We start from the raw sequence: 72,089 nt of genomic DNA, 5'->3' as shown, positions 1-72,089 counted from the left end.
AGTCAATAATACAGTAGAAAAAAAAGAAAACAAAAAGTCTATATACAGTGAGTGCAAATTAGGTAAAATAAGGGAATTAAGGCAATAAATAGGCCATGGTGGCAAAGTAATTACAATATGGCAATTAAACACTGGAATGATAGATGTGCAAAAGATGGATGTGCAAGTAGAGATACTGGGGTGCAAAAGGAGCAGAAAAAATAAATAAATACAGTATGGGGATGAGGTAGACAGATGGGCTGTATACAGATGGGCTATGAACAGGTGCAGTGATCTGTGAGCTGCTCTGACAGCTGGTGCTTAAAGCTAGTGAGGGAGATGGGAATCTCCAGCTTCAGAGATTTTTGCAGTTCGTTCCAGTCATTGGGAGCAGAGAACTGGAAGGAAAGGCGACCAAAGGATGAATTGGCTTTGTGGGTGACCAGTGAGATATACCTGCTGGAGCGCGTGCTACGAGTGGGTGCTGTTATGGTGACCAGCGAGCTGAGATAAGGCGGGGCTTTACCTAGCAGAGACTTGTAGATAACCTGTAGCCAGTGGCTTTGGCGACGAGTATGAAGCGAGGGCCAGCCAACGAGAGCGTATAGGTCGCAATGGTGGGTAGTGTATGGGGCTTTGGTGACAAAACGGATGGCACTGTGATAGACTGCATCCAGTTTGTTGAGTAGAGTGTTGGAGGCTATTTTATAGATGACATCGCCGAAGTCGAGGATCGGTAGGAGGGTCAGTTTTACGAGGGTATGATTGGCAGCATGAGTGAAGGATGCTTTGTTGCGAAATAGGAAGCCGATTCTAGATTTAATTTTGGATTGGAGATGCTTAATATGAGTCTGGAAGGAGAGTTTACAGTCTAGCCAGACACCCAGGTATTTGTAGTTATCCACGTATTCTAAGTCAGAGCCGTCCAGAGTAGTGATGCTGGATGGGCGGGCAGGTGCGGGCAATGATCGGTTGAATAGCATGCATTAGTTTTATTTGCGTTTAAGAGCAGTTGGAGGCCACGGAAGGAGAGTTGTATGGCATTGAATCTCGTCTGGAGGTTAGTGTCCAAAGAAGGGCCAGAAGTATACAGAATGGTGTCGTCTGCGTAGAGGTGGATCAGAAAATCACCAGCAGCAAGAGCGACATCATTGATGTATACAGAGAAGAGAGTCAGCCCAAGAATTGAACCCTGTGGCACCCCCATAGAGACTGCCAGAGGTCCGGACAACAGGCCCTCCGATTTGACACACTGAACTCTATCAGAGAAGTAGTTGGTGAACCAGGCGAGGCAATCATTTGAGAAACCAAGGCTGTTGAGTCTGCCAATAAGAATGTGGTGATTGACAGAGTCGAAAGCCTTGGCCAGGTCGATGAATACAGCTGCACAGTAATGTCTCTTATCGATGGCGGTTATGATATTGTTAAGGACCTTGAGCGTGGCTGAGGTGCACCCATGACCGGCTCTGAAACCAGATTGCATAGCGGAGAAGGTACGATGTGATTCAAACTAGTTGGTAATCTGTTTGTTAACTTGGCTTTCGAAGACCTTAGAGATGCAGGGTAGGATAGATATAAGTCTGTAGCAGTTTGGGTCTAGAGTGTCTCCCCCTTTGAAGAGGGGGATGACCGCGGCAGCTTTCCAATCTTTGGGAATCTCAGACGATACGAAAGAGAGGTTGAACAGGCTAGTAATAGGGGTTGGAACAATTTCGGCAGATCATTTTAGAAAGAGAGGGTCCAGATTGTCTAGCCCGGCTGATTTGTAGGGGTCCAGATTTTGCAGCTCTTTCAGAACATCAGCTATCTGGATATGGGTGAAGGAGAAATGGTGGGGGCTTGGGCGGGTTGCTGTGGAGGGTGCCGGGCAGTTGACCGGGTAGGAGTAGCCAGGTGGAAGCATGGCTAGCCGTAGAGAAATGCTTATTGAAATTCTCAATTATAGTGGATTTATCGGTTGTAACAGTGTTTCCTAGCCTCAGAGCAGTGGGTAGCTGAGAGGAGGTGCTCTTATTCTCCATGGACTTTACAGTGTCCCAGAACTTTTTTGAGTTTGTACTGCAGGATGCAAATTTCTGTTTAAAAAAGCTAGCCTTAGCTTTCCTAACTGCCTGTGTATATTGGTTCCTAACTTCCCTGAAAAGTTGCATATCACGGGGGCTATTCGATGCTAACGCCACAGGATGTTTTTGTGCTGGTCAAGGGCAGACAGGTCTGGACTGAACCAAGGGCTATATCTGTTCCTGGTTCTACGTTTTTTGAATGGGGCATGCTTATTTAAGATGGTGAGGAAGACACTGTTAAAGAACAACCAGGCATCCTCTACTGTCGGGATGAGGTCGATGTCATTCCAGGATACCCCGGCCAGGTTGATTAGAAAGGCCTGCTCACAGAAGTGTTTTAGGGAGCGTTTGACTGTGATGAGGGGTGGTCGTTTGATCGCAGACCCATTATGGATGCAGGCAATGAGGCAGTGATCGCTGAGATCTTGGTTGAAAACAGTGGAGGTGTATTTGGAGGGTGAGTTAGTTAGGATGATATCTATAAGGGTGCCCGTGTTTACGGATCTGGGGTTATATCTGGTAGGTTCATTAATAAGTTGTGTGAGGTTGAGGGCATCAAGCTTAGATTGTAGGATGGCCAGCGTGGTAAGCATGTCCCAGTTTAGGTCACCTAGCAGCACGAGCTCAGAAGATAGATAGGGGGCAATCAAATCACATATGGTGTTGAGGGCACAGCTGGGGGCAGAGGGTGGTCTATAGCAAGCGGCAACGGTGAGAGACTTGTTTCTGGAAAGGTTAATATTTAGAGGTAGGAGCTCGAATTGTTTGGGTACACACCTGAATAGTAAGACAGAACTCTGCAGGTTATCTTTGCAGTAGATTGCAACACCGCCCCCTTTGGCAGTTCTATCTTGTCGGAAAATGTTATAGTTAGGGATGGAAATTTCAAGGTTTTTGGTGGTCTTCCTAAGCCAGGATTCAGACACAGCTAGGACATCCGGATTGGTGGAGTGTGCTAGGGCAGTGAATAAAACAAACTTAGGGAGGAGGCTTCTAATGTTAACATGCATGAAACCAAGGCTTTTATGGTTGCAGAAGTCAACAAATGAGAGAGCCTGGGGGATGGGAGTGGAGCTAGACACTGCAGGGCTTGGATTAACCTCTACATCACCAGAGGAACAGAGGAGGAGTAGGATAAGGGTACGGCTAAAGGCTAACAGAACTGGACGTCTAGCACGTTCAGAACAGAGAGTAAAAGGAGCAGATTTCTGGGCACGGTAGAATATATTCAAGGCATAATGTACAGACAAAGGTATAGTAGGATGTGAATACAGTGGGGGTAAACCTGTGCATATAGTGATAATGAAAGAGATGATGTCCTGTATAACATGGAGAATTTCAGACCAAAAAGACCAGATTCAAAATGGAGTCTTTAGTATCAATCTCAATCCCTTTAAACTGCTTTTCCTCCTGTCTGGTCCTGAGTCACAAAAGTAGACACAACAGTAGTAGGCTTGATTACCAACAATGACGAGACAGCCTACAGGGAGGAGGTGAGGGCTCTGGGAGTGTGGTGCCAGGAAAATAACCTCTCCCTCAACATCAACAAAACAAAGGAGATGATCGTGGACTTCAGGAAACAGCAGAGGGAGCACCCCCCTAACCACACCGACGGGACCGCAGTGGAGAAGGTGGAAAGCTTCAAGTTCCTCGGCGTATACATCACTGACAAACTGAAATGGTCCACCCACACAGACAGTGTGGTGAAGGGGCAACAGCGCCTCCTCAACCTCAGGAGGCTGAAGAAATTTGTCTTGGCACCTAAAACCCTCACAAACCTTTACAGATGCACAATTGAGAGCATCCTGTCGGGCTGTATCACCGCCTGGTACGGCAACTGCACCGCCTGCAACTGCAGGGCTCTCCAGAGGGTGGTGCGATCTGCCCAACGCATCACCGGGGGCAAACTATCTGCCCTCCAGGTCACCTACAGCACCCGATGTCACAGGAAGGTAAAAAAAATCATCAAGGACAACAACCACCCGAGCTACTGCCTGTTCAACCTGCTATCATCCAGAAGGCAAGGTCAGTACAGATGCATCAAAGCTGAGAGACTTAAAAACAGACTGTAAAATAGCCATCACTAGCACATTAGTGGCTGCTGCCTATATACATAGACTTGAAATCACTGGCCACTTTAATAAATGGAACACTAGTCTCTTTAATAATGTTTACATATCTTGCATTACTCATCTCATATGTATATACTGTATTCTATACTATTCTACTGTATCTTAGTCTATGCCGCTCTGACATTGCTTGTCCATATATGAATATATTTTAAATGACATTCCTTTACTTAGATTTCTATGTATTGGGTATATGTTGTGAAATTGTTAGATATTACTTGTTAGATATTTACTGCACTGTCGGAGCTAGAAATACAAGCATTTTGCTACACCTGCAATAAAATATGCTAAACATGTGCATGTGACCAATAACATTTGATATGATTTGAGTTCTTTCTGTTCCGCTTTAATCTGTGTGGCCTCTGGGTCGTCCTGCCCCAGCCTGGGACTCTGCTCCCAGTGCTGCTGCTCAGGGGGGACCACTTCAGATACAGAGAGAGTGAGCAGCTGGAGGTCTGGAGGGAAGGAGAAAGAATGAAACAGAAAACTCAATGACACATATGTAACAAGGTAGGAACCAACGTTTTGGTCAGTGTTTCATGTGGGACCCTAATTAGTGATGAAGATGGGAAACGTATCGAATCACACCATAGCAGAGAGGAAGAGGTGGGCGCCATATATCTAATAATCTGAGGCTGGTGTTAGATTCGGTTGAGTACTGTGATCTATTGGATAACTTCCCTGTTATCTTAGTTTTGGATTTTCAGAAGCATTTGATACCGTAAGTCCAAATTTGATCTTTGATTGTCTTAAGCATTTGAAGTTTGGTTATTTTTTTGTTGATGCTTTTAGAACCCTGTATAATGTTGGCAATAGCTGTATCAAACTCTGTCATGGAACATCCAAAGGAATATGACAAGGTTTTCCAATCTCACCTTTTTTATTTGTGCTAGTATCTCAAACCTTATGCTCATTAGTTCATCAAAGTCAACTTGAAGGCATTACATTCCAGGCCAGTGAGATCAAGATATCTTAACTGGTGGATGACACCTCACTTTGTTTTAAAAATGTGTCACAAACCAGATTAGCATTGGATGTTATGAAGCCGTTCTCAAAAATGTCAGGTTTGGTATTAAACCTTTCCAAATGTGAGATGTAACATATCTGAAAAATATACTGTAACCTAACTCAGTGTAAAGATCACCAAACATCTTAATTAAGGCTGTGAATTATTTTGATTTGAATCCTTTAACTGAATCTATCAAAAATAAATTATCCTCATGGTTAGGGAGGGATTTAAGTCTTCAAGGGAGGGTACTTTTATCAAAAACTGAGGGGCTATCTTGTGCATCCTATCTTTTTTCATCTACTGACATTCCCAAATCCACTTGCTGTACCTTAGATAGGCTATTGTACAACTTCATATGGAAAAAAAACACATAAGATAAAAATAGATGTTACCACCAACAGGGTTTGTGATGGTGGTCTAAATGTCTTAGACTTCACTCTCTTTAATCAGATATTAAAAGTCAACTGGGTTAAAACATACTTTAAGAAATCCTCATATTTCTGGAATATTACACCTAATTTTGTTTTTCAGAAGCTCAGAGGAATTTTTTACTACAACATCCCTATATTGTGGGTAAAATTCCTATGAAATTGGCGGCTTTTCACAAGCAAGCTTTAACGTGCTGGGCTTTGATGTATAAACACAACTTTTCACCTCAAATGTTTTATATGGAATAATGGGTCGATATTACATAGAAACAAGACGTTATTTACCGGAATTGGTTCTCTAAAAACATTGTCCTTGCAGCCAATTAGTTAGTATTAGTGGGAATCTATTTTCGCGGAGAGAATTTATGTAAATATACAACTTTGAGGTTTCAAGCAAGGACTATGACACTGTTATATTCCTTATATTCCTTGCTATACCTAGTGGGATAAAATCTTTACTTCAGAATAAGGCTTATTTTGGAACATCTCATATTGTAAGCAATATCCAGGTGAATGGCATAGGTTTACTAGATAAGAAATTCAACAATCGTTTATTAAGGGATATTTTCTACAGGAATTCTATTCCTTCTGCTATATTTTGTTGGGCTTCCTCGATTGATGTAGACTGGCGCCGTGCTTGGCTCACCACACAAATGTATGGTGACCAATAAAGTAAAGGAGATCTCCTTTAAGATTATCCATAGATTCTAACTGTGTAATAGCTTGATTTATAAATATATACCTGATGTTACCAGTGAATTCAGTTTTTGTGAACTAGAAACGGAATCTATTGAACGCTTGTTTTGTAATTGTTGACATAGTTAGGTGTTCTGGACTGTTGTGAAACTATATCTTGGCAACAAAATGCATACAGCCATTGAACTATCAAATGTTGACATTATTTTACTACACTGATTCCACAATTGAACGTCAGTATGTCATAAATCTTTATTTTATTCGGAAAATGTTTCATACACAAATCTACATTTAAGAAGAATTAAAAAAAATCTGATTTGGAAAACTATTTAGAATCATTAAAATGTATGCAAAACTAAATATTTAAAAGATGTATTTGCTACATGTCTGTATTTGATTTGATATTATGTGGATTTGTATTTTTTTTCTTTTCCTTATTTCTTTGTGTAATCCCTCAGGCTGTTCTGTTTTTTGTGTTTTGCATGTTACTGTTCAATAATTTTTTTTATATAATAATAATTAACACTAAAAACTAAATTAGAAATATATACAATTATAAAGAAAAAAACAAATAAAAAGAAAGGAAGAAAGAAGTGCAAGGGTTTACTCATCTCAAAATCTGACAACGAATTTAAGAATTTTTTATGGAGGTCAATTAGTGTTGAAATTGTGCAAACAAAAAATGTAATTGCTAATTTGCTACGTGAGGGCAGTGGCGACCTGTCATTTTGTGTCCCAACTGCGTGAGGGTTATTTGATTAAGGTTTCCTTCGTTTCTTTTTCGATTTGTGATTGTTGCTGATCTCATAGTACTTTGTTTTATATTCCACTTTGTCGTTGTCTATAGTTTCACTCAATGCTAGGGGGTTAAGAAATAATGTAAAGCATTATTTTTATTTTCCAAACAGCTTAAAACAGATTTATGTTTTTTTGTCTCATTCAGTTGCTACCGACGTCAACTTCTGGAGATCTCAGTGGGGTAATGATGTAAGGCTCTCTCATGGTTCTAAACGCTCTGCTGGAGTTATCACTCTAAAGAATCATTTCAATGGAAGTATTTTGCACTCCGACTGTGATCCTTTTGGTCACTTTCTTTGTCTTGTTATCAACTGTAACATCATCATCATTATTATTACCAATATTTATGGTTACAATTCCAAACTTGAATATGATCACTTACTTGAATCTTTAGAAAAGCGTATTCTCCATTGGCTAACCAAGTTCCCGAATGCTTTACTAGGTGGGGATTTTAATATATTTCCCCTGAATAATTTAATTGATAGATGGCCTCCGGGACAGTCCACTTCTATGAATACAAGTTTGATGCAGTTATGGAAAGGTTTGATATTCTAGATATCTGGAGAGTAAAGTTTCCTAATGACAAGTCTTTCACATGGAGTAATGAGACATGCTCCAGACAATCACGCATAGCTTTTTGGCTGGTGTCTAAATGTTTTGATTAACAGGATATTTCTGTTAACATCCTTGCCACTCCCCTTACTGATCATAGAGCTATTTATATTGACATTAAACTTTTTATCTCTGATAATGGCATTGGCAGAGCATCCTACTGGAAGCTTAATAGCTCTATATTAAAACATGAGTTGGTCAAGATGGAGATAAACAATTTAATTACACACTTTTGGAACAAAGCTATAAGTGACAATTCATGCAGTAATAACTGGGAGCTTTTTAAATATGAGGTTGGAAAATATTTAACAAAATATGGGACTTTTCTTGCCAAGACAAAGAGAGCTGAAAAAGAAAGTGTAATTACAAAGATCACCTCTCTTGTTCAAAAGCCTGTTGAAAGTATCTCAGAGGAGGACAAGTCTGTTCTGTTTGAGCTACAAAACAAGTTGGATGATATGTATAAACTGAAAGCAGAGGGAGCCTTTGTCAGATCTAGGAAGAAGTGGCTAGAGGAGGGTGAACAAAATTCATCTTATTTTTTCAGGTTAGAAAAATACCACTCTAAAAATAATACAATTCTACAATTAACTATTAATGGTCTCATCACAGATGATCCCAAATTAATCTCTAACTTTAGTTGTAACTTCTACAGGAATGTATATAGTTCTAAGTATTGTGAGGTTTCCTCAACTCTTTTTTTGACTCTCTGGGGGATGAGAAATCAATTGGGGAGGCTGCGAGGGAACAGTGTGAGGACCCTATTATAGTTGAAGAGATCATTTATTCTATTGAACACCTTCAAAATAATAAGTCTCCTGGGACTGATGGTATATCTGCTGAATTTTACAAAACTTTTTCTCAACAGTTGGCCCCATTTCTGTTGGTCTTTTCTGAAAGCATTACAAATAATGCTCTCCCTCCCAGTTTGACTCAAGGTCTGATTACATTAATCCCTATGCCCAAGATAGACTTGCTTATACTTGATAATTGGCATCCAATCTGTCTGCTCAATAATGACTACAAAATATTAGCCTCTATATTTGCAAAAAGAATGAAGGCAGTGTTGGACTCAATTATAGAAGAGGCCCAATCTAGCTTCATGAGGAATAGACATATATCTAATAATATGCGACTGGTGTTAGACCTTATTGACTGTTCTGATTTAATCTTCGAAGATAGTTTTATTGTCTTCTTAGACTTCTATAAAGCCTTCGATACAGTGGAACATAAGTTTCTATTTCTCTCCCTTGAGAAATTTGGTTTTGGGGAATTATTTTGTAGTACTATTAAAACTCTTTATATGAATGGGAACAGTTCAATTACATTAAATCATGGCACTTCTCCTAGATTTGATTTGAAAAGAGGAATTAGGCAAGGTTGCCCAATTTCACCTTACCTCTTCCTGCTTGCAACCCAACTTCTTACAAGTGCTGTTAAATCCAGCAATATAAAAGGGATCTCTATTGCTGACAGAGATATTATCGTAAGTCAACTTGCAGATTACACAACCCTCTTTTTGAAAGATGCTGACCAGATTCCTAGAGCAGTCGATGTGATAAATATATTTTCCAAAGCATCTGGTCTTTGCCTAAACCTTAATAAGTGTGAATTGTTTGCTGTTAAAGACTGTGTGATAGCCTCTATATGCAATATTCCAGTCAAGGAAAAAGTAACATACCTTGGGATTACCATATCTCAGGATCAACAGGAAAGATGCTCATTAAATGTTATACCTATTATTGAAAAAACCAAAAAGAAGTTGAACCATTGGTTGCAGAGGGATGTATCCTTGAAAGGTCGAGTAATGCTTTCTAAAGCTGAAGGTATCTCCAGACTTACTTATGCAGCCCAGTCCCTGGGCTGCATAAGTAGGTAAAGCAGTTAACCAGGTGCTTTTCAACTTCATCTGGAAGAATCGTCCACATTATATTAGGAAATCTGTCGTTATGAACTCATATGAATATGGTGGTCTCAATTCTTTTGATTTTCCTACTTTGAATAATACTTTTAAGATAAATTGGGCTAAACATTTTTTAAAGAATCCAAATTCAATTTGGAATTTCATCCCTCATTATATCTTCTCCCGTTTTGGTGGCCTCAATTTTATGTTACTTTGTAACTGTAACATTGATAAGACTCCTGCAAAATGATCTGCTTTTCATAGACAAGTATTCATAGCATGGTCGTTTAATATATAAACATAATTTTTCCCCGCATAGGTATTTAATTTGGAACAATAAGGACATTTTGTATAGAAACAAGTCTTTCTTTTTTAAGAACTGGTTCAATAATCATATCATGCTGGTGAGTCAACTTTTTAATGCAGAAGGATTGTTACTCAATTATGAGGAATTTTTTATCTCATTACAATATCCCTGTAACACCTAGAGAGTTCGCCATAGTCTTTGATGCTATTCCATCTGGAACTCTCATGTTATTTAGAGGTGTAGCCAGACCTCACCTTCTTGACCTGCCCTCGCTTAATCCAGGTGACTCTCCAATAGGGAAAATATGTTTCTCCCTGCTCCCTCAGAACAACAGATCTATACATGCTTTATTTCAAAGGGATATTGTATCCATTCCTTATGTCACAAGTTACTGGAATAGATTGGTCACTAATATCTGTTATTACCACACAAATACTTGCTTGTTAACAAGGTCAAGGTCTCTTTCAGAATGATCCATAAGTATTACCCTGCGAATCATTACCTGAAGAAACTCAAAAAATACATTAACATTGATTGTACTTTTTGTGTTGAGCATCCAGAAACAGTTTTGCATTTATATTGGCATTGTCTACATGTAAAACAATTATGGAAAGATATTCAGTTTTATAATTGTTAATATTCTTGATGACTTCTGTTTGTTATGGGAGAATGTGCTGCTCGGGTTTCTTTAACCATAATAAAGATAAAGAAAAACAATTTTACCTCATAAATCTACTTGTGCTAATAGCAAAGTTTCATCTACATAAATGTAAATTCCCAAATAAAAAAACACTCTTCCGTGTTTTCTATAAGGAATTCGAGCAGTACATTAAGACCATTTTACATTGTTCTAATAAGAAAGCTGTTAAAACAATCAATATGTGCGCTTCTTTTAAGGTCTTTGTATAATCTGTAATTTGACATGTACATATATTGTTGGAGCGGTCACTCAACTATATTGTCAATATAATAGATCATCTTTGCCGATAGGCCTTCTCCGGTGAGAGCTTGGTACTGGAAGTTCCTCTGTGCGTGTGTGAGATACTGTTTGAGAAGAAATGTTTAGGGTGTGGTCCATTGTTTATGAAAAGGTATATGTGTTGAGTTTGGCCAGCAGTGAGTTTATTGATGTTTGACAATATTTAATGTGTACAGCATGTAAATATGTTTTCAGTTGGTTTCATTAGAGAGGCTTTGCTGGCTTCGAGGTCCAAGGGATTTATTGGAAGAGCCCTTCCTTACAGTGATTGTCTTTTGAAAAGGTATTTGTATTCGGGCAATACCATGGTAATGGAATTACACAGAGACTCTTTTTAAAGTGAGATTATTTTCATGTTAAAATGTGTCAAACAAAAACCATTGATTTAAAAATATATATATTTTTACAACCCGTACAACTCTCTGGGGACAACAACAATGGAAATAGTCTGGGTAGCCATTTGATTAGATGTTCAGGAGTCTTATGGCTTAGGGGTAGAAGCTGTTAAGAAGCCTTTTGGACCTAGACTTGGCGCTCTGGTATTGCTTGCCGTGCGGTAGCAAAGAGAACAGTCTATGACTAGGGTGGCTGGAGGAAAGAGAAATCAGAGGAAAGAGAAATGTGCAGGTAAAGACACTTCACGAGAAACATGTGTTATCAACATTTATTCTGTTAAACAAAAGGCAGATAAAATGTACAATCTCTGGAAAAAAAACCCACATTTCTCAAGCTTCATTCATATGAATGGGTCTACATGAGCATATTACAACACATTTTCTTAATTGTCAAAACATGGAAAATATTTTCCCCTCAAAGAGTGGATATAGGCATCAAACATCGTGATTACAAAAATGGTAAGACTCCTTCAGCTCCTGAGACTAACAAAAATCAACTGTTATTGTGAAAACTACTTTAACAACATCAAACGAGATATAAAGTAGCAGATTTCAACATTTAACAACACATTTAACTCTAAAAACATGTTTTATGTACAGATGGAGGACATAGGTTCAAATGTCTGTTGTGTCATCCTATAAGTAATGAGCAGGAAATGCTGTTGCTCAACAAATCCACTAGCTGCTCTGTTAGAGATGGAGAGTTCTTATGTTCAAGCAGTAATACAGTCATATCTTATTCACCCAAGAGTAGTGTTCTGAGGGGCATCTCCTCTCACACATGGAAGTTAGAATGTGACTCTCAGTCTTCTGTCTCCAGACCTTTCCCAAACAGCACATTATCAAGTTGTTTTCTCCCTTGTCATGATTGTTTATGTAACTTTGTAGGAGTTCTATCATTTTGAGAACTCCTGCAATCACTGCACCTATACAGTGATGCATTGGTGTGTCTTTGATTGTTATTGAATGTACCTGATTGGGAAATGCATTTTCTACTATGAGGACATTAGTATGGTCTCTCCCCTGTGAGTCCTCATGTGCACTTTCAGATTGGTGCCAGTACTGAATCTGATTCTCCTTTCTCTCCTGTGTGAATCTTTATGTGCACTGACAGATTACTGGCAACGCTGAATCCTTTCCCACAATCAGGACAGAGATATGGTTTCTCCCCAGTATGGGTCCTCATGTGTCTTTTCAAATCTCCAGTCTGCATGAAGCATGTACCACAAACAGGGCAGGAAAAAGGTTTCTCCCCTGTGTGGCTCCTCATGTGTACTGTCAGCTTACTGTTCTTGCTGAACCATTTACCACAAACATGACAACACAACCTAGCTGCAATGTGAGTTTGGAGGTGCTCTTTCATACCTTCTGTGGACTCCATATGCTTTCCACACACTCCACAAAGTGTTTCTTTATCCTTTGTATGAGTTTGAACATGTTTAATCAATGAGCCCATGTAATGAAAATACTTACCGCACACCTTACAACAAGGAGTAGCATGACCTTGACTGGATGATTTCAGGAGGGACAACTGTGTAGATTTCTTACCCTTAGTATTGATACGGGACCTTTGTCCTTTTACCATCTCTATTCTCTTTGATTTGACTGGCTTAAAACCTGATGGAGGCCTTTTATTCTCCATACCACTTTGAACTGCAGAACAGACTGGATTTACTGCAGAGAAAGGTTGAGAGACACTGGTTGGTTCTGATTCCCTATAGTCCTCTCCATCAGGTTCTGTTTTGATCTGTTCGGTTGTAGTACTGGGTAGAGTGTCTCTCTCTTTGACTCCTTCCTTTTGGGCTTGATAGATATTTGAGAGCCGAGTTGGGTACTCCACACAGTCACTTTTCACACAGGCAGGAGTGAATATGTAATCTTTAGTAACAGTCTCAATCCGTTGAATCTGCTCTTCCTCCTGACTGGTCCGGAGTTCGTCCTCTTCATCTTTAAATTGTATGGTTTCTGGGTCCTCCTGCCCCAGACTGGGGCTCCACTCCTGCTCATAGTGCTGCTGCTCCGGGGGGACCTCCACTTCAGAGACAGAGAGTGTGAGCTGCTGGAAGTCTGGAAGAAGGATAAGACAGAAAATTCAATGACATGTATGTAACAAGGTAGGAACCAAAGTATTGATCAGTGTTTCATGTGGGACCCTAATTAGTGATCAACTTGGGAAACATATAAAAGCACCCCATAGTCCTCCTCAGGTGAGCGCTTGGTACTGGAAGTTCCTGTATGTGTGTATTTTGAATAATGTAGTAGTAGTCATTGAAGTCTTGTGTCCCCCCCCCCCCCCCCCGTCTGCCGAAGTTGGGACTTGGGAGAGCGTTCAGAATCATTCCGGTCTTACCAGAGTAATTGTACATTTTCATTGAAAATCACTACAATAAAATGTGTTGTAGCGGTCACCCTGGCTTGATATTGGCTACACTATCTAGCTATTTCCCTCTCCTTACTGCAGGACAGCAGCCGGCAAGCGGAAGCGAAGGACACACTGTGTTGCCAGGTTGCAGCGCAAACTCTCCCCACTTGAGTGTTAGACTGTATCACGGTGACATCCAAAAGGTAAGCAATATTACTAATGATTTCTCGTGTAGGCAGCTATCCTACTCAAAATATTAAATCAGTGGGATGGAACAAATTGGCTACGTTAGCTAGCGATATGCGATACAGCTGCCTGGTGAAGCAACTGCTGCCCAGTGGGAACCAACAGTGGCAAGCAACTCGATACAACACCGTTGCACTGGTCATTCACACCGGCTTGTCGTTACGTTAGCTAATTGTCATGTCACGATGACATCGAGATGGTGACATCCAGATGGTGACCAATACTACAAGTTATTTCTCCCTCACCCATTGAAATTTACATCACTTTCTTTTACAAGTTTTAACTAGCGCCATACTGCTGTTGTTGCCAGCTAGCATAAACTAGCTGAATAAGTGCATCGACAAAGTCGTCCCCGGAGTGACCATACATAAATATCCCAACCAGAAGCCATGGACTACAGGCAACATCCGCATTGAGCTAAAGGCTAGAGGTGCCGTTTTCAAGGAGCGGGACACTAATCCGCACACTTATAAGAAATCCTGCTACGACCTGAGATGAACCATCAAACAGTCAAAACGTGAACACAGGACTAAGATTGAATCATACTACGCCGGCTCTGACACTCGTCGGATGTGGCAGGGCTTGCAAACTATCACGGATTACAAAGGGAAACCCAGCAGCGAGCTGCCCAGTGACACGAGCCTACCAGACGAGCTAAATTCCTTCTATGCTTGCTTCGAGGGAAGCAACACTGAACCATTCATGAGAGCACCAGCTGTTACGGACGACTGTGTGATCATGCTCTTCAAAGCAGATGTTAGTAAGACCTTTACACAGGTCAACATTCACAAGGCCGCAGAGCCAGCCGGATTACCAGGACGCATACTCAGAGCATACACTGACCAGTTGGCAGGCGTCTTCACTGACATTTGACCTCTCCCTGACCCAGTCTGTAATACCTACATATTTCAAGCAGACCACCATAGTCCCTGTGCCCAAGAGTGCCAAGCAAACCTGTCTAAATGACTATCGCCCCATAGCACTCACATCTGTAGCCATGAAAAGCTTTGAAAGGCTGGTCATGGCTCACATCAACACCATCAGACACCCTAGACCCCCTCCAACTCATGTACCTCCCCAACAGATCCACAGATGACGCAATCTCTATTGCACTCCACACTGCTGGACAAGAGGAACACCTAAGTGAGAAGGCTGTTAATTTAATTCTGAGCTAAAGTCAAAACCATAGTGCCCTCCAAGCTGATGACCCTGGGTCTGAACACCTCCCTCTGCAACTGGAACCTGGACTTCCTGATGGGCCGCCCTCAGGTGGTGAGGGTAGGCAACAACACATCCGCCATGGTGAACCTTAACACGGGGGCCCCTCAGGGGTGCGTGCTTAATCCCCTCCTGTATTCCCTGTTCACCCACGACTGAGTGGCTGCGCACGACTCCAACACCATCATTAAGTTTGCTGACGACACGACAGCGATTGGCCTTATCACGGACGATGATACTGTCTATACGGAGGTGGTCAATAACGCCAGAAAAAAGCTTCAAGTTCCTTGGTGTCCACATCACTAATGAATTATCATGGTCCACACACACCAACACAGTAGTGAAGAAGGCACGACAATGCCTCCTCCCCCTCAGGAGGCTGAAAAGATTTGCCATAGGCCCTCAGATCCTCAATGTTCTACAGCTGTACCATTGAGTGCTCTTGACTGTCTGCATCACTGCTTGGTATGGCAACCGCTTGGCATCTGAGTGCAAGGCGCTACAAAGGGAGGTACATATGGCCCAATACATCACTAGGGCCGAGCTCGCTGCCATCCAGTACATCTATACCAGGCGGTGTCAGAGGAAGGCCCTAAAAATTGTCAAAGACTCCAGTCACCCTAGTCATAGACTGTTCTCTCTGCTACCGCATGGAAAACAGTTTGATGCACCAAGTCTAGAACCAACAGGACCCTGAACAGCTTATACCCCCAAGACATAAGACTGCTAAATAGTTAACCAATAGCTATCCAGACTATCTTCATTGACCCTTTTTGCATTAACTCTTTTGACTCATCACATTCACTGCTGCTACAGTCTATTTATCCTGTTGCCTAGTCACTTGCTCCCTACATGTCACTTGCGTAACAGTTTCTCTGGACCCCCGTAATGCTAATGAGTAAATGTTTATTAGTAGGCCTATTTGGTCGTCATTTTCTCATGTTAAGCCTAACATTTCATGAAGCTATTCACTGACATTTCATGAAGCATTGCTGACATTTTTAGACTGCTGGCTGGTGGCAATTATGCAATTACTTGTTCAGTAATTATAAGTAGGAAATTCAAACATTGTAAAATAAATGTCCAATGCAACATCATACTAATCAGCTGCCAATTGATGGTTTTTATTTATTTTATATATACACTGAACAAAAATATAAAACGCAACATGTAAAGTGTTGGTTTCATGAGATGAAATAAAAGATCCCAGAAATTGTTCATAACCACAAAAAAACATGTCAAATTTTATGAACAAATTTCTATACATCCCTGTTAGTGAGCATTTTTCCTTCGCCAAAATAATCCATCCACCTGACAGGTGTGGCATATCAAGAAGCTGATTAAACAGCATGATCATTACACAGGTGCACCTTGTGCTGGGGACAATAAAAGGCCACTCTAAAATGTGCAGTTGTCACACAACGCCACAGATGTCTCAAGTGTTGAGGGAGCGTGCAATTGGCATGCTGACTGCAGGAATGTCCACCAGAGCTGTAGCCAGAGAATTTAATGTTAATTTCTCTACCATAAGCCGCCTCCGTCATTTTAGAGTATTTGGCAGTATGTCCAACTGGCCTCAACTGTAGACCAGATGTGACCATGCCAGCCCAGGACCTCCACATTCGGCTTCTTCACTTGCGCCACCCGGACAGCTGATGAAACTGAGTACTTATGTCTGTAATAAAGCCCTTTTGAGGGGAAAAACTCATTCTGATTGGCTGGACCTGGCTCCCAAGTGGGTGGGCCTATGCCCTCCCAGGCCCACCCATGGCTGTACCCCTACCCAGTCATGTGAAATCCATAGATTAGGGTCTAATTCATTTATTTCAATTGACTGATTTCCTTACATGAACTGTAACTCAGTAAAATCGTTGAAATTGTTGCAAGTTGCGTTTTATAATTTTGTTCAGTATACAACTGTCCTGTATAGGCTACCTGAACCTGCATGACATGAGCCGTCTTCGTGCTCTCTCCCAACTTGGATAGAAAGTTGTGTGTAAAACCAGTCTTAAGGCCAAATAATAGTCAGTCCACACTCAAAACTCTAGCTTACTAGGGATTGTTTCATTATGCACTGTACATACACATACATACATACATACATATACACACACAAAAGTATGTGGACACCCCATCAAATTAGTGGAATCAACTATTTCAGTCACACCCGTTGCTGACAGGTGTATAACATTGAGCACACAGCCATGCAATCTCCATAGACAAATATTTGGCAGTAGAATGGTCTTACTGAAGAGCTCAGTGACTTTCAATGTGGCACCATCATAGGATGCCACCTTTCCAACAAGTCAGTTTGACAAATTTCTGCCCTACTAGAGCTGCACCGGTCAACTGTAAGTGCTGTTATAGTGAAGTGGAAACGTCTAGGAGCAACAACGGCTTAGCAGTGACGTGGTAGGCCATACAACTCACAGAACAGGACCACTGAGTACTGGAGTGTGTAGCGAGTAAAATGTTTTGCCCTCAGTTGCAACACTCACTACCAAGTTCCAGACTGCCTCTGGAAGCAACGTCAGCACAAAAACTCTTAGTCAGGAGCTTCATGAAATGGGTTTCCATTGCAGAGCAGCCGTACACAAGCCTAAGATCGCAATGCCAAGCCTGGGCTGGAGTGGTGTAAAGCTCGCCGCCATTTGACTCTGGAGCAGTGGAAATGCATTTTCTGGAGTGATGAATCACGCTTCACCATCTGGCAGTTCGACGGATGAACTCTGGCGACAGATTTGTGTTCTTTATTAAGACCGTATGCATATTTTCCCTGTTTTCTTGCACCGACGAGCCATTAAATCGTGTTAAGGAGGAAACTGACACCTTTGCAGCCTGAATGGAGGACGGTTTACGACGTACAAAACGGTCACCGGGTAGACACGAGTGTATTACCGGCTGGGCACATTAATCCAAGACGATAGAGAGGATCAATGGAGGCTCCTCAGAGGAGGAAAGGGAGGACCATCCTCCTCAGTGAATTTCATAAACATAAAAATTGTGAAACATTAAAGTTCTAATTTTAATATCAAACTATAAAAAAAAATATTAACGTCGCCAAATAATTGATTAAATTATTAACTCAATGAAGGTCAACAGTAGCCTCAGCAGCACTCTGTAGGGTAGCACCATGGTGTAGCCAGGGGACAGCTAGCTTCTGTCCTCCTGTGGGTACATTGACTTCAATACAAAACCTAGGAGGCTCATGGTTTCTCACCCCCTTCAAAAGACGTACACAGTAATTATGACAACTTGCTAGCTAGCACTGCAATGCATAACATGTGGTGAGTAGTTGACTCAAAGAGAGAAAGACAATAATTGAACAGTTTTGATTAATTTCTTCCAAAATGAAGAAGCAAGAGGGGGAGCTACTGTATATTTCGTAGTACATTTTATTTCACTTTCACCTAGCTAGCTTCTGGCTCAAACAGAGAGGGATGCTATGTTAGCTAGCAGAATATGGCTATACAACACTGGAACTTTTCCAAGTCGAGGAAAGCTTTTGGTTTTATTAATTTATTGCCACCAGGGCCCACCGGTGTAAATGCTAAACTGCTTGCTGCTGACTGTACACTGTACTGCATGATTGTAGTGGGTTTATTAACTTGTTAGTTCTAGTAGCTACGTTAACTATGACGTGACAACTATATTGTTTGTGTGTGGTTAGCGGTCATGATATGGAAATGTTGTGCACTGAAGTCCACAAGCAAAGGGAAAAGGTGAGAGGAGGAGAGCGAGTAGATAGATGCGAGAAGGAATATATATATACACACACAACAAGCTGTTTGTATGTGGCTGCTATGAAAGTGAACTGTGTTTGCGTGTGATGAGGGGTGTATTGATTCTGTTGAAAAACGTTTCTTAAACAGAACGGGATAAACATACCTGAATTTGTCTAATAGAAACTCTCATTCGCAACTGCTGGACTAATGATTACATGCTATATCAGCTAGATTGCAGGCAAGAGTTTGCAAGGCGGTATTGCATGTATCACTGTCTGTCACCTTGATTACTCAATTATCTCGACCTGTGCACCTACATTGTAAACTTTCATTCAGAGGCTAGGTTGTAGCAACCTCATGATGGGTCCAGGGAAAATTCGAGCATCATGTAGTAGCCTAAACCTTTCGATGTTACATTGAGCTGGGTGAATGGAATATGAATGACAGTCATCCGATATGTTGTAATAGAAATTAGGCCACGCTCATAATTATTTTTTTAACATCCTCCCTCATCTTAAACGGCACTGACCGCGAATGGTGAGGATCCAAAGCGCCCACCCAGGCTAGGCTTGTTGAAATTAAAATGGAACAACTGCTGGCATTAGGCCATTTAGGCATACCCGATCATTTTCATATTACACTTCCTCTAAAAAAAGAACCAACTTTGGCATTGCTCCTTTTATTTCGTAAAATTGAGTTTGAGTTAGACAAACGTAATGAGTAACAAACCTGCTCTGTGTAGGTTTAACGGTATCTCAGGTTGAAGAACAATGTCGAGCAGCCTCTGTAGACGGACAACTTCCTCCTGATACTCTGCTATCATTTTTTCAACGACCCCGAATATCTCATCAGCAGCAGCTGTTAATCTATCATTGAGAAAAACCCTCAACAACTGTATTTTAGACATATTTAAAGAATACAAATGTATTAGCTAGCTAAGTGGCTGTGCTGTTTTCATCCCATCCATGTCCGTGCAGCAACAACAACATCCGGCATTACTAAGTAAAAAAGGGAATCCACTGTTCGTGCACCTTCAAGTTAACACATTTTGCGCATTCGCCACCTGCTGGACTGGAGTGTAACATGGCCAATGTACTGATGTAGTAGCACGTGCCAAACTCATTCCACAGAGGACGGAGTGTTTCTGGGTTTTCGCTCCTGCGTCCGTAAATTCACTCTGGCTATCTACTTTGATTTCAGAGCGCACTCGTCTGAGTGTGCCAGAGCGCAGAATAACTGATGAATTTGCAAACGCTCAACAGCCGTTGAATATGGCCGGTGTCAGTAAACGTTGGCAAAAAAGCGTAATTAAATTGTTGCCAGCAGCACAGTTACAGTCACTAACATGATCATAGCCTAACCAGCTCTGCTAGGTCGAGTAAAATGGTAAGAGTAGGGGTTCTCTCATTTGTGTCTGTAAGTAGCTAGCAAGCTAGCCAACATCAGCCAGTTAGCTTGACTAACATCGTGAGGTCAGAGCGCTCGGATCAACCCTACTCCTCGACCAGAGCCGCTCTGCTCTGCTAGAGCGTCCAGTGTGCGCTCTGAACGCTCCGAGAGCAAAATGCTCTGATGAATTTACAAACTGACAACACTCTGAATTTAGGAATGACCAGAGCGCACTCTGAGCTCATTCTGACATTCCAGATTTAATTTATGAACACCCTAGGTCTTAATTGAAAGTAGAAACCAAAAACCATCAGACACCAGGCCCTCCATGGAATGAGTTTGACACTCCTGTAGCAGTGTAACCGATGTGAAATGGCTAGTTAGTTAGCGGTGGTGCGCGCTAATAGCATTTCAATCGGTGACGTCACCCGCTCTGAGACTTGAAGTAGGGTTGCCCCTTGCGTTGCAAGGGCCGCGGCTTTTGTGGCGCGATGGGTAACGATGCTTCGTGGGGTGTCAGTTGTTGATGTGTGCAAGGGTCCCTGGTTCGAGCCCAGGTTGGGGCGAAGAGAGGGACGGAACCTACACTGTTACAGCAGCACATGTACTAGTAGTAAATGTATGGCTTATTGACTACCACAGAATCATAATATGCATCAAACCTGGCAGTAAAACCCGAAAATGTTTCCAATCGTTTCTTCACCATTCATTTTTGCATTGGGGATTTTAGAACTACTTCATATAAGGTCTGTGTTTCATGTAGGCTTACCCTGGCGTGACATTTTGATAACCGTGCAAATCTCTCTCGGACAAGGTAACTTTTATCAATATATTTGCCTGTAATTACTAATTAGCCGCTAATGTGGCTATCATACGGAACTTCACATCTTGTTGCAAGCTTTAACATCATCACTCAAGGTACATTTCTCAATGCAAACTCGTCGACAGGTAGCCTTTTATAGCCTTTTTAGTTTCTTGTGTAAATAATTGAGTGTTTCTCGTGTGTATTCTTGTTTAGAATTTTGCTAATTACCTAGCTAGCTACCTTAACATTTTTAAATTGATAAAACAAAATTCATTACCCTCTCTCCTTTGTAGCGAACTATCTAACCTTAGGTCTCTCTGTCGATCAGAAACAAGGATGGTTCTGTGTTATGCACCGCCGGATTGTAACCACTACTTTGATAAGCACACATGCATTTGATCGTTTTCCAAAGCGTCGCTGGAGCCGTGTGATTAGGTAAGCAATGGTTTCTAATGAGCAATTTTGATTAAGTTAACACTCTGCAGTTAGCTAGGTGCTTATGAATGTTAGGTAGATATCCACCGAATGTGTTACGTGTACAACGCACATTACCGTCCTTACAAGTAAAACTAAAACCAGTATAGGCTACCAGAATGACTGTTGTTACTTTTTTATTAACAAGTATTTAGTGATTTAGCCAGCTACTTGTTCAAGTGGTCACATGCTAGCTAGCGTTAGCCCACCAGGGAAAGGATATTTAGCTTGCTAGTTAACGTTAACTCACTGTTTGTGTAGTCAGACTTGCTACCTAACGTTATGCTGGCGCCATGGCAAGAATAGTTGGTTATCTAGCATGTCACCACTTAGAAAAGTCTGACTGCAAAAATGATAATCTAATGTTAACTATCTAGCTAGTTAGTTGGCACCTTGGTTGGCTAGTTAGCTACATTAGCTAAAGTTGACTAGTTAGTTGACAACGAACTTATGGGATCAATGTTTTCCCATATAAAACAAATGTTTTTGTTCCACGAGTGCATCTGTTGTACATGACTAATCAAAAATGACTGGTGAATTTAGTTATACATGTCAGCAGGGATGTTAATTAAGCTAGCCGGAGTCTAATTCTGACACAGCAGTGAAATGTTGCCTTTACAAACATCGCATGGCACAGATGTAGAAATTGTGGGCTGCTGGCCAGTCCCCAAAATCCTTTGTTTCATTACTGCATGTCAGTCCATTTCAGATGATCCCCTATCACTGTTGGTCCTCTTCAGTGACCTCACGGCTGAGAGTTTTAACTTTCCTCTTGAGAATTTGAATCAGAAGTAGTGTCACGTCCTGACCATAGTAACAGGTTATTTTCTATGGTAGAGTAGGTCAGGGCGTGACAGGGGGTGTTTTGTGTTTTTCTATGTTTTGTATTTCTATGTTTAAGTTCTAGTTTTTCTATTTCTATGTTGTTTTTTGGGTTGATCTCCAATTGGAGGCAGCTGGTCCTCGTTGTCTCTAATTGGAGATCATATTTAAGTAGGGGTTTTTCTTCCTGTTTTTTGTGGGTTATTATATTTTGAGTAGTGTTTGTTTCTCTCTGCGTCACAGTTTGTTGTTTTGTCATTTCAGTTATTTATGTATTGCAAAGTTTCACGGATTTAATAAAATGTGGAACTACAACCACGCTGCACTTTGGTCTGCTCCTTTCGACAGCCGTGACATACAGTCGTATGACTCATTGCAATACTTCACCTCTTCAGGCAAATGGTACCCTAGATTGTCCTGATCATCTAGTTGAGCATTCCAGATAATTCCTCCATTCCAGCAGAAATGTCCCATCCACATAGTCGGATTTTAGCTGTGCAGATAGACCAAAGCCCAGTCTATTTTACCAATACTATAATCAAGTCTGAAGAAGCTGTTTATTGGGAAACAAGAATAAACAATGAGGCGTGAGGATTGGTGTTGAGGTACCACTTGTCACATTGTCCCATGGTGGGTTTGTGACATGATAAACAATGCATTTTCTGTCATGATAAAGATGTTGATACAGCATTGAAAAAGACCCACCACTGACCAAATGTCTATTTGTTTTTCAGACCAACAGGAGTGCATCCCTCAGACCATCTGGTGCATGTACATCCTGTGCCAGTGTGATCCAGTTGTGGAGACGACAGCACATCGAGCCTGTGGACGAACAGGTCAGTAACTCATCAAATATGATACAATATTGTGTAAAACATAGAATTTGTATATGCATTGAAAAATGGATTGGAAGAAAACCTCAAAGTAGGAACAAAAACTATTTGTGCAAAAACTATTTCCAAGTTGGTTACAGATGTTCACTGCTGCAGTGCCAACTTTGGGAGCATGTGGTCCTTGAAAAACTCCTCTAGTCCAGCAATAGGAGTCTACCAGAGGTTGTCACGCTGGATGGGGATGGTGACGGAGGCTTTGGTGGTCCACACAATGAATAAGCAAGTGTCCTTTCCAGTGTTGTGGAGCTGCCCTTAACTTGCTGCCAGTAAGGATGGTATTCACGGAGGCTGTAAGACCCTCCCTTCTGGATATATAAATCCTTCGACTTCACTGCCTCTTCAATGTTAAGGTCCCTTGCACCATAGGGACACTTAACCTCCACCACTGCTGTGGTGCCCACTCTGGCTATCTACCACCAGACCATCCGGTGAGGCACCCAGGATCCCAGACCCCATGACCAAAAGCCTTGACTCCTGCCCATCCATCTCTGTAGCCATTTTGAATGCCTTGATGTCCTTCGTTATCTGTGCCCCATTTTTACCCCAGTCAACGTCTCAACACCGTGAAATGTATTCCTTGTAAGAAATGTGCTATATAAATAGTTTTATTTGATAACATTACAGATGTAGAATATTTAATAAACTGTAATATTCATATGTGGGCAAGTGCAATTTTTCTATAAACTTTTAATTGTTAACTTGGGATTTTATGAGTTGACATAGCATATAGTGGGATGGATCCTATAAATCAAGACTGTGTGAATGCATGTACCACTCTGAATAAATAAATATTGTGCCTTTTAAAGATTTGTCTCTGGTCATGAAAGTACAATACAGACTGGATGTCTAAACAAAGTACATTCTGAATGTGAATAGATTTGTATATTCATTCTCATCAATGACAACATTCTAAAACTGAGTTATCTTTCATCGAAGTCTGGTATCTGGAATAATCTGGTTAATGATTGTATAATTGATTAAGTGTCTCTTTCCTTGTAGGATGTTGACAGCCTTTTAGAAAAATGCTTATTGCTAAGATGCTCAAACTTAACTTAAAAATGTTCGCCTAAAATGATATACCCAAATCTAACTGCCTGTAGCTCAGGCCCTGAAGCAAGGATATGCATATTCTTGGTACCATTTGAAAGGAAACACTTTGAAGTTTGTGAAAATGTGAAAAGAATGTAGGAGAATATAACACAATAGATCTGGTAAAAGAAAATACAAAGAAAAAACCAACCATTCTTTTGTATTTTTTTGTACCATCATCTTTGAAATGCAAGATAAAGGCCATAATGTATTATTCCAGCCCAGGTGCAATTTCGATTTTGGCCACTAGATGGTGGCAGTGTATGTGCAAAGTTTTAGACTGATCCAATGAACCATTGCATTTCTGTTCAAAATTTTGTATCAAGACTGCCCAAATGTGTCTAATTTGTTTATTAAAAACTTTTCATATTCAAAATTGTGCACTCTCCTCAAACAATATCATGGTATTGTTTCACTGTAATAGCTACTGTAAATAGGACAGTGCAGTTAGATTAACAAGAATTTAAGATTTCTGCCAATATCAGATATGTTTATGTCCTGGGAAATTTTCTTGTTACTTACAACCTCATGCTAATCGCATTAGCCCACGTTAGCTCAACTGTCCCGTGGACGGGACACCGATCCCGAAGACGTTTAGCTACGCTCACGACACAGGATCAATTTTATCCCTCATGCTGGCCCTGACCAAACTGGTAAGTTTCCCCTCACTATACCTGCACTTCTCCACATTGCCAGACTTACAGTTGAAGTCGGAAATTTACATACACTTAGGTTGGAGTCATTAAAACTCGTTTTTCAACCACCACCAATTTCTTGTTAACAAACTATAGTTTTGGCAAGTCGGTTAGGACATCTACTTTGCGCATGACACAAGTAATCTTTCCAACAATTATTTACAGACAGATTATTTCACTTATAATTCACTGTATTACAATTCCAGTGAGTCAGAAGTTTACATACACTGAGTTGACTGTGCCATTAAACAGCGTGGAAAATTTCAGAAAATTATGTCATGGCTTTAGAAGCTTCTGATAGGCTTATTGACATCATTTGAGTCAATTGGAGGTGTACCTGGGGATGTATTTCAAGGCCTACCTTCACTCTCAGTGCCTCTTCGCTTGACATCATGGGAAAATCAAAAGAAATCAGAAAAGAATTGTAGAACTCCACAAGTCTGGTTCATCCTTGGGAGGAATTTCCAAACGCCTGAAGATACCACGCTCATCTGTACTAACAATAGTACACAAGTATAAACACCATGGGACCACGCAGCCATCATACCGCTCAGGAAGGAGACGCCTTCTGTCTCCTTGAGATGAACGTACTTCGGTGCGAAAAGTGCAAATCAATCCCAGAACAACAGCAAAGGACCTTGTGAAGATGCTGGCGGAAACAGGTACAAAAGTATCTATATCTACAGTAAAACGAATCCTATATTGACATAACCTGAAAGGCCAACCAGCAAGGAAGAAGCCACTGCTCCAAAACTGCCATAAAAAAGCCAGACTACAGTTTGCAACTGCACATGGGGACAAAGATCGTACTTTTTGGAGAAGTGTCCTCTGGTCTGATGAAACAAAAATAGAACTGTTCGGCCATAATGACCATTGTTATGTTTGGAGGAAAAAGGGGGAAGCTTGCAAGCCAAAGAACACCATCCCAACCGTGAAGCACGGGGTGTCACGACTTCCGCCGAAGTCGGTTCCTCTCCTTGTTAGGGCAGCATTCAGCGGTCGACGTCACCGGTCTTCTAGCCATCGCCGATCCACCTTTCATTTTCCATTTGTTTTGTCCACACACCTGGTTTACATTCCCTCATTACTTGTTGTGTATATAACCCTCTGTTCCCCCCATGTCTGTGTGTGAAATTGTTTGATGTAATGTGTTTGTGCACTCTGACTGGTTCGCAATGGGTTATTTTGTACCCATATTTTGTTGTTCTGGGTGCCGTTGGTTTTTTGCATATTAAACTGCTCCGGTCTTTACCCAGTTCTGCTCTCCTGCGCCTGACTTTCCTGCAGCCAGTCACGCACCCCTTACAGAATTTCACACCCGAATATGGAGTCAGCAGGAGCAGGTGCCCCTGGTATAGCGGTCGAGGAGCGCGTCCAGGAGCACATGGCAATGCTCCACCATCTCGGCGCCGCCATGGACCGCGTCGTCCAAACCATGGACCGCTGGGAGAGACAGGGAGTTCCTCCAGCGCCTCCACCAGCACAACCGGGGTCTCCACTACTCGCCCCCCCGGCACCCGGTCCCAGTGGGATTCGTCTCGCCCTTCCCCGGGAGTACGATGGGATGGCTGCACTCTGCCAGGGTTTCCTGTTGCAGCTGGATCTCTACCTGGAAACCATCCACCCGGCTCCATCGGGCCGTGAGAAGGTGTCCGCCCTCATCTCGTGCCTGTCGGGGAAAGCCCTGGAGTGGGCCAACGCCGTGTGGGGAGAAGGAGATGCGGCGCTGGACCATTTCGAGGATTTCACGAACGTCTCTTCCATCTGAGGCAGAGGACGAGGAGCGCCCAGGAGTTCGTGATGGACTTTCGGACCCTGGCTGGCGGCGCGGGATGGAATGACAGGGCCCTGATCGACCACTATCGCTGCAGTTTGTGCGAGGACGTCCGTCGGGAGTTGGCCTGCAGGGACACCACTCTCACCTTCGACCAGCTGGTGGACCTGTCCATTTGGCTGGATAATCTGCTGGCTACCCGCGGACATCCAGAGCGGGGTCTGTCGGTTCCATCCCCCAGCACCACCGCTACGATGCCCATGGAGCTGGGAGGTGCTGCGCTCAGGGAGACGAAAGGAGGTTCCGTCTCGTGCACCATCTGTGGCCGCAGAGGTCACACTGCCGGTCGGTGCCGGGTTGATTCCTCTGGGGGTCGAGGCAGCAGGCAGGGCACTCTGGCGTCACCCCAGGTGAGCCGGCACCATACTCACGCAGAGCCCTCTGTTGCACACATGTTTTTGTATGTTACTTTTCCTGAGTTTTCCCCGCATTCCCAGCATAAGGCGCTCGTTGATTCAGGTGCGGCTGGGAATTTTATAGACAGATCATTCGCCCATAGTTTAGGGATCCCCATTGTTCCAGTGGCTATGCCCTTCCCAGTTCACGCCTTAGACACTCGACCATTAGGGTCAGGGTTGATTAGGGAGGCCACCGCTCCTCTGTGCATGGTGACGCAGGGGGGTCACAAGGAGAGAATCAGTCTCTTCCTCATTGACTCTCCTGCGTTTCCCGTGGTGCTAGGCCTACCCTGGTTAGCTTGTCATGACCCCACTGTTTCATGGCAACGGAGGGCTCTCACGGGGTGGTCGCGAGAGTGCTCGGGGAGGTGTTTAGGGGTTTCCGTTGGTGCTACTACAGTGGAAAGTCCCGACCAGGTCTCCACCGTGCGCATTCCCCCCGAATATTCCGACTTGGCTCAAGCCTTCTCCAAAAAGAGGGCGACTCAATTACCACCTCATCGTCGGGGGGATTGGGCGATAAATCTCCTATTAGACGCCGCACTTCCCAGGAGTCACGTGTATCCCCTGTCACAGGCGGAGACGGCGGCTATGGAAACATATGTCTCCGAATCCCTGCGTCAGGGGTTCATTCGGTCCTCTACTTCACCCGCCTCCTCAAGTTTATTTTTTGTGAAGAAGAAAGAGGGAGGTCTGTGCCCGTGTCTGTGCCCGTGTATTGACTATCAAGGCCTAAACCAGATCACTGTGAGGTACAGTTACCCGCTACCTCTCATAGCCACAGCGATTGAGTCAATGCACGGGGCGCGCTTCTTCACTAAACTAGATCTCAGGAGCGCTTACAACCTGGTGCGAATCCGGGAGGAAGACGAGTGGAAGACGGCGTTCAGTACTACCTCAGGGCATTATGGGTACCTCGTCATGCGGTACGGGTTGATGAATGCTCCATCAGTCTTCCAAGCCTTTGAAGACAAGATTTTCAGGGACCTGCACGGGCAGGGTGTAGTGGTGTATATTGATGACATTCTGATATACTCCGCTGCACGCGCCGAGCATGTGTCCCTGGTGCGCAGGGTGCTTGGTCGACTGATGGAGCATGACCTGTATGTCAAGGCTGAGAAATGTCTGTTCTTCCAGCAGGCTGTCTCCTTCCTAGGGTACCGCATTTCCACATCAGGGGTGGAGATGGAGTGACCGCATTTCAGCCGTGCGTAATTGGCCGACTCCCACCACGGTAAAGGAGGTGCAGCGGTTTCTAGGGTTTGCCAATTACTACCTGAGGTTTATCCGGGGTTTTGGTCAGGTAGCGGCTCCCATTACCTCACTGCTGAAGGGGGGCCCGGTCCGTTTGCAGTGGTCGGCTGAGGCGGACAGGGCTTTTGGTCACCTGAGGGCTCTGTTTACCTCAGCTCCCGTGCTGGCCCATCCAAATCCCTCTTTGGCGTTCATAGTGGAGGTGGATGCGTCCGAGGCTGGGATAGGAGCCGTGCTCTCTGAGCGCTCAGGTACGCCACCGAAGCTCCGCTCCTGTGCCTTCTTCTCGAGGAAGCTCAGCCCGGCGGCGCAAAACTATTACCTGGGGAACCGGGAGCTGTTGGCTGTCGTCAAGGCTTTGAACGCGTGGAGACAATGGCTTGAGGGGGCTAAACACCCTTTTCTCATCTGGACTGACCACCGCGATCTGGATTACATCCGGGCAGCGAGGAGACTGAACCCTCGCCAGGCAAGGTGGGCCATGTTTTTCACCCGTTTTGTTTTCACCCTTTCTTACAGACCAGGTTCCCAGAACATGAAGGCAGACGCACTGTCCCGGCTGTATGACACAGAGGAGCAGCCCATGGATCCCACTCCCATACTCCCAGCCTCCTGCCTGGTGGCGCCAGTAGTGTGGGAGCTGGACGCGGACATTGAGCAGGCGTTACATGCAGAGCCCGCTCCCCTCCAGTGTCCCGCTGGGCGTCTGTACGTTCCGTCTGCTGTCCGTGACCGGCTGATCTATTGGGCCCACACGTCACCCTCCTCTGGTCATCGAGGCATCGGTCGGACGGTGTGCTGTCTGAGTGGGAAGTACTGGTGGCCCACTTTGGCTAAGGACGTGAGGTTTTAGGTTTCCTCATGCTCGGTGTTCCCCCCATGTCTGTGTGTGAAATTGTTTGTTGTAAAGTGTTTGTGCACTCTGACTGGTTCGCGATGGGTTATTTTGTACCCATATTTTGTTGTTCTGGGTGCCGTTAGTTTTTTGCATATTAAACTGCTCCGGTTTTTACCCAGTTCTGCTCTCCTGTGCCTGACTTCCCTGCAGCCAGTCACGCACCCCTTACAGGGGTGCAGCATCGTGTTGTGGGGGTGCTTTGCTGCAGCAGGGACTGGTGCACTTCACAAAATAGATGGCATCACGAGGGAGGAAAATTATGTGGATATATTGAAGCAACATCTCAAGACATCAGTCAGGAAGTTAAAGCTTGGTCACAAATGGGTCTTCCAAATGGACAATGACCCCAAGCAAACTTCCAAAATTGTGGCAAAATGACTTAAGGACAACAAAGTCAAGGTATTGGAGTGGCCATCACAAAGCCCTGACCTCAATCCTATAGAAGATTTGTGGGCAGAACTGAAAAAGCGTGTGCGAGCAAGGAGGCCTATAAACCTGACTCAGTTGCACCAGCTCTGTCAGGAGGAATGGAATTAGATCAATGAAATGCCTCTTGATGGGCGTTTAGAGTCCTTTAGACATAAATTGTTTTACATATCAATTGTTAGATTTTACATATCAATTGTACGGATCGCTAATTAGACCAACCATTTAGATATTTGCAATGTTTAATTGTGCTTTGTTATTTCTCATCCGACGTTTTGTTCAATGGAGCTTTTTAGCATCACAAGATAGAAGACTGATCATGGAACACTGTCAAAATAGAGAGAGAAGAGAGCAGGTAGAGACACCTTAATGAACAAGGTTATCAACATTAATTCTGTTGTGGATAAAATGTACATGATGTAAACGAATTATCTTTTCACTCTTTGCAAACTCCTTTCGTTTTGGAACCGGGCTGCCTCCCGAGCGTGAGCCAGGTGCCCTGTTCAAAACCCACCGCGAAGTCTGCTCAAAACAAAGGTGACGTAGCCTAGGCTAGATTAAGCACGTGGAGTAATTGGCAATCTGTGTTCACATGAAAGTGCCTGCTTTATCTGCCGTTACAATGAAAACAAAGTTATAAAATTTGAACATACACTGAGTGTACAAAACATTAATTACACATTCCTAAAATGGAGTTGTACCCCTTCCTTTTTCCGTCAGAACAGCCTCAATTTGTCGGGGCTTGGACTCAACAAGATGTCGAAAGCGTCCTTTGGGGGGGTGGACCATTCTTGATACACAAGGGAAACTGTTGAGCGTGAAAAACCCATCAGTGTTGCAGTTCTTGACACAGACCGGTGTACCATACCCCATTCAAAGACACTTAAATCTGTTGTCTTGCTCATTCAACTTCTGAATGGCACACATACACAATCCATGTCTCAATTGTCTCAAGGCCTAAAAATCCTTCCCTTCATTTACAGGGATTGACATGGATTTAACAAATGACATCAGTAAGGGATCATAGCTTTCACCTGGTCAATCTATGTCATGGAAAGAGCAGGTGTTCTTAATGTTTTGTACACATTGTATATTTTATGGAAAAGAGATGTATGTTTCTGGATGATGTGCTATGCTGCCTTGTTGACAAAATGACCAAATGGCGCAGTTTACTGTTCTATTAGAGAAGGGCACTCCTCCCTCAACGCTTTTGCCAGTTCATGTTACAGGCCACAGACCGGTGCACCACTGCTCAGGTTAATAGAACTCTCACTGTTTCTCCCGTGTGAGTCCTCATGTGTATCTTTTGATGTCCAATCAGATTGAAGCCTGGCCACAATCAGGGCAGTAACATAGCCTGATTTCTCCTCTGTGTGAACCCAAATGTGCATTTTCAAATAGTGCCTGTAGCTTTTGCCACAATGACTGCAATGTTATTATTTCTCCCCTGTGTGGATCATTCTGGGATATTTGAGTTCCACTCTGATTGAATGTTTTGCCACAATCGGGCAGGGATATGATTTCTCCCCTGTGTGGCTCCTCATGTGCATTGTAAGTTCATTGTTTAAGGTGAACCATTTACTACAAATATGACAACAAAACCTGCAAAAAATCCACAATGTGAGCAGGCTCAGGGTATGGAAGAGGTCGGTAATCCAGAGAGGGGCAAAGGTACAGGTCGTCAGGCAGGCGGGCTCAGAGTCAGGACAGGTAAAGGTCAAAACCAGGAGGGCGAGGAAAGAGAGACCGGAAAAAGCCGGAGCTGAGACACAGACCACTGGTTGACTTGAACAAACAAGACGAACTGGCAATAGACAAACAGAGAACACAGGTATAAATACACAGAGGATAATGGGGAAGATGGGCGACACCTGGAGGGGGTGGAGACAATCACAAAGACAGGTGAAACAGATCAGGGTGTGACAGCTATGGAAGACTGCCAATATAATTTTAAACAATGTGTATTCCCATTTAAGACAACATTCTCTGATGGGTGGACAACCTTCTTTGTGGTACCATTTGTAAGTTTACATTTCAATTTTAGTCAAATTTATCAGCCAAACATGACACCCACCGTGTATTCAAGATTATGATGTGTCTCAACCATAGCAGGCACAACACATACTCCTCAGATGATGTGGCATCTGTAATTAGGGCTGTATGTATTTTTAGATATTGGCCTATTGTAAATGTGTATTATTGAAGCATCAACATCTTTATTGCAAAAATAAATACAAATGCACACCACTTTAAGCTACATATTCATTTGAAAGAGGTAATGCATTTCCTATTGATCAGCACAATTGATAAAAACCATTTATTTTATCTAGTGATCCAACAATGATTTGGTTATTTATTAGCCATAATAAAACCAACTATTCGTTCTAAATGTAAAGTGGTAATCTGATCTCTTATTCAAGCTCAGCTTGCAAGCTTCTCATGATGTTTGCCACCTACTCATAATTACTTGTCTTAACCCAAAATTGGTTTAGGCCTACTCTAATAGCTGCATTGTACACAAACAAATCGACACAGCTTGATTTTAGATTTTTATTTTCGAAATCTACAAGTAAAACGTACAGTTTCACAGAAATGTTCTCCAAAATGTTTATTTTTGAAATTGGAAGATTTTTGGCAGATTTAATATAAACGGTTTGGCTGACTTAAGAAACTGATTTAAAATAACTACTTTATTTGGCACTTAGGAACTTACTATGGGCATTTATTTATTTAACTATTTAACATATTGAGATGAGAACGTTTTAATTGGAATTGGGCTGCCTGAGTAAACGCAGCCTTCGACTTTGACCAACAGTAGGTTGATATACTTTACCTTAAAACCAGGAACACAGATAACGTGGGCAGTGTTTATTATAGCCTTGAAGTCCACCTTTTGGTCTTTTTTTTACCAGTTTCTGTCTTTGTACAGCAAAACATGTAATAACTTTTGATTGGACTTACATGCCACTGTTCTAGAAACGCAAAGCTCTTTACAGTGTAAGTGGGAAACACCACCCTAATCCCACTTAGCCTACATACTCTTGAAATAAGTGCACCCATTTCAAGTCCCATCTTCTTCAACTTCATTAAGAAACATTCCATTGTTAGTTAGTACTTCAACATTAATGAACTGAAATGATCTGTCTTTGAACATACTGCCTTCTAGTTCATTCCAGCAGCATATTTCTCTTTGGCTTTTGTTTGTCTTTCCAATGGTGGCATTCATTCATCTTTGTGCCCACAACTTGGGAACACCATGGAATTGAAAACTTTTACTCACCCAACTGAGTTTTTTTTTTCCTGTCTAAGGTTATGCATCTGTTGTAGATCAAGAGTGTGACATATTACTATTAGAATGAAAGGGTTGTAGGGAAACAAACAACTTTGCTCTATCAAATAGAATAACTCTGTGCTTGGAATGGAATCCCTTAGCTAGCTAATTTTAGATGAGAGTAGCAAAAGTTAGCTATTATCTCAAAAAGTAAAGACAACTCATCCTTTTGCGCCAAACTTTTGTCCTTTTTCAATGTTAGGAACTTTAGTGACGTTGCCAATTCTTGTTCCCAAATGTATTTAGTTACTTGGTCCTCAAACGAACTCGAGAGATGCAGTGCCTTCAGAAAGAATTCACACCCCTTTACTTTTTACACATGTTGTTGTGTTACAGCCTGAATTAAACATTTATTACATTTAGATATTTGGTCACTGGCCTACACATACGACCCCATAATGTCAAAGTGGAATTATGTTTAATAAATGTTTTACAAATTCATTTAAAGTTGAAATGTCTAGAGTCAATAAGTGTTCAACCCCTTTGTTATGGCAAGCCTAAATAAGTTCAGGAGTAAACATTTGCTAAACAAGTCACATAATAAGTTGCACAGACTCACTCTGTGTGTAATAATAGAGTTTAACATGATTTTTTGAACGACTACCTCATCTCTGTACCCCACATATACAATTATCTGTAAGGTCCCTCAGACGAGCAATGAATTTAAAACACATTCCATTGTCTTGCAAAGGGCAGCTATTGGTAGATGGGTAAAAAATAAATAAAAAAGCAGACATTGAATATCTCTTTGAGCATAGTGAAGTTATTCATTACACTTTCGATACAACCACATCAATACAACCAGCCACTACAAAGACACAGGCTTCCTTCCTAACTCAGTTGCCCAGAGAGAAAGGAAACTGCTCAGGAATATACTACAATGAGGCCAATGGTGACCTTCCAGACTTTAATGGCTGTGATAGAAGACAACTGAGGATGGATCAACAACAAATCAACCAAATATACACTGGAGTTGCTTACCAAGAAGATGTTTCTTAGTGGGTGAGATACAAAAAATCTATTGCAAGACTTTAAAATAGTTGTCTAGCAATGACCAACAATCAATTTGACGGCTTGAAGAATAATGGACAAACGTTGCACAATCCAGGTGTGCACAGCTCTTAGAGACTTACCCAGAAAGACACAGCTTTAATCGCTGCCAAAGGTGCTTCTAGAAAGTTTTGACTCAGGGGTGTGAATACTTAGGTAAATTAGATATTTCTCTATTACATTTGTATTAAATTTGCAAACATTTCTAAAAACAAGCTTTCACTTTTCATTATGTGGTATTGTGTGTAGATGGGTGAGAGAATAAAACGATTTCATCCATTTGGAATACAAGCTGTAACACATGTGGAATAAGTAATGGGGTATGAATACTTTCTGAAGGCACTGTTTAGATGGGTAAACTGACAACTTCACGAAAAGAATATGCACGCTTCAATGGGGCAGAAGACCGGTGTGTTGTGATTCTGAATGGCCAGATAGCTACCAACAATGACAAGAAACTGCCATGTGGGGAATGGTAACTCGTTTAATCTTGTCCTTGATACCATGTCGTGTTTTGGCGGATTTCATGTTAAGGGCTCCTTTTCCACATTTATTTGTGTCATCACACTCCCTCAACTGATTGGTCGAGTAGGCGGGCCTTCTGACTTTGTGACTGTGGTAACTAGTGACGACCTGAGGTGTCTCACTTCATCTTCTGTCTCTGGTATCGCTCTAGCGTCGATCACAATGGGCTTGTTCGACATTGCTGACTGATCTACAAATAACCTTGCACCATAAATAACTACTCATCATTTGTAGATCAGTCAGTCACAATTTACCGATGATACATTACGGTTTTGATGGTCTCGAACACGGCATCTGAGCTAATATGGTCAAATTACCGCGAAAGTAGCAGAAACACACATTTTTGCTGTATCGTCACTCTGCACTGATGCAGTGCCTTAGACCGCTGCGCCACTCAGGAGCCCCAACAACATGGATGTATTTTATATCGTTATGTTTGAAACTTACCTGAGAATTCATTTGTATCGTTTTATTACAGGTATAACAATTGTAGTATGACATTTTCATATATTAGTCTCAATAGATCACATTAAGAACAAAAATCAAGAAACATGATCTGTTATGTATGATATGTGAAGGGTATTTCCATCTTAAACTTCAGTTCAGTGCCAAAAATAGATTACAACAGTTTCTTCATACTGTAGCTAGTCATCTTCAATTACAGATAGCAGATTCAAACCAGATTCAAGCAGAGTTATCTACTGTATGCGAGTTGTGCTCAATTTCATTTGATCATCAAACCAGGTGGATACAATATTTATTTAAATCATAATCTTCACTCTTATTTTCTTCAATAGAGATTATTTTTCAGGGGAGATGGCTGTGGTACTGTACATATTTTTACTCAAATAATACAAACATTAGCACCAAAACAATGCTATAAATGTGCAGTCTTGCTTTCCAGTTCTCCTTTCGTCCTCTTGCCCTGTGTGTAATATACATTAGAAGTCACTAGGTGGAGCCCATGGACAAAAAACAAATCCCGCTCATGCAGCTGTGTAAAATGAAACTAAATCAAAAACAAACAAGCACTAGTAATATGAGATGAAAAATAACTATTTCTCATGCATCGTCTTGACATTTGGCTCCTCTTGTACATACAGATAAACCACAATGAAGGTTCCCACCCTCTGCTCCTCTCTTTCACATAACACAGTGGTATAGTTCACTCCAGCTCCCAAGCCAACTCTTCCACAGTAGTTTCAGTGAGCAAGCAACCCGCCCAGTGCTTCTTTGGGTCCTGACAGACAATTGTATGGTGCTTGCAGCTTACAGAGGAGATTGTCCATGGTTTGGGTGTTGTTGGCCTATAGTGGTTTTCTGTCCACAGCGCTGTCTCAGTCTTTGACCAGCCGGTAAATATGGTGCTGGGCTCCATGCTCACTAGTAGACACCTCAAAGACATAGGCTATACACAGCAGCGTCTCCAGTGTGTCCCTGTTGATCACAACCTGCAGAGAGACAGACCCACATGCACAGTCCTTTTACGCCACTAGCTATAATACTACTACACACATTTCTCAAAAATATACATTTTTAAGCAAGACAAATGAGTTTATTATTTTGCATACAGGTCTGTCTCATCTCTCACTGACAGAGTGGTACAAGCAATTACACAAAAGCAAACTGTCAAAATGCATGAGCTCCTTTTGAGAACAATACTTTCACCATATCATTGTCCTATCCCTGAAAGAATCACTTGTTGCATAATCCATAGCATTGATACGTGTGTGTGTGTGCAGCTCATGTTTAATATGGGCTAAATCAGCCCTTTGAGAACCTAATAACATGTTGCGATGTGGTCTGCTGTGTGGGTTCAATATGGTCAGTGTCTGGACTGCAGTTGCCAATGGAATGGACAGTGACTTTGAACCCTTATATCGATGACCACATTGTTTCTATGGTGGTACTCTCCTTGCTCCCGTTTCCCATTCCTTGCTCTCAACCTCTTCTGCTTCTGTATTGAAAGCTCTTCAAGCAGGTGGTTGACAAGTGAACAGTTGTCTGCTACAATATTTGAAATGATAGATGGTAATTGTGTGTGTGCTCCTTTACCTGTAGGATGGTGAAGTTCTCCAGTACACTGTTCATCATGTACTTCTCTGGCAGGTGTTTGAGCTTGTGTATGAAGTTGATCATGTATTCACACAATGGGGACCGGTGGATCCTGAACACATAGCGCCCATTCTCAAACCGCGCATACTCCGTCTGGGGACACACACATACACGTATCCAATATATGATATACTGTATGTTCCATATACCAGGACATGGTCCTAGAGATCACATTGAAAATACATTAGTCTTCATAGATGAAATTAAAAGGTATGTCATATGTACCTGATAGATAACACTAATTTTAAACTGGGTGGTTCGAGCCCAGAATGCTGATTGGCTGACAGCCGTGGTATATCAGACCGTATACCACGGGTATGACAAAACATTTATTTTTAATGCTCTAATGACGTTGGTAACCAGTTTATAATAGCAATAAGGCACCTCGGGTGTTTGTGGTATATGGCCAATACACCACAGCTAAGGGCTGTATCCAGGCACTGTGTTGCGTCGTGCTTAAGAACAACCCTTAGCCGTGGTATATTGGCCATATACCACAAACACCCGAGATACCTTATTGCTTAAATATAGCCTATAGATAATAGCTACCATAATCACTGTTGAATGTCATTACATTATAGTAGATGGCTGGCCTGGCTTCCCCTCATATCCGTGTGAATATGTGTTTGAGTGTTGTACAACGCATCTCTGTAGGGATAACAGTGATGCTGTGGTGGACAGGCAACACAGAGCAATAGTGTTCTGTCCCAAATGGCATCCAATTACTTAGTGTGCACTACTTTTGACCAGGGCCTATAGGCCTCTGGTCAAAAGTAGTGCACTAAACAGGGAATAGGGTGCCATTTGGGACACGCACGGTGAGTCAGGGTGAGGAGTGTACGTGTTGTCTTGTGATGGTCTGTTCTGGACCACAGAGTAGTGAATAGTGAGTTGAATCATTATTCCTTCTCAGAGGGAGAGGGATAATAATCACAGTCATTGACCTCAAATGTTGACCGCCTATCAGTTCAACTGTCAATGATTCAAATCCCCTTATATTTTAGTACCAGGTCAAATACTTACCTGGTTAAATAAGTCTACCAGCATACTAGAACCTGTGTTCTATCAGCAGTCAAGAGTCAGCGAAGTGTGGAGCGATAACAGGTCTAAAACATCTATTTTTTTATGCCAATCCTGGACTCAAAGCTCTACATAATCCATTTCTGTTAATGTATCTACATCTATGGTATGTATTTCTAAGTACTTTTTAGTCTCTACTGAGTAATCCTTCTGGTGTCTCTCTCACCTCTACTTTCTCCACCACCTGCTTTCCGAAGGAGCAGACCTTGGTGGAGGAGGTGATGATCATGTTCTCCGAGCTCTCGTACTGACTGGACACGCCGTAGAAGAAACCTCTGTCTTCCTGCAGGTTGGCACTCAGATCAGCCTGCACAGAGAGAGGAACCGCACAGTCAACAACAACAGATCAGCCTGCACGAGAGAGAGAGAGGAACCGCACAGTCAACAATAACAGATCAGCCTGCACGAGAGAGAGAGGAACCGCACAGTCAACAACAACCCCCCCCCCCCCCTATCTTTTATTGAACAGATAGGACAGTACAGGAAAGATAGGATGTCCACACAGGCCACACACACAACCTGTCAGTCTTAGCAAGAGGATAAGGCATTGTTCGAACAACCTGCAACCTGCCAGTCTAAGATGAGACATTTTTAGTTCTGGACAGTTCAATCAAAAACCTCAACAGAAATCTACTTCAGTTGTTATACATCAAGCTCTCTTTCAGTAATGTCCGGTTCTTCTAATTTAATAGACATTGTTTCAAGGAAACGTGTGTGTGTGTGTGTGTCTGTTGGCTTTCTGAAAACGTGTTACCCAAAATGTGTGACGGCTCAACAAAGCCTGCGGCTAACGCTCTGCAAAGCCAAGCAGCATCTATTGGCCTGGCCTGTGTTGACTTAATTTAGGCTGCCAAGCCAGCCTCTGCATTCCCAAGATGCTGTGTCTAGCTGTGGCGTTAGTGCCAGACGGGACCCTCTCTTCGTCAGGTGCATCCAACCTCATGTCTGTCTAAGGCAGAATCTGCCCCTAGTCACTGATACTGGGTCAGATATATTTGTATCCCTCCTAATGGTTAAGGGAATGATGGGGGTGATGGTAATCTGATCCTATATAATATTTTACATCGAGACGAGGCGTCATCTCTGTCATGGTAGGAGTACAGACAGAGGGCTTTACCTTTTCCCCTCTCAGGCCCTTGTCTCCTAATGGGCCATTAATACAGCGCTCAGCCTCTCTTCATCGCCCCGCTCCTCGTCTTCATCCCTCGCTCCTGTGATTCTCTCATTTGTCTTCATCCCCGGGACTCAGTGACCCTCCCCGAACTTGCGCTCCCCACTTCCCTAACGGCCTGCGAGGGAATTCATCCAATTATAATCAACAGCCCTCAATTGGCTGATTAGATCAGCCAGGCCAGGCTCCTGTGTAACAATTTACAAGGGCCAGCTCAAATCGGATTCTCCGGGCACTTCAAAGGCGCGAGACAATCCGTTAGGACAGGGCCACGGGCGCTGTGGGGAGAAGGCAGGGCCGGCCGGGGAGCTGGAAATTCAATCTAGAATGCCATAGCTTTGGAGACGGGCCAGCAGCCTGTCACCGTCGCCATGACAACTAGCCAGAGCCTCAGGACGCCCCCAAGTCATGCCCGGGTGGCTGGCTGGCCGCCTCGATGGAACTGGGTTTTCTTTCTCACTTTATGAAGGAGGAAGAAGGAAACGAGGTATAAGTCACCTCAGATAAGGTTGCTGTATTTTTATTTCTTTTTTGCACTCAATGTTGGTTGATTGTTTGTCTGTGTGTGTTTTGTCATGGGTGTCATGAAAGTTGGAGAGCCCCCTCAGGAAAATCAGACCCACTATAATAAGATATGTTGAAGTGATGCATCTGGCACTAGCAGCAGTCATATGGGCTTGTTTCTCCAGTCAGTCTGGGATCGCTGCATACAGTGCCTTCAGAAAGTATTCATAACCCTTGACTTTCCACATTTTGCTGCTACAGCCTGAATTTAAACTGGATTAAATAGATTTCTCTGTCACCCACCTACACACACACACACACACACACACACAAATACCCCATAACGACAAAGTAAAAACATGTTTTTAGAAATTTCTGCAAATGTATTGAACATGAAATACAGGAAGCTCTCATTTACATAAGTATTCACACCCCTGAGTCAATACATGTTAGAATCACCTTTGGCAGCGATTACAGCTGTGAGTCTTTCTGGGTAAAGAATTATTCAAGCTCTGTCAAGTTGGTTATTGATCATTGCTAGACAGACATTTTCAAGTCTTGCCATTGATTTCCATGCCAATTTAAGGCAAAACTGTAACTAGACCACTCAGGAACATTCAATGTTGTCTTGGTAAGCTACTCCAGTGTATTTGTGGTCTTGTCTTTTAGGTTATTGTCCTGCAGAAAGGTGAATTTGTCTGTTGGAAAGCAGACGGAACAAGGATTTTGCCTGTGCTTAGCGCTATTCCGTTTCTTTTTATCCTAAAAATAACTCCCTAGTCCTTGCCGATGACAAGCATACCCATAACATAATGCAGTCACCACCATGCTTGAAAATGTGAAGAGTGGTACTCAGTGATGTGTTATGTAGTATTTTCCCCAAACACAACACTTTGTATTCAGGACAAAAAGTTCATTTCTTTGCCACATTTTTTGCAGTATTACTTTAGCGCCTTATTGAAAACAGGATGCATGTTTTGGAATATTTTTATTCAGTACATGATTCCTTCCTTTCGCTCTGTCAATTAGGTTAGTATTCTCGAGTAACTACAATGTTGATCCATCCTCAGTTTTCTCCTATCAAAGCCATTAAACTGTTTTAAAGTCGCCATTGGCCTTATGGTGAAATCCCAGAGTGTCTTTCCTTCCTCTCTGGCAACCGAGTTAAGGATGCCTGTATCTTTGTAGTGACTGGGTGTATTGATACACCATCCAAAGTGTAACTAATAACTTCACCATGCACAAATGGATATTCAATGTCTGCTTTTTTATTTTTTACCCATCTACCAATAGGTGCCCTTCTTTGCGAGGCATTGGAAAACCTTGTTGGTCTTTGTGGTTGAATCTGTGTTTGAAATTCACTGCTCGACTGAGGAACATTTCTGATAATTGTATGTGTGGGGTGCAGAATACTTATTGACTCTAGTCATCTCAGCTTTTCATTTGTAATTAATTTACAAGACTTTGACATGAGGTATTGTGTGTAGGCCAGTGACACAAAATCTAAATTTAATCCATTTTAAATTCAGGCTGTAACAACAAAATTAGGAAAAAAAATGAAGTAAAGGGGTGTGAATACTTTCTGAAGGTACTGTATGTCATGGGTGCTGGAGTCTATCAGAGCTCTGACATGAAGTAAGCGGGTGTCCTATTGATGAATGGCTTGTTGGACACAATGGGTTTCTGTCACTCACTAATGTCTTTTATCTCTCTACAATAAATAACTGCACAAAAGAGCATGTGAGGGTGACTAACACATCATGTACAAGCCAACTAGGGGAGAGATCATAATGGAATATAGAGTTGGGATGTAAAGGTGTGACTGGAAACATGATAATCAAGCTCTGAAAATCTCCATTCTGCAGAATAGAGCCTGCATAAGTTGTTTCTGAAGTAAGTTATCTACATGGCAAAGAAGTGGTCAGAGGAGATGGACACAGTGGACTCTGTTCTCTCTCATGTCCTTTTCTAACTACCCCTGCATCCCAGCGCCTCGTAATACAACACACTTTTCTCCCTTACACTCACTCTCTCTCTCTCTCTCTCTCTCTCTCTCTCTTTCCCTCTCTCTCTTTCCCTCTCTCTCTCTCTCTCTCTCTCTCTGAGGGACCTATAAATAAGTGGATCTGTGTGGGGTGGGTTCAGCCTAATAGCGAGGGGACAGGTGCCCAGGCTCAGATTTCCCCAGTGAAAGAGAAGCCCTGCCACTCTCGCACCAAAGGCTGCGGTCACACACGCTACAATGTGCCCTCTACCCACTGTACCCATGGGCAGAAAACAGCCAGGTCTTAATCAATGACTTCATTTGCTTCAAACATAAATCGTTACTAAATTCCTTTAGCTCCAGTGCTAAAGTTATCCCAACACCTAACACATTTAGGTCATTAACAACTGAGGAGTGCTACAAAAACCTTTACCTTACAAAAATACTCTCCCAGTTCCCCTTTTGTGCTGCGACTGATTCTTTGTTTCAAGTCCCTTTCCATGATTCTATTCAGAAAGCAGAGACTCACCCACACACACTACAATGTGCTCACTAACACACACCTCGGATTTGATTCTGCTTGGACTCACCCAGAACTTGACGAGAAAGAAAGTGTCTGGCTGCCCTTTCTCAAACAGCTCCTTCAGCCCTCCCTTCTTCTCAGGAAACTTATCATATATCTGCCGGATGTCCACTGCCTCCAGGTAAGGGTCACTGAAGGTGGGGTTGGACTGACCGATGTGCACAAACAGGTGCTTGTTAAACTGGAAAACACAGAGAGAGAGAGAGAGATGTTTATTACTCTCAGAGCACCGATTCAGTTCATGGTCAAGATGCAGTCATGGTGTGAGGAAGTTCACGTTACAGCTTTAAGGAAAGGGTTGGATGAAAAGGAAGAGATATTGTTTTTCTTTATGTCTCAAACTTTTACATTGATGAGCACTGAAAGTGTCCCTATCAACTAAGTGAGATGAATATGAATGTGGAGGCTTATTAGGCAGGGCGAGTAGCTACTAAATTACTACTCACGGTCTCTGGGTCCTGAGGCTGCTCCAGGAAGGCGGAGAACTCCAGCATGCGGAGCTTGGAGCTGGCGATACTCCGCCCCTGCCACGGGGGGGCGCCCGGTGACATGGACAGGCCTGCCATGCTCTCATAGCCTGAAGAAGAGGAGGGGGGTGCAGAGTAACAGAACATACAATAGGTTTGAAAAATGTTGCATACAGTCAGTTTCTCTGAGCTTTTTTGGAGCTCTTCATCACTTGCAGACCATGACAACGTCTGTCGACACATGGGGACATGAAGGGAAGCTGAGAACCCACCTGTTATGGGGGGTGGGCCGGACGTCTGCATGACGTAACTCTGCTGGGAAAAGGGCTTAATGCTGGAGAGACAAGACAGGCAGTAGACACATTACACTCTGACCCTCCTGACCCCTCGAGCACACACACACACCCTTAAACACACTGGGGGCTCGGGTTCATTAACGAAAGTGCCATTTAAATAAACTTGTTAAGATGTCACTCTGTCACATTCAGTTTTGACAGATTGTGATTTCTATTTATTCAGTGGTAGTAGGCCTATGCCTTTTTACTGACAGTAAGACAGGCTCGCACGCACGCATAGGGGATCATGACATTTTGTCAGCTGGTTATGGTCATGAAAATGACTGCAGGTCTCACGGTAATTGACCGTTAATTAATATAAACATGTTTAGCATCTCCAGGCCTCCACACATACAAGCCTCTGATGGGCCTTTGGAACATCTACAGTTTAATAATATACACCACCACAACAAATCCATTATTTATTTTAGGCAGGTTTAAAGAAACATGATATGAAGGAAATGTATTTCAGAAGAACAGTTGGCCTACTGTATGTAATCTGGCTATTCTCCATGATATAGGCTAGTTCATTTAGCTGACAAGATATGCTTAAGTCCCTTGCCATTACTTTACATGTTATAGTAAGAAGTATATATTTGAACTTAGCTGAAAAGAAAAATATTTTTCCAAGGCTGAATAAAATATAAATCATATTTTTCCCATTCCAGAGCGCATATGAAGTGGTTATGTTGAGCGGAAAAGCGACCATTTGAAAGGTCATGTACGCTAGATTTTGAGTTATTTGGCAACTTTAGTGAAATGATACAAACCTTAGAATGTCTTAGAAGTCAAAACATTTATGTGCTGCATGATGCGGCTCTAGGATATTGATTACTGGAAAAAGTAGCAGTTGGGATCCTTCTCTTTTTAGTGGCAACCATCAAAACTCTTCTTTCACAAGGGATTGCATATAGAAATTCCTGGGCTTATGTCACATCTACTCCTGCTCCTCCCCTCGGCGCTCGACGTCGCCGGTCTACTAACCTCCGGTCCTGGCAACCCATCATTACGCACACATGCGCCTCATCATTAGTCGCACCTGGACTTCATCACTTCCCTGATCACTCCTCCTTTATCTAGCACTCCGTTGTTGTCACCCATCAGGCAGTATTGTTTCATGTCAAGATGCTACGGTTGTTTGTTGTGGCACTATGTGCGTTCATATAAAACTCACCGGCTTCCTGATTCACTGCGTCTTCGTTACACCTTATAAGAATGCCTATTTCACTCCACGCATCAAACACTTTTTGAGGGCTTGCAACCATTTGCTGCATGACAACTGATATTCTGCCCAATTTGGCCAAACTCTGTATGCCATGGGTTCTCCAACCCTGTTCCTGTAGTTACCCAGTACTTAGTTTGGGGAACAAAGTGAAATCTGTTTGGAAACATTAGTAACCACGTTTTCACAACAAAACATATTTAATGAAACAGTTGACACCCTCTCTCTGCGCGCTTGAGAAAGGAATGAAGAAGATGGAAACGCACAGTGGTGAGACTTTCTGTACCTGAAGGTAATGTCAGCCATTTTGAAAATAAAAATAATTAGGATTTTCAAAATCAAATAAAAACTCACTAATTTTAGGCTAACTCTGTAAGTCGCACTGCATAATCCATTAATCAACAGCATCGCCTAGGCCTATACGTTCTCTCCCAGACTATACAGAACGTTTGGAGTATAGCATAAGGTAACCAGTACATCCAGTATGCACAATAATACAGTTCACACTCAAAGGCCATTACTAGAATTGTTTACATTTTGAAGTATAGGCTAGACCAATTATGTACCAAATACATCTTAAATCTTTTTTGTTTGTTATATATATATATATTCCTGCTGTGGGTAATATGCAGTAATTCTGTTTTTTTATTTATTTTTTTACATATTTTGGCCTATGCATAAGCTGTCCATTTCATTGGGTTTGGCTTTGAAACAACATCCACAACAACCATGTTTTCCACTGTTTCAAACTGTTGTTGAACTTCTTTCTTCAAATTGATCGATCACAGTAAGGTGAGTTTTAAAAGCACATACTGTTTTGATGTGTTTGATGTGATTTTGCATTGATGTCGTGGTTAGAGGGACAATAGAGCGCTGGGTACCAGGCCATTAGTGACCTGATGGTCGTTAGCGAGTTGGATAGTACCAACGCATGTCCAGAGTGCATAAGATGGATAGTACCAACGTATGTCCAGAGTGCATAAGATGGATAGTACCAACGCATGTCCAGAGTGCATAAGATGGATAGTACCAACGTATGTCCAGAGTGCATAAGATGGATAGTACCAACGCATGTCCAGAGTGCATAAGATGGATAGTACCAACGCATGTCCAGAGTGCATAAGATGGATAGTACCAACGCATGTCCAGAGTGCATAAGAGGAGATTACCGTGGTTTACCAGTCATGACTCATGACTGCCGGTATTGCAGAAATATGGTCGCCGCAACAGCCCTACACACACACACACACACACACACACACACACACACACACACACACACACACACACACACACACACACACACACACACACACACACACACACACAGGGTTATAACTTACTCTTCAGGACCGCCATGCCAAAACTGGAAAAAAGAAAACATGGAAACATATTTTATTACATACACTCTACATGACACCACCTCTCCTTCTACTGTATATGTATCCCCCAGTGTTGCTCAAGGACAGGGTGTGTCTGTCTCTGTCTGTCTGCGCACACTACTCACGCCACCGGCAGTGGGGTACGGCGGCCTGGACAGCCCCTGCAGAGCCATCTTGTTCTGGAAGGCAGTGGCGGAGATGGTGGCCATACTCTGGAGGGCCTTGTCTTTGGCAGCCTGGTCCTGCAGACACACACAGCAAAGCCCAGGGGTCAGACACGCTCTCCATTATAGTCAGCACCCTGTGGGAATACTAGCCTCGTTATGTTGTTTGTTGGGTGGGAAATGAGGGGGGAAAGCCAGGTTGATCATAGAGGCTGGGCTGGGAGGATGGGTGATATTGCAGTCAAGATCCCTGTGGGTTGAGAGTAAGGTTCATTGCCTTGGCAGAGGCCGGGGGGTGTTGACAAGTGGCCTATGCCTCTGCTAGAGGTCACAGTGGGAGCTGGGTCGAGCATGTTGGAGGGCTAGCTCTATGCTAATAATAATGATCAAGCTAGTTTGTGGCTAAATGCTAACAATAAACAGGTGACATGGTGGCTACCAGAAACAGCAGTCATTCCTGTCTGTGGTATAGTGTTATTGTTCTGTTGTGCGTGTCTCCATCATGCCGACTTGAGCAGTTTCCAACTCATCGAGGACTACCAACACTCTCAGTCACTTAATGCTAGGCCACACGGCACAATCTTGTTCCCAGAACCAGCTGACACCAGGGCATAGCTGAAATATGGGGAGTACATTTGGTAGTGTTCTCAGTTACAAGAAAGATGTATTTAAAAAGGCCTGTCAGAGGATGCCTTGTGACCAATGCTGGGCCCTGCCAGCTGTGGCCCAGTGGCCACCGTCCAAGGTGACGGAGAGCTGTGTTGTCTTGTGTGTGTGTTTACGTGCATGTCGGCTGTGAGAAATGTAAACTAAAAGTGCTGGGGACGGGAGGTGTTTGGAAAGCTTTCACCCACCAAACAGGAACACTTTTATTGAGATACTTACCAAATGAAATGCCTGGAAGGAACAATACAAAAATTAATTTCTCTCCTGACAAATGCATTTGTTCATATCGTGCACAGCAAGCCTCAGGCCAGGGATGCTGGAGCGTATCCACATTTACTGTGGTCATTTGTAGACATGCATCATAGGACTAAGCATTCCATATAACACCCACATGAATTAAGGGGGTGCTATTAAATACAACCCATTCTCTGTTTGTCATTGTTTTGTCTCTCCATATTGTTTGTACTGAGATTTAGGAATGGGAACCATTAGTAATTCCATATCGAATTCATGGATATCAAGGCCATGGTATATTGAGTACTTTTTTTCATGGAATCAAACCTAGAGAAGAGAATAAAATAACATGAAGTCCATAGGAAGCCTTCCTGATGATCTGAGCTCTGTGGCTTTAGAACAACACCATGGCTACAGCCAAGCAGCACCACAGCCTCCCCACAACACAACTTCACACTTTAAAACAGGCTTTTTCAACCTTTTCTTGCCCAGGAAAAACGGTGACCCAGGGACCCCCATCATATGTTAGCAAATAAAAAATGTCTTATCAGGTGAATGGCAAGGAGAGGTAATCAACATCTTAAAATGAATGGATTTGATCATTTTGTATTATTATTTTGACCTCCCACATCCATATAATTGGAAGAGGAAGTGTAAACTCTAACATATAGCCTAGTAGCTAGAAAGGTAACGCCAAACACATTTTCACTAAGAACAGCTGTTTAGCTGGTTAAATGAAGGTTAGCCGTGTGTTGGCAAAACATTAATCAAGTCAAGAAAGCTGAGTAGCAGCCAGCGGCACTTGCCGTACTGGTAGCGGGTGCTTTTTCAAAGCCCATGTCAGATACTCCAGTGAGTATAATTGAATCAAGTCAAATTTTATTTGTTACATGCGCCGAATACAACAAGTGTAGACCTTACAGTGAAATGCTTACTTACAAGCCCTTAACCAACAATGCAGTTCAGAAAAAAAGTTAAAGTATTTACTAAAATAAACTGAAGTAAAAAATAAATAAAAGAAAAAGAGAAAAAAAAAGACATTTAAAAATAACAATTAAGGAGCAACAATAAAAGAACAGTAGCGAGGCTATACACAGGGGGTACCGGTACAGAGTCAATGTGCAGGGGAACCGATTAATTGAGGTAATATGTACATGTAGGTAGAGGTAAAGTGACTATGCACAGATGATAAACAGAGTAGCAGCAGCGTAAAAATGGGTGTGGGGTGGGGACAATGCAAATAGTCCGGGTAGCCAATTGATTAGATGTTCAGGAGTCTAATGGCTTGGGGGTAGAAGCTGTTAAGAAGCCTTTTGGACCTAGACTTGGCGCCAATGAGTGTAATTTGCTCAATATTTGGATTGAGAAATAAAGTTGTCATCATTAGAAGATATTCTCCTCTTTTCTACTGTAGATATGTCATCCAAAATTCCTTTATTCTCTTGTTGCTAGCAATATTCTGTTGTTGCTAGTGATATATTTTTATACAAATATTTTTGCGGACCCCCTGCAGTACCTCAGTGGACTCTTAGGGGGGAGGCAGACCCCAGGTTGAATACCCCTACCTTAAAAACATCAGCCACCTGCACGCTACTCCAAATGATCTGCATAGCTAGTGCTGTAGCAGTCATACAATTGGAATGGGTAGAATGGTAGACATTGACATTCCCATTGAAAGCAAGGTCCCTACTGTAACACTATGGTATGTGGCATGGCAGACATTGGAGAGGAGGTTTAGAATGTGGATGACTTGTGTTCTAAAAGGTCGAATTGCTCCGTTATATCGGTGGATCCATGTAAATCTTCCGGAATTTAGAACCTGTTTGATTCGTTTTTCTACCCATTCCATTGCTATGGTACTAGCCCTTCGAGCCAACCCACAATGCAGTGCACAGGTTCAAGATTCAAAAAGGGGGGAGACTCACGTAGCGTACCTTCAGCTTCACCTGGATCTCCCGGGCCTTCCGTCGCGCTAGCACCTGGATGTGACTGGACACCTAGAGGAGAGAGAGAGAGAGAGAACGAGAGAGCGAGGGATAGAGAGAGATTAGGTCTGATCAGGTCTATGCCAGATGTGCTGTACAGGGTTCAGCCAACTATCCTCTATGTTGGTGCCAAATGTACAACAAACAATAATATTCCTTTTCTCATTCTATGATGTCATTGTCTTGAGACTTTTGGGACCAATATGGCACTTATTAAGAATGCCAAACTGAATTGTTCATGGCCCTGGCCACTGCTAGACCAGCAGGTGTCCCCCTTCCCCTCTCACTCTACCCTTCCTCAACCCATTGTCAACTCCAACCCCTCTCTGTCTTTCCCCCCCATCACATCTTCACATAATGGGAAACAGATGGACCCCCTCTCCCTCTCTATCTATGTAATGCAACATCAGTCAGTGCCAATATGTCAGTCAGTCACTCCATATCAAATCGAGAGCTTGGGACAACAAGGTTCTCTGCATTTTTGTCAAAATGTTATTGACATAGCCTTCTTCAGTTCAATGTTCTTTGCCTATATAGTACTCTAACTACCCCCAATTCAAGTTAGGTTCAAAAGAATATCAGATAAAACTAGCTGACACCATTCAAACCAATGAGGGTTTGGAACTGTAAAGCCAATTATCTCAGAATCATCTTTTTGCAGATAGAACCTTCTAGTCCCAAGCTCTCGAAATCCCATGTCCCAGATAGGGTCCAAATCTCTGCCCCATCCAGCCCTCTACAGTGTCCTCTCTGCCGTAAGGATCCTGTATTCCTCTGCTTTTTGCTCTCCTAATGAGGCTGGGCTACATGCTAGGTGAAGTGGTGAAGAAACACACTGTCGTCTGATCCTATAGCATCTGTGCATTGGGCCCCGGCCCTCTAAATCCCCCAAGAGAGGCCCATTCCAGCATGAGAATGGGGTTGGGACTCGGGAATGTGTAGGAGTGACAGCAGCATCATTTCCTGCTGTCATGGCTTTCCCCTAGCCCTCTCTGGGTTTTTTTCCAGCTCCTGATTGGAGACAGCTTGGACAGACACGGAGTGAGTGGGTTGTTTAAGGGGTGCACATGGTTTGGGAGAAAGGGCAGGAAACATATATGGGAAAAGTGGAGTGATGTTACGAAACCCACCTGCTTTCTTGTCCGCGTCTTCCCTGTGCGTAGCTTGATGTACCGTGCTATCAGCTCGTTTCGTCCTGAAAGAGCCAGCACATTGACATTTTAGTTTTGACATGAAAAAAATTATTTGCATTAAGAAAATGTAAAGTTATTCAATATATAATGAGATATTTGTGGATTTGTTTACATGCAAAGTTTGATTTAGTTTATTAGTTCATAGTGATATGTCCAACAGTGTAAATCGTTGTTGAATGTATGTAAATGCAACAGGCTTTGCATGGTGTCAGTAGGAGGATAGGTCAGCTAGGGGATGATGAGGTACTGCTAACTTATCATCAGCATGCTGGATGTGGTTGGCTAGGAAAATCAGCTGCAGAGGTGGGAGGGGTGTCTGAGTCTGTGCTAATGTGTCCTGTATGTGTTTGTATTGGTGTAAGTGTGTGTGTGTAGATGTGTTATCAGTAAAAGTGTATTTGTGTAAACGCAAGTGTGTGGGTGTGTATGTGCAAGTACGTGTGTGTGTGTGTGTGTGTGTGTGTGTGTGTGTGTGTGCTTGCTTGCCCTGGTCTGTGTACCCTGTGGGGCTGGTGCTGCTAAAAGACAGGTCACATTGGCTGAGCAGGTGAAGGGGTATAGCAGCCATGCGATCCCAGGCCGGGCTCAGAGGAGACACCACAGTCACAGAGAGTGACGAAGGAGGCCTGGCCTGGAGAGGCCACTCGGCAGCTGGTCTGTGTGTGTCAATGTTTATAGAATACGCCTGCAGTAAATCTTAGGCTTGTTCCTCCATAAAGGCTTTGGTTACAGGGCAAAGGACTTGGTTCAATGGTCATGTGGCCTCTCACCTCTTTCCCTGGCCCTGTACACAAATGCACACACACGTACAGTACCAGTCAAAAGTTTGGACACACCTTCTCATTCAAGGGTTTTTATTTTTATTATTTTCTACATTGTAGAAAAGTACCGAAGACATCGAAACTATGAAATAACACATATGGAATCATGTAGTAACCAAAAAAGTGTTAAACAAATCAAAATATATTTTAGATTCTTCAAAGTAGCCACCCTTTGCCTTGATGACAGCTTTGCACACTCTTGGCATTCTCTCAACCAGCTTGAGATAGTTTGGGATGAGTTGGACCGCAAAGTGAAGGAAAAGCAGTAAACAAGTGCTCAGCATATGTGGGATCTCCATCAAGACTGTTGGAAAAGCATTCCAGGTGAAGCTGGTTGAGAGAAAGCCAAGAGTGTGCAAAGCTGTCAAAGGCAAAGTGTGTCTACTTTGAAGAATCTAAAATATATTTTGTTTAACACTTTTTTGGTTACTACATTATTCCATGTTATTTTATAGTTTTGATGTCTTCACCATTATTGTACAATGTAGAAAATAGTACAAATAAAGAAAAACCCTTGAATGAGTAGGTGTACAAACTTTTGACTGGTACTATATGAACACACAAACACACACACTCAGCGTGCCTCCCAGCTGTAGAAGAGTCGAGTTTGCACCACCTCTTAAACACTGTAATTTGTCCCTGTCACACCACATCTCCATGTGAATTAACACAGAGATCAGTCACGCAACGCAACGTGGAACAACCAGCATAATATTTTCCTCACATAGTGATGCTTGGGTCAGAAAACCCGACCCTACCCCGTCTGACCAATCAGAATGCCCGGTTAAGTTGAGGAAGGAGCCCAGAAACACTGGCAGGCAATACAAGTGATCAGATTCAGCTTGCACTCCAAAGGGCACCCTATTACCAGAGCCCTGGTGAAAAGTAATGCACTATATAGAGAATAGAGTGCCATTTGTGACGCAACCTCCGAATGGAATGCAAAACATAGTTTCTCCAGCTTTCTTCTGAGCCTCGCTGCTGGGGATAAGGTTCTAGCAGACGGTGTTTGTTCCGACATACAGTAACTTTCCACTAATCAATCTCTAACAGTGTTAAAGTTTAATAGGGGACTAGTCCACTGCAGGCAAATTTACGACTTATGAAAGTGGCAGCTGTAAGCATTAGAGGGCGTTGCAGTGAATTTGGCGGTGATGGTTTACTGTGAAGTGGCGACATGTTCACAAAAGAGTTTAAATTAAGGAGGGTAGTTGTAACCTCTTTATGCACACACACACACACACACACACACACACACACACACACACACACACACACACACACACACACACACACACACACACACACACACACACACACAGCTGTAGGGCTCCCTTTGTGTCATGCTTTTATGGACTTAAACCTTTCTCTCAGTCTCCTTATGTCTCCACACACAGCCCAGTCACGGCACTCATTCACTCTGAATCTTATTTTCATTTCCGGGCTGAAACTGCTCAAGCGTTCAGTGTTTATCAGAAGGTGCACTCGCTCGCCAATTGTTTGAGCACCTCAAAGCACATTTCTTTAATCCCTTTCGATGAAAAAAAAAAGTGTTCCACATTTCTTGTGCACTTTGCAGTTGCTGACTGAAAGCAGGCAAATACTTTTTGTGAGGTCACTGTGAAGACTTGGGGAGGTCACTGTGAAGACTTGGGGAGGTCACTGTGAAGACTTGGGGAGGTCTCTGAGGTGACTAGAGTGGAATCCAGATTTTTGGCATTGTGCTTATAAAATAATTTGAGCCAAGATTCGGCATTATGTTCACATACTGTCACACAGTCTCTACACACATGACATCCTCCCAGTCCACTCAGCCCATTCAAAAATAGCATCCTGTATTTGTTACCATTAAACCTAGTCATTAACGAGTTGTTAAGAGGCTGGTGTTCATGTGTTTACATTGCATTGGGAAAGTATTCGGACCCCTTGACTTTTTCCACATTTTGTTACGTTACAGCCTTATTTTAAAATTGATGAAATTGTTTTTTTTTCTCCTCATCAATCTACACACAATACCCCATAACGACAAAGCAAAAACAGGTTATTAGAAATTTTTGAAAATACAAAACTGAAATATCAAATTCACATAAGTATTCAGACCCTTTACTCAGTACTTTGTTGAAGTACCTCTGGCTGGCAGTGATTAAAGTCTTGAGTCTTCTTGGGTATGACGCTACAAGCTTGGCACACCTGTATTTGGGGATTTTTCTCCCATTATTCTCTGCAGATCCTCTCAAGCTCTGTCAGGTTGGATGGGGAGCGTTGCTGCACAGCTATTTTCAGGTCTCTCCAGAGATGATTGATCGGGTTTAAGTCCGGGCTCTGGCTTGGACACTCAAGGACATTCAGAGACTTGTCCCGGAGCTTCTTGTGCATTGTCTTGGCTGTGTGCTTAGGGCCGTTGTCCTGTTGGAAGGTGAACCTTAGCCCCAGTCTGAGGTCCTGAGTGCTCTGGAGCAGGTTTTCATCAAAGATCTCTCGGTACTTTGCTCTGTTCATCTTTCCCTTGATCCTGACCAGTCTCCCAGTCCCTGACGCTGAAAAACTTCCCCATAGCATGATGCGCCACCACCATGCTTCACAGTAGGGATGGTGCCAGGTTTCCTCCAGATGTGACGCTTGGCATTCAGGCCAAAGTTCAAGCTTTGTTTCATCAGACCAGAGAATCTTGATTCTCATGGTTTGAGAGTCCTCTGGGTGCCTTTTGGCAAACTCGAAACGGGCTGTCATGTGTCTTACTGAGTAGTGGCTTCCGTCTGGCCACTACCATAAAGGCCTGATTGGTGGAGTGCTGCAGAGATGGTTGTCCTTTTGGAAGGTTCTCCCATCTCCACAGAGGAACACTGGAGCTCTGTCAGAGTGACCATCGGGTTCTTGGTCACCTCCCTGACCAAGTCCATTCTCCCCTGATTTCTCAGTTCTTCCATTTAAGAATGATGGAGACCACTGTGTTCTTGGGGACCTTCAATGCTGCAGAAATATTTTGGTACCCTTCCCCAGATCTGTGCTTCGACACAATCCTGGCTCTGAGCTCTACGGACAATTCTTTTGACCTCATGGCTTGGTTATTGCTATGACATGCACTGTCAACTGTGGGACCTTATATAGACAGGTGTGTGCCTTTCCAAATCATGTCCAATCAATTGAATTTACCACAGGTGGACTCCAATGAAGTTGTAAAAACATCTCAAGAACGATCAATGGAAACAGAATGCACTTGAGCTCAATTTCGAGTCTCATAACAAAGTGTCCGAATACTTATGTAAATAAGGTATTTCTGTTTTATATTTTTTATAAATGTGCAAAAATGTCTAAAACCCTGTTTTTGCTTTGTCATTATAGGGTATTGTGTGTAGATTTTTATTTAATTCATTTTAGAATACGGCTGTTACGTAACAAAATGTGGAAAAAGTCAAGGGGTCTGAATACTTTCCAAATGCACTATATATCAGATGTCCCTGCCACTCCCAGAAATGGACGGGTGGTATGATTTAAAAATTATCCAGACAGATCAGAGACACTGAGAAGTAGTCATTCAGTTGCACAATGATGAGGTCATCATTGTGTGATCGTGTGACTGTCAACTGAATGGGTGGTGTCTAGACTCCAGAGGGGGCGACGGCGCAGCAGACCCTGTCCTTGGCCAACTCAGTGGTTTAGGTCATGTAGGTCAGAGACTGGGATCAGGAAATAGGATCCAAGTTCTCCAGAGCAGAGCAGTGACCGACTCTGGGAACGCGACTGGTCTAGAGATCATCTGGGAGCGCCAAGAAACACCCTTGGTCCCTTCACCCTCACATCCTCAGGGAAAGGTCAGAGGGTTTAGCGGTGGGTGCAGGATGTGTCACATGAAGGTGCAGGTGCAACCCTCCCCTCCATCCCTGTCATAAATCTGCCTCCTCTCACAAGGCAGGGTTCCTCTCTGGCCCTGAATGGTCAGTCCCTGCTCTCTGTGTTCTCTCCTTCCCAGAGCATTCCTCACATACCAACACCCTGACTGCCCTGCCTGCTGCAGCACTGGGCCTGCATCTGTTCTCTCTGCTGCCTGCCCCATGGGGGCGTACTGGGTTATTATGTGTGTGTGTGTGTGTGTGTGTGTGTGTGTGTGTGTGTGTGTGTGTGTGTGTGTGTATTTGTGTGTGCGCACGCAGCTACACCCCTTGACCTCTGTGTACAAACACTCACACCCTCATGATGCTAGAGGACATCCACTCACACCATAGCACATAGCCATCCCAGCCTCGCTAGCCACTCCAGACTCCAGCACAGACGACAACAGAGGACCCAGCTTCTTACGTCTACTCTCCATCTATTCTGAACAGTGGCGTTCCATGGGATCGACATGAGGAGGCCAAACATGCCAGCCACTTTGTGTAACACACAAACCATCTCTGTTAGACAGGGAGCACACACGCACACACACAGCAAGCCCCTTTCTGAACACACATCTGCCAGCTGTACGGCTTCCGACAGCCTCTCTGTCTCTGGGCGATAACTAAGGTCAGATTTAGGCTGCAGGCAGGAATGTGTTGGCAGGGTGCGATTTCCCCTCGGATAGGATAGCTAGCCGAGCGATGTGGAGTGGTGGCGTTCAGACTCCTGACACAGGCCCGTCTCTGAAGCCACTGGCTAGCTCACTTCTCTCTTACTGACACTATCTGCTATGGCGCTGTCCATGCAAAGCTGTTCACTGTCAGTCCTGGAGGGCCAAAACACTTCTGGTTTTCATCCTCTTCTTCTAATAAGGGACTGATTCAGACCTGGGACACCAGATGTGGGCAATTAACCACCAGGTAGAAACAAAAACCAGAAGCGTTTAGGCCGACCAGGACCGGAATCGAACAGCCCTGCTGTAAAGACTTAGACCGGGATTCAAAGATACAGTATGTCAACATTGCGTTTCAAAGGTGAAATCACTGTAACAGCAGTAGTTGACTGTTTACTGTCAGTTTCATTTGAATCCCTACAGAACTGTATCTCTCCACCGGTTACATAATATTATAAACTGGTTGGTTCGAGCCCTGAATGCTGATTCGCAGACCATATACCACGTGTATGACAAAACATTTATTTTTACTGCTCTAATCACGTTGGTAACCAGTTTATAATAGCAATAAGGCATATGGGGGTTTGTGATATATGGCCAAAATACAACGGCTAAGGGCTGTGTCCAGGCACTCCGCATTTCATTGTGCATAAAAACAGCCCTTAGATGTGGCCATATATCGCACCTCCTCAGGCCTTATTGCTTCAATATTCTCTCCATCTCCTCGCCTGTGTGAATAGGTTCTAGAAGTAATCAGTGATTTACCACTATTGGATAGGTGTAAGCAAGGGCAAGGGGTTTCCTTACGTAGCTTTTATCTATCTACAGTTGAAATCATAAGTTTACATACACCTTAGCCAAATACATTTAAACTCAGTTTTTCACAATTCCTGACATTTAATCCTAGTACAAATTCCATGTCTTAGGTCAGTTAGGATCACCACTTATTTTAAGAATGTGAAATGTCAGAATAATAGTAGAGAGAGATTTATTTCAGTTTTTATTTCTTTCATCACATTCCCTGTGGGTCAGAAGTTTACATACACTCAATTAGTATTTGGTAGCATTGCCTTTAAATTGTTTAACTTGGGTCAAACGTTTCGGGTAGCCTTCCACAAGCTTCCCACAATAAGTTGGGTGAATTTTGGCCCATTCCTCCTGACAGAGCTGGTGTAACTCTGTCAGGTTTGTAGGCCTCTTTGCTCGCACATGCTTTTTCAGTTCTGCCCACACATTTTCTATAGGATTGAGGTCAGGGCTTTGTGATGTTCACTCCAATACCTTGACTTTGTTGTCCTTAAGCCATTTTGCCACAAGTATGGAACCCACAAGTATGCTTGGGGTCATTGTCCATTTAGAAGACCCATTTGCGACCAAGCTTTAACTTCCTGACTGATGTCTTGAGATGTTGCTTCAATATATCCACATAATTGTCCTCCATCATGATGCCATCTATTTTGTGAAGTGCACCAGTCCCTCCTGCAGCAAAGTACCTCCACAACATGATGCTGCCACCCCCGTGCTTCACGGTTGGGATGGTGTTCTTCTGCTTGCAAGCGTACTCCTTTTTCCTCCAAACATAACGATGGCCATTATGGCCAATCAGTTCTATTTTTGTTTCATCAGACCAGAGGACATTTCTCCAAAAAGTACGATCTTTGTCCGCATGTGCAGTTGCAAACCATAGTCTGGCTTTTTTATGGCGGTTTTGGAGCAGTGGCTTCTTCCTTGCTGAGCGGCCTTTCAGGTTATTGCGATATAGGATTAGTTTTACTGTGGATATAGATACTTTTATACCCGTTTCCTCTCTAGGAGACAGAACGCATTTCCTTCCTGAGCGGTATGATGGCTGCATGGTCCCATGGTGTTTATACTTGCGTACTATTGTTTGTACAGATGAACGTGGTACCTTCAGGCGTTTGGAAATTGCTCCCAGGGATGAACCAGACTTGTGGAGGTATACCATTTTTTTCTGAGGTCTTGGCTGATTTCTTTTGATTTTCCCATGATGTCAAACAAAGAGGCACTGAGTTTGAAGGTAGGCCTTGACATACATCCACAGGTACACCTCCAATTGTCTCAAATGATGTCAATTAGCCTATCAGAAGCCATTACATCATTTTCTGGAATTTTCCAAGCTGTTTGAAGGCACAGTCAACTTAGCGTATGTATTAAACTTCTGACCCACTGAAATTGTGATAGTGAATTATAAATGAAATAGTCTGTCTGTAAACAATTGTTGGAAAAATTACGTGTCATGCACAAAGCAGATGTCCTAACCGACTTGCCAAAACTATAGTTTGTTAAACAGAAATGTGTAGAGTGGTTGAAAAACAAGTTTTAATGACTCCAACCTTAGTGTATGTAAACTTCCAACTTCAATTGTATCTATCCAGTCATGTCAGATCTTGGGATACGTAAAGGGAGAGAGCATTCGATCAGGGCCTTAGACAGAGGTGAGATGCATGTCAGAGCCAAGCAGACAGCCATGTCTGAATTCTGGAGGCACCTTAGTGGAAATGCAGTGATGATTCCTCAAAGTCCCTGGGAGGATCCTATCGCATGTGAAAGTGAAGGTCAAGACAGGGGCTAGGGCTACAGAGCCAGGGTCAGGTTCAGACTCAGGACCTCCCCCATGTGACTGCTGTGCTGTGCCCCCTGCACCGCCCCAGCCTCATCCTCAGGAGGGCTCAGTTGTCGCCACTACCCACTCACTACCCAGCAAACCCCTGACCTGGCCATGCCTTCAAGTACTCTCTCTGGAGACAGCAGACAGTGACCCCACTGCAGTAGTACTCACTCTGGAGACTCGGGCATTATCACTTAATTATTCAATCACTGTAAATAAACAACCAACATTTCCACTATCAAATTTGTTATTTTCATATACGGCCTATATGGGTATCCTATACCTTGGGGCAAAGCACTTATCCAACTGTCCATCCCTCCTCCCCTATAACACACATAATTTGTCATCCCAGCTCTGAAAAGCCTTTCTACCCAGTTAGTCGGATGGGGCAAAGCACAACCGGGACCCATGGAAGCCAGGAAATGTTTTCATTGGCAATGCATGTCGAATGACTGCCACACAAAAACCTCCACAATATCCGTGACGCTGTCTTAATTGGCGAGCTAATAACTACAGTGAGTAATAAGCATGACGGCCAGACTATTATGAGAAAAATGCCATGAATGTATGAGGAAATATGAGACACAAACATTCCTCTCGATATAAGAAATTACAAATGGATGAAGAGGATCTATACGCATACTACATAATTAACGGTTCCCCATCTCAGTATGACATTGTTGCCTCTGAAATGGCACTTGTTCAGTGTTGTAGACAGGAAACGCAATACAGTGCATTCGGAAATTATTCAGACCTTGACTTTTTCCACATTTTGTTACATTACAGATTTATTCTAAAATGGATTAAATCGTTTTTTCCCCCCTAATCAATCTACACACCAAACCCCATAATAACTAAGCAAAAACAGATTGTTAGACATTCAGATCCTTTACTCAGTACTTTGTTGAAGCAGCTTTGGCAGCGATTACAGCCTCGAGTCTTCTCCCATTCTTCTCTGTAGATCCTCTCAAGCGCTATCATGTTGGATGGGAAGTGTGTGCAAAGATGTCATCAAGGCAAAGGGTGGATATTTGAAGAATCTCAAATATAAAATATATTTTGATTTGTTTAACACTTTTTTGGTTACTACATGATTCCATATGTGTTATTTGATAGTTTTGATGACTTCATTATTATTCTACAATGTATAAAATAGTCAAAATAAAGAAAAACCCTTGAATGAGCAGGTATTCTAAAACCTTTGACCGGTAGTGTATTTCCATAGGTTTTCCTCTCACTTCATGTAATGATATACTTCAATTTAAAACCTCAACCTGAGAATGAGATTAACATAGCTTTAGGCTGAAATGAGTTGAGTTGTAGCAATGTGTCGAAAGGTCTGTCAATGACCCTGACAGGGCTGATAAACAGGGTGGGGGGTCAGTGTGGGGGGTGGGCTTAGCTGTTTAGGGGCTGATGGGGTGTGGGGGGGCAGCGGGTTCAGTCTTGTCTCTTTTCCCATGTAGTAAATTTGGTCTGGCCGCGAGGCGTGAACTTGGGGAGCAGTTGGAGGTTAGCTGAAAGGCAGACAGACCCGCTGAGAGACTGACGGACAGACGGGGGGTGGGGGGGAGCAGAGTGCATGATAAATCACAGAAATAGCAGCGAACAGAGGGAGGCATAAAGACACACACACACACAACAGGGACAGGTGCAGAATGCCCTGGAGCCGCACAAGACACCGCCGCTACCTTGGTGTTTATTTGTTTCCCTCCCCTCACTCCAGGCACTCAAAGGGTAAACGTCTATTCTGGTATAGGGTTACAGCGGAGCTGCCTTGAACCCCGGTTCCAAGCGCATGCCATTCCTAACGGCCCATCGTGCTCCCTGGCACGCATCACCCGCCCCTGACCCCCGTGGGGAGAAAGGGGCACCTCAGCGCGCCCCCCCCAGCTCTCACCACCCTCCCCTCCCTCCCCAGCCTCTCTTCCCCTAAAACAGAATGTGACACCTGCCCCCTCTCCTCCGTCCCATTATTGCAGGCTTTATAAGGGGTTAGAGTTGATCAGGGGACGGCTGTGAACTCGCCGGGCCCAGATAGCCTAGCATGTGGCTAATGGCTAAAGGAGCTGGCTCAGTGAGGGGAGATGACAGACCTCATCTGAAAAGCACACAACCACGTTTGGACCCAACGCTTTTCCACCACCAGCAGACGAGCTATCGTTATCGCAAGCCATCTGTTAGCAGACGTCTACCAGCAAGACCTAGTGTGTCCTATCAAATCAAAGTTTATTGGTTGCGTACACAGATTTTTTTTTATTTAACCTCTCTAGGGTATGTGGGACGAAATCGTCCCACCTACTCAACAGCCAGTGGAATCACGTGGCGCGATATTCAAATACCTTAGAAATGCTATTACTTCAATTTCTCAAACATATGACTATTTTACACCATTTTAAAGACAAGACTCTCGTTAATCTAACCACACTGTCCGATTTCAAAAAGGCTTTACAACGAAAGCAAAACATTAGATTATGTCAGCAGAGTACCCAGCCAGAAATAATCAGACACCCATTTTTCAAGCTAGCATATAATGTCACAAAAAACAAAACCACAGCTAGATGCAGCACTAACCTTTGATGATCTTCATCAGATGACACTCCTAGGACATTATGTTATACAATACATGCATGTTTTGTTCAATCAAGTTCATATTTATATCAAAAACCAGCTTTTTACATTAGCATGTGACGTTCAGAACTAGCATACCCACCGCAAACTTCCGGTGAATTTACTAAATTACTCACGATAAACGTTCACAAAAAACATAACAATTATTTTAAGAATTATAGATACAGAACTCCTTTATGCAATCGCGGAGTCCGATTTTTTAAAATAGCTTTTCGGCACACATACACACACACACACACACACACACACACACACACACACACACACACACACACACACACACACACACACACACACACACACACACACAAAAGTTTGGACACACCTAATCATTCAAGGGTTTTTCTTTATTTGTCTTATTTTCTACATTATAATAGTGAAGACATAAAATAACACATATGGAATCATGTAGTAACCAAAAAAGTGTTAAACAAATCAAAATATATTTTAGATTATTCAAAGTAGCCACCCTTTGCCTTGATGACAGCTTTGCAGAATCTTGGCATACTCTCAACTAGCTTCACCTGGAATGGTTTTCCAACAGTCTTGAAGGAGCTCATATGCTGAGCACTTGTTGGCTGCCTTTCCTTCACTCTGTGGTCCATCTCATCCCAAACCATCTCAATTGGGTTGAGGTTGGGTGACCTGTGGAGGCCAGGTCATCTGATGCAGTACTCATCACTCTCCTTCTTGGTCAAATAGCCCTTACACAGTCTGGAGGTGTGTTGGGTCATTGTCCTGTTGAAAAAGAAATGATAGTCCCACTAAGCACAAACCAGATGGGATGGCGTATCGCTGCATAAAGCTGTGGTAGCCATGCTGGTTAAGTGTGCCTTGAATTCTAAATAAATCACAGAGTGTCACCAGCTAAGCACCCCCACACAATCACACCTCCTCCTCCATGCTTCACGGTGGGAACCACACATGCGGAGATCATCTGTTCAACTATTCTACATCTCAAAGACTCAATTATGGACAAATCAGACCAAAGGACAGATTTCCACCGCTCTAATGTCCATTGCTCGTATTTCTTGGCCCAAGCAGGTTTCTTCTTATTATTGGTGTCCTTTAGTGGTGGTTTCTTTGCAGCAATTCTACCATGAAGACCTGATTTACACAGTCTCCTCTGAACAGTTGATGTTGAGATTAGAGGTCGGCCGATTATGATTTTTCAACGCCGATGCCGATTTATTGGAGGACCAAAAAAGCCGATACCGATTAATCGGCCGGTTTTTATTTTATTTTTTTTCTTTATTTTTTTTCTTTACAATGTATTTATTTGTTGTAATAATGACATTTACAACAATACTGAATGAACACTTATATGAAATCTTCCCACAGTGATCACAGCTATAAGGTTTCTCTCGTGTATACATCAATAAATACATCAATAAAATCAATTTAGCCTCAAATAAATAATGAAACATGTTCAATTTGGTTTAAATAATGCAAAACAAAGTGTTGGAGAAGAAAGTAAAACTGCAATATGTGCCATGTAAAAAAGCTAACGTTTAAGTTCCTTGCTCAGAACATGAGAACATATGAAAGCTGGTGGTTCCTTTTAACATGAGTCTTCAATATTCCCAGGTAAGAAGTTTTAGGTTGTAGTTATTATAGGAATTATAGGACTATTTCTCTCTATACGATTTGTATTTCATATACCTTTGACTATTGGATGTTCTTATAGGCACTTTAGTATTGCCAGTGTAACAGTATAGCTTCCGTCCCTCTCCTCGCTCCTACCTGGGCTCGAACCAGGAACACATCGACAACAGCCACCCTCGAATCAGCGTTACCCATGCAGAGCAAGGGGAAAAACTACTCCAAGCCTCAGAGCGAGTGACGTTTGAAACGCTATTAGCGCGCACCCGGCTAACTAGCTAGCCATTTCATATTGGTTACACCAGCCTAATCTTGGGAGTTGACAGGCTTGCAGTCATAAACAGCGCAATGCATTGCGAAGGGCTGCTGGCAAACGCACAAAAGTGCTGTTTGAATGAACGCTTACGAGCCTGCTGCTGCCTACCATCGCTCAGTCAGACTGCTCTATCAAATCATAGACTTAATTATAACATAATAACACACAGAAATACGAGCCTTAGGTCATTAATATGGTCGAATCCGGAAACTATCATCTCGAAAACAAAATGTTTTTCCTGTCAGTGAAATACGGAACCGTTCCGTATTTTATCTAACGGGGTGGCATCCCTAAGTCTAAATATTCCTGTTACATTGCACAACCTTCAATGTTATGTCATAATTACGTAAAATTCTGGCAAATTAGTTCGCAACGAGCCAGGCGGCCCAAACTGTTGCATATACCCTGACTCTGCGTGCAATGAACGCAAAATGACACAATTTCACCTGGTTAATATTGCCTGCTAACCTGGATTTATTTTAGCTAAATATGCAGGTTTAAAAATATATACTTCTGTGTATTGATTTTAAGATAGGCATTGATGAATATGGTTAGGTACAGTCATGCAACGATTGTGCTTTTTTTCGCAAATGCGCTTTTGTTAAATCATCCCCCGTTTGGCGAAGTCGGCTGTCTTTGTTAGGAAGAAATAGTCTTCACAGTTCGCAACGAGCCAGGCGGCCCAAACTGCTGCATATACCCTGACTCTGTTTGCAAGAGAAGTGACACATTTTCCCTAGTTAAAAGAAATTCATGTTAGCAGGCAATATTAACTAAATATGCAGGTTTAAAAATATATACTTGTGTATTGATTTTAAGAAAGGCATTGATGTTTATGGTTGGAGCAACGTGTACCTAAGCGATTATATGCAACGCAGGACAGGCTAGATAAACTAGTAATATCATCAACCATGTGTAGTTAACTTGTGATTGTGATTGATTAATGCTAGCTAGCAACTTACCTTGACTTCTTTCTGCATTCGCGTAACAGGCAGGCTCCTCGTGGAGTGCAATGTAAAGCAGGTGGTTAGAGCATTGGACTAGTTAACCGTAAGGTTGCAAGATTGAATCCCTGAGCTGACAAGGTCAAAATCTGTCCTTCTGCCCCTGAACAAGGCAGTTAACCCACTGTTCCTAGGCCGTCATTGAAAATAAGAATGTGTTCTTAACTGACTTGCCTAGTTAAATAAAGGTAAAAAAAAAAACGTCCAAATCGGCGTCCAAAAATACCGATTTCCGATTATTATGAAAACTTGAAATCGGCCCTAATTAATCGGCAATTCCGATTAATCGGTTGACCTCTAGTTGAGATGTGTCTGTTGCTTTTGAACTTTGAAGCATTTATTTGGGCTGCAATCTCTAATGAACTTATTTTCTGCATCAGAGTTAACTCTTGGTCTTCCTTTCCTGTGGCGGTCCTCATGAGAGCCAGTTTCATCATAGCACTTTATGGTTTTTGCAGAAACGTTCAAACTTCTTGAAATTTTCCGTATTGACTGACCTTCATGTCTTAAAGTAATGATGGACTGTCATTTCTCTTTGCTTATTCGAGCTGTTATATAAATTCAGCAAAAAAAGAAACGTCCCTTTTTCAGGACCCTATCTTTCAAAGATAATTCATAAAAATCCAAATAACTTCACAGATCTTCATTGTAAAGGGTTTAAACACTGTTTCCCATGCTTGTTCAATGAACATGCACCTGTGGAATGGTCGTTAAGACACTAACAGCTTACAGACGGTAGTCAATTAAGGTCACAGTTATGAAAACACTAAAGAGGACACTAAAGAGGCCTTTCTACAGACTCTGAAAAACACCAAAAGAAAGATGCCCAGGGTCCCTGCTCATCTGCGTGAACATGCCTTAGGCATGCTGCAAGGAGGCATGAGGACTGCAGATGTGGCCAGGGCAATAAATTGCAATGTCCGTACTGTGAGACGCCTAAGACAGTGCTACAGGACGGACAGCTGAATGTCCTCGCAGTGGCAGACCATGTGTAACAACACCTGCACAGGATCGGTACATCCAAACATCACACCTGAAGGACAGGTACAGGATGGCAACAACAACTGCCCGAACGCACAATCCCTCCATCAGTGCTCAGACTGTCCGCAATAGGCTGAGATAGGCTGGACTGAGGGCTTGTAGGCCTGTTGTAAGGCAGGTCCTCACCAGACATCACCGACAACAACGTCACCTATGGGCACAAACCCACCGTCGCTGGACCAGACAGGACTAGCAAAAAGTGCTCTTCACTGATGAGTCGCGGTTTTGTGTCACCAGGGGTGATGGTCAGATTCACGTTTATCGTCGAAGGAATGAGCGTTACACCGAGGCCTGTACTCTGGAGCGGGATTCGATTTAGAGGTGGAGGGTCCGTCATGGTCTGGGGCGGTGTGTCACAGCATCATCGGACTGAGCTTGTCGTCATTGCAGTCAATCTCAACGCTGTGCGTTACAGGGAAAACATCCTCCTCCCTCATGTGGTACCCTTCCTGCAGGCTCATCCTGACATGACCCTGCAGCATGACAATGCCACCAGCCATACTGCTCGTTCTGTGCATGATTTCCTGCAAGACAGGAATGTCAGTGTTCTGCCAGCGACGAGCCAGAATCTCAATCCCATTGAGCACATCTGGGACCTGTTGGATCGGAGGGTGAGGGCTAGGGCCATTCCCCCCAGAAATGTCCGGGAACTTGAAGGTGCCTTGGTGGAAGAGTGGGGTAACATCTCACAGCAAGAACTGGCAAATCTGGTGCAGTCCATGAGGAGGAGATGCACTGCAGTACTTAATGCAGCGGGTGGCCACACCAGATACTGACTGTTACTTTTGATTTTGACCCCCTCCCCCCTTTGTTCAGGGACACATTATTCAATTTCTGTTAGTCACATGTCTGTGGAACTTGTTCAGTTTATGTCTCAGTTGTTGAATCGTATGTCCCTGCAAATATTTACACATGTTACGTTTGCTGCAAATAAACGCAGTTGACAGCTGAGTTTATATTATTCTGCCTTCTATTCTTTTGGCCAAGCGTCTTTTGATTTGGTGACATCCATTGGCTGTTTTGTATAGCCACAGCTAGCGTGTACTATGATGTCCTACTTCTTTGTTGGTGGTAAAACATGAAATAGAAAATTATGCAGTTCAGCCTCATTGTTGGAAAAGAGTGATGCAATAATGCTGTTTATCTTCTGCCATTCTTCTTAAGCCTGCATCAAGCATTGCCTTTTCACACCGCTTCAACCTTAAAATTAGAGGTTTATGGAAAGCCTATCCCTGACTGGTTCAGTTCTTGATTGGAGTTTGGCTGGATGTGAAATGGTGGTTGCGTACACCTTAACCTGTTATGGCTAGGGGGCAGTATTTTCACGGCTGGATAAAAAACATACCCGATTTAATCTGGTTACCACTCCTACCCAGTAACTAGAATATGCATATACTTATTACATATGGATAGAAAACACTCCAAAGTTTCTAAAACTGTTTGAATGGTGTCTGTGAGTATAACAGAACTCATTTGGCAGGCAAAAACCTGACAAGGTTTCAGGCAGGAAGTGGCCTGTCTGACAAGGTGTCGTTCTTCTTGTCTCTGTTTATTGAAGAGTGAGGATCTTAGCTGTCCCGTGACACTTACTACGGCTGCCATAGGGTCTCAGAAGGCGGTAAAAAGCTGAATCGTGGCTTTGCAGGCTCTGGCTGAAACAAAGTAGCGCGTTTGGGTAGTGGCTGGTTACAGTACTGTGAGACTCAGGCTCGTGCCCGCATCGACCGAAAGCTTTGTTTACTTTCCTCAGTTTAGCTAAAAGGAGATTCCTGGTCGGAATATTATCGCTTTTTTACGAGAAAAATTGCATAAAAATGGATTTTAACTTCTTCGGCATACAGGGAAGTGTTCGGAATTTCGGATGACTGATGTGCCCAAAGTAAACTGCCTGTTACTCAGGCCCAGAAGCTAGGATATGCATATAATTGGTAGCATTGGATAGGAAACACTCTGACGTTTCTAAAACTGTTAAAATAATGTCTGTGAGTATAACAGAACTGATATGGCAGGCAAAGACCCGAGGAAAGTCCATCCGGAAATGTATTTCTTTTTTAGGTCACAGGCCATTTCAATGCTAGCCTATGGGATATACACATAGACAGGACCCAGATTGCAGTTCCTATGGCTTCCACTAGATGTCAGTCTTTAGACAGGGTTTCAGGCTTGTTTCTTGAAAAATGAACAAGTAGTGTCTCAATAGAAAAGTAGTCTTGTTGGCGCGTGAATGAGGTGCACGCTCTTCGTTATTTATCTTCCCTATTGAACATACTATTCTCCGTCTTAAATATGATTGTTTATTTAGATATTAGAGTACCTGAGGATTAATTAGAAACATCGTTTGACTTTACAGGTAACCTTTTGGATTCGTTTGTATGCATGTTGAACGAGTGGATTACTGAGATCATTGGCGCCAGCTAAACTGACTTTTTTGGATATAAAGAAGGACTTTATCGAACAAAACGACCATTCATTGTGTAGCTGGGACCCTTGGAATTGCAAACAGAGGAAGATCTTCAAAGGTAAGTGATTTATTTAATCGCCATTTGTGATTTTGTGACGCCTGTGCTGGTTGAAAAAGTATTTTGATGTGGGGCGCTGTCCTCAGACAATCGCATGGTATGCTTTCGCCGTAAAGCCTTTTTGAAATCTGACAACGCGGTTGGATTAACAAGAAGTTAAGCTTTTAAATTATGTATGACACTTGTATTTTCATGAATGTTTAATATTAAAAAAATTGTATTTTGAATTTCGCACTCTGCAATTTCACCAGATGTTGTCGTAGGTGTCCCGCTAGCGGTTCATGCGCCCTAAGAGGTTTTAAGGAGGACAGTACAGTAAGAAGGCAAGAGACAAGTTGGCACAACTACTACGGCGGAGTTAGATGCATTAAACCTTCATAGAGAGGCAGCCTCAGCACTGGCTGCACCGGAGAGCTTGGTCAAAGTGCCCAGATCCTTCTGTTGCTTGGGAGAGACATCATCAGAGTACATAAAGTGAGACAACAAATCAATGGACCACACAATGCCCCCTTTGCTCAGAGACTCGACTTAGGCTGGGTCCTAGTGGGTGAAGTATGCCTGGGAAACGCACACAAGCCAAATCGTGAACAGCTTCAAAACAAATGTATTGGAGAATGGCCCTCCTTCCTCCCATCATGTCACATCTACATTCATCTGAAAGAAAAGGTGAGCTCTAGATTGTTTCTCCCATACATTCAAGGAAAGCCCTATTCACAAAGCAGCTGAAGACAAACTTGGACACACAGTGTTTAACAGGACAGAGAACGACAACAAGAGAGCTCTCTCCATTGAGGACACAGTCTTTTTAAACACTATGGACAAAGAGTTCCACAAAGACAAGACACACAGCTGGGTAGCTCCTCTCCCCTTCAGAGTACCCAGGCCACCTCTCCCGTACAATCGCACACAGGCGCTCACCCGTCTCACCTCTACACCGAAGCCTGGACAAGAAGCCTGAGATGAAAGAGCAGTTTGTCACCTTCATGGAGAATATATTCCTAAACAACTATGCAGAGCCAGCACCCACACCCACTGAAGGATGGAGAAGAGTGTTGGTACCACCCGACCTTCGGGGTCTACCAGTCGGGTCAGATCAGGGTAGTTTTTGACTCTAATGCACAGCAGTATGGTCTCTCCCTCAACAACATGCTGCTCACAGGCACAGACCTAAACAACAGTCTTCTGGGAGTTCTCATCCGCTTCAGGAAAAAACATGTAACAATAACGGCAGATACCCAACAGATGCTTTATTGTTTTGTTGTGAGAGATCACAGAAACTACCTGAGAATCTTATGGTACAGAGACAATGACATCACAAAAACATAATTGAGTACAGGATGAAGGTCCACAACTTCGACAACAGCCCATCTCCTGCCGTCACCGTCTACGGGCTCAGGCGAGCCGCTCAAGAAGTTGAGCAAGACCACGGAGCAGACACTGGACAGTTCGTGGAGAGACATTTCTATGTGGATGATGGGCTCAAGTCTCTACCCACAGACAGAGGCCATCGACCTGTTACGGAGAACTCAAGCAGCACTCGAGTCAAACCTGCGACTGCAAAAGATTGCATCAAACAGTGCGACTGTGATGGAGGCACTAGAAAACTGAAAAATAACAAAACCGTTTGACATAGAAACACCGGATTTTCAGCTGTTAAAAAAAAAAAACAGTTTAAAGATGAAATTATGAAAAAATGTAATAACTTTCCACCCATGAGGCCACAAGAGGGCGATTTTGGGTTATTTGACTGCAGGAAAGGGTCCTCAGTTACAATAAATGCGGCCGCAGGATTTGCGGTTTCAGTCCAGTAGGGTTTCTTGAGAGCCTTAGCGTTGTTGGCTTGGGGGGGAATATAGAGAACATGGCAGTGGTGATGACCGAAGGCAATTCGCTTGGGAGGTAATGCGGTCGGCATTTGATGGTGAGATATTCCAGATCGGGAGAACAAAAGGACTTCCTGTACGTTACCACTATCACACCATGAGTTATTAATCATGAAACATATTCCTCCACCTTTCTTTTTCCAGGTCACTTCATGGCTTTCTGAAGGGTCTATAAGCACTCCATAGTACTAACAGCATTTTATGGTAGAAAAAACAATCCTTCTACATTGCGTATGTGTCACGCCCTGATCTGTTTCACCTGTCTTTGTGCTCGTCTCCACCCCCCTCCAGGTGTCGCCCATCTTCCCCATTATCCCCTGTGTATTTATACCTGTGTTCTCTGTCTGTGGCCAGTTTTGTTTTGTTTCGTGAAGCCTACCAGCGTTCTGCCCTCTGTTCCCGTTTTTCCCGGTTTTGACCTTTTCTGCCCGCCCTGACCCTGAGCCTGCCTGCCATCCTGTACCTTTGCCCCACTACTCTGGATTATTGACCCCTGCCTGCCTTGACCTGTCGTTTGCCTGCCCCTGTTGCTGTAATAAACACTGTTACTTCGACACAGTCTGCATTTGGGTCTTACCTGAAACGTGATAGTATGTCCGAAACACATTGCTTATCTAAATATTTTCCCTTATCATGGCATATAACTTTTTTTCTTCACCTTTATTCCAAAATGTTAATTGGACTGCAACACTTAAAAGCCAATGACGTAACATAGGTATGAAGGCCAACAAGAAATTAAGTAATGTATGTCTGACAATGAGATATGGCAAAGCGGGGTAAATAACATGCCCTCACCATAGTTATGTAATCGAATAGTGCGGTAGGTAACCTAGCGGTTAAGAGTGTTGGGCCAGTAATCGAAAGGTCACTGGTTCAAATCAAGGCACTTAACCCTAATTGCTCCTGTAAGTCGCTCTGGATAAAAGCGTCTGCTAAATTACAAAAATGTCAATGAATACTAGTATAGTACAGAAATGGCTGAGGGAGAGAGGGAAGGTGAGCGGATTTGGTCAAGTATCAATCAGAACGTGAGTAGCAGCATGGAGAGGCGTGTGACATCCATGGTGCCATCACACGCTACTCAGCCACGTGGACGGAGGGGAGGGACAGCTGGGCAGAAACCCAGCATGTTGTGTGAACCAGAGTGCTGTGAGTGGTGGTGGTAGTGAGAGGGTGTGTGGAACTATGTGTGTACTCTGGGATACTGCCATTTATCACTCACAACTCATAAGAAGTGTGTGTGTGTGTGTGTGTGTGTGTGTGTGTGTGTGTGTGTGTGTGTGTGTGTGTGTGTGTGTGTGTGAAGTAAATGTGTGTATACGTATGTAGGCCTTATTTGTGAGGGAAAGTGGTCAGTGCAGATACAACTGGCATATCTTCAATTTCAAGGTCCATGAGAGTGTATGTACATGAACGTTTGAGGGGACAGCATATAGTCAGTCATCATATAAAACCAGGGAATAGATGGGAAAAGGGTTGGGCGTACCATACATCTTTCCCTCGTCGGAGAGGATGATCTTCCTGCGTCCGCAGGGCGGGTAGATGGACAGGGCCTCATGGAAGCTCTGTTCGATGTCAGGGCTCCACACGCCCTCCGCATCGTTCTCCAGAGCCTTGTCCAGAGGCTCGTTCAGCTCCTCACTGCTGCCCCCAGGGGAGGGGGCTGGCACCCACTCCGCAGACGTGGTGGGGGCAGGGGGGGACCACAGGACAGGGCTGGGGTTGGAGGGATCGTGGGGGGTAGACCCAGGAGGGGGAAGGGGGTTGGGGTGGGATGTAGATGGTGTCTTCCAGGGGCCAATGACAGGACAAGACAGGGGAGAGTGATCCTGTGAAAGCAAAATACATAAAATTGAGGTCAGGTGAGGTTGAGTCAAGGAGAGCTGGTTAGAAGAATGTTAGGCCAAGAACAAGAGCATAGGAAGGCAATACCCATCGTAAACAGTGAATGACCATATGATATGCTTTTAAGGATAACAAGGATTGCTTTCAAATATTTATTATGCTGCTAAGTATTTGATACTTTGAATTGTCTTGGTATCCATAGTTATGTACTATGTATGATAAGCTATTCCCATGCTAAAAACTTGCTAGATCTCCCTCAAACAAGACGTTCAAACATCAAGAAACTTCCTGGTAAAATTAAGATGAAACAAAAACCACAAAATTCTGGTAATTTGACGTCAGCCCAAGGAGGTCGAACTATCTAGGAAAGCGATAGCTATGTCAGCGGAGTGTGGTCATATGAAGAGCGGCGTGCGCGCAAATGCTATGAGATCTTAGATCACATCAGTGGGGAGTTGCTAATACTACTTGGATAAAGCACCTCGGATCAGAAATTAGATTATGGAGCCATGAAAACAAACAGCATGGCACCTAGAGGCCAAGGGCTGAGGAGATGGCCGAAGAGATGGCCGAAGAGAGGGCTGAGGACAGGGCTGAAGAGAGGGCTGAGGACAGGGCTGAGGAGATGGCCGAGGACAGGGCCGAGGAGATGGCCGAGGACAGGGCCGAGGAGATGGCCGAGGACAGGGCCGAGGAGATGGCCGAGGAGATGGCCGAGGACAGGGCCGAGGAGATGGCCGAGGACAGGGCCGAGAAGATGGCCGAGGACAGGGCCGAGGAGATGGCCGAGGACAGGGCCGAGGAGATGGCCGAGGACAGGGCCGAGGAGATGGCCGAGGACAGGGCCGAGGAGATGGCCGAGGACAGGGCCGAGGAGATGGCCGAGGAGATGGCCGAGGCCAGGGCCGAGGAGATGGCCGAGGAGATGGCCGAGGAGATGGCCGAGGAGATGGCCGAGGACAGGGCCGAGGACAGGGCCGAGGAGATGGCCGAGGAGATGGCCGAGGAGATGGCCGAGGACAGGGCCGAGGAGATGGCCGAAGAGATGGCCGAGGAGATGGCCGAGGAGATGGCCGAGGACAGGGCCGAGGAGATGGCCGAGGACAGGGCCGAGGACAGGGCCGAGGAGATGGCCGAGGACAGGGCCGAGGAGATGGCCGAGGACAGGGCCGAGGACAGGGCCGAGGACAGGGCCGGAGAGAGGGCCGAGGACAGGGCCGGGGAGAGAGGGCCGAGGAGAGGGCCGGGGAGAGGGCCGGAGAGGGCCGGGGACAGGGCCGAGGACAGGGCCGGGGAGAGGGCCGGGGAGAGGGCCGGGGAGAGGGCCGAGGACAGGGCCGAGAACAGGGCCGAGGACAGGGCCGAGAACAGGGCCAAGGAGATGGCCGAGGACAGGGCCGAGGGAGAGGGCCGAGGACAGGGCCGAGGGAGAGGG

At 43.5% G+C, this 72,089-nt stretch overlaps 1 protein-coding gene, 1 long non-coding RNA gene and 1 other non-coding gene across 3 annotated transcripts; 1 reads left to right on the top strand and 2 right to left on the bottom strand.

Moving 5' to 3' along the window:
- Positions 1 to 11,553: 11,553 nt before the first annotated feature.
- On the bottom strand, positions 11,554 to 20,112 carry LOC106584466 (uncharacterized). Its single transcript, XR_014382324.1, has 2 exons — positions 19,579 to 20,112; positions 11,554 to 13,365 (listed from the first exon to the last, which is right to left on the bottom strand). It is a non-coding gene; the product is annotated as an uncharacterized LOC106584466 (transcript).
- A 610-nt stretch (positions 20,113 to 20,722) lies between these two features.
- Positions 20,723 to 24,039, top strand: LOC106584467 (uncharacterized). Its single transcript, XR_001323751.3, has 4 exons — positions 20,723 to 21,156; positions 21,372 to 21,478; positions 23,074 to 23,175; positions 23,313 to 24,039. It is a non-coding gene; the product is annotated as an uncharacterized LOC106584467 (long non-coding RNA).
- Positions 24,040 to 35,186: 11,147 nt separating this feature from the next.
- Positions 35,187 to 70,765, bottom strand: LOC106584453 (transcriptional enhancer factor TEF-3). The gene is made up of 12 exons (XM_082968249.1): positions 70,742 to 70,765; positions 70,296 to 70,638; positions 49,755 to 49,819; positions 48,565 to 48,636; positions 45,701 to 45,817; positions 45,537 to 45,559; positions 42,909 to 42,970; positions 42,616 to 42,746; positions 42,177 to 42,350; positions 38,094 to 38,234; positions 36,788 to 36,940; positions 35,187 to 36,183 (listed from the first exon to the last, which is right to left on the bottom strand). The coding sequence occupies exons 1-12, from the start codon at positions 70,763 to 70,765 to the stop codon at positions 36,070 to 36,072; spliced, it is 1,419 nt and encodes a 472-aa protein (XP_082824375.1). The 3' UTR covers positions 35,187 to 36,069.
- Positions 70,766 to 72,089: the final 1,324 nt, after the last annotated feature.

This window comes from Salmo salar, chromosome 23 (genome assembly GCF_965601325.2).
Source record: "Salmo salar chromosome 23, fSalSal1, whole genome shotgun sequence".
In the NCBI taxonomy this organism is placed as follows: domain Eukaryota; kingdom Metazoa; phylum Chordata; class Actinopteri; order Salmoniformes; family Salmonidae; genus Salmo; species Salmo salar.
Note: the sequence above shows the minus strand (reverse complement) of the source record. Positions and strands in the feature narration are given on the sequence as shown.

Coding starts and splice junctions, on each gene's coding strand:
- LOC106584453 (XM_082968249.1), bottom strand. CDS start 70,765: ATGGTCATTCACTGTTTACGATGG. Junction 42,747..42,908: donor CGGCCCACCCCCCATAACAG/GTGGGTTCTCAG, acceptor CCTCTTCTTCAG/GCTATGAGAGCATGGCAGGC. Junction 38,235..42,176: donor TCTTTCTCGTCAAGTTCTGG/GTGAGTCCAAGC, acceptor CTCTCTGTGCAG/GCTGATCTGAGTGCCAACCT.